Source organism: Adiantum capillus-veneris, chromosome 15 (assembly GCF_014529385.1).
Source record: "Adiantum capillus-veneris isolate H3 chromosome 15, ASM1452938v2, whole genome shotgun sequence".
Taxonomy (NCBI): Eukaryota; Viridiplantae; Streptophyta; class Polypodiopsida; order Polypodiales; family Pteridaceae; genus Adiantum; species Adiantum capillus-veneris.
This window is the reverse complement of record NC_140945.1, coordinates 38,535,859-38,606,746: the sequence shown is the minus strand read 5'-3', so window position 1 is coordinate 38,606,746 and position 70,888 is coordinate 38,535,859. Positions and strand designations below refer to the sequence as shown.

The following is a 70,888-nucleotide window of genomic DNA, read 5'->3' as shown; positions in this document are numbered from 1 at the left end:
ATGACATCCATTTGATCAAGCTCCATATCTTCAGTGGCAACCAAAGCAAGCAACATTCTTAGTGTCTTCATCTTGACCAATGGAGAAAAGATTTCTTGGAAATCTACACCATATTCTTGCTTGAAACCTTTGGCCACAAAACGAGCTTTGTAATTCTCAACATTGGATGCAATCTTCTTCTTGTAAACCCATTTACAAGGCAAAGCTTTCCTACCTTTTGGCAATGCAACAAGTTAACATGTTTTGTTCTTTGCAATACTGGATAGCTCCCTCTTCATAGCATGTTCCCAGTGAACCTTATCATTGGCTAGTATAGCCTCTTTGTAACAAGAAGGCTCACCACTATCTGTCAGCAACACAAAGTCCACGCCTGGAACAAACCGTTCTGGCGGATGTGAGACTCTTTGAGATCTCCTCGGCTGATCAGAGCTTGTACTAGCCTGTGTAGTAATTGGATCTGGAGCTATCTGTGCAGGAAGTGATACATCGAAAAACGTCACTTTCCGAAATTCAACCTCTTTCGTTGGCTGCTTATGCATCTTGGTCTCATTGAAGACAACATCACTGCTACATATTACTGATCGACTTTCCGAATCCCATAAACGATAGCCAAATTGACCATCTACACCATAGCAAATAAAGATGCATTTCCTGGACTTAGGGTCAAGCTTAGCACACAACTCCTTGGGTACATGTGCATAAGCTTTGCAGCCAAATGTACGGAGTTTTTCATAAGACAACTTATGTCCTAACCATAACTCCAAAGGTACACGAAACTGTAATGAAGCATGTGGTGATCTATTGATCAAATATACAGCAGTGTATAATGCTTCAGCCCAAAATGCTTGCGGTAAATTAGCCTATGATAGCATAGACATAATCCTCTCTTGGATGGTCCTATACATTCGTTCGGCAACACCATTTTGTGCAGGGGTATAAGGAGCTGTAAAATCGCGCTTAATTCCCCTACTTGAACAGAAGTCTGCAAACTCTTTGGAGACATATTCTCCACCATTGTCTGAGCGTAAAGCTTTCAACTTATGTTCAGGCTAAGTTTCCACACTAGATAAGAACTTTTTGAAACAAGAAAAAATCTCATCTTTAGACTTCATGGCATAAACCCAAACATGTCGTGTTGCATCGTCAATGAACGTAACATAATAAGATGCACCACCATGGGATTTAGAAGGCATAGGCCCACATAAATCACTATGCACAAGCTTTCTTTCTTTGTCAAAAGATTGTGTATGACGTGCTCGTGTTTGCTTACCATATTGACAGTGTTCACAAAAGGGAAAATCAGAAAATGATAAAGATGGTAAGTAGCTCAAACAAGAAAGAGTTTCCATTCCCTTTTATAACATATGACCTAACCGGGTATGCCACAAAGAAACAATTGGCAGCTCGGTTACAGAAAGAACACTGTTCTTGTCAGATACATAAAGAGGATAAAGTGTACCAACTTTAGAACCATGGGCTAAAATAAAATGACCTTTCACAATACACCAAGACTGCTAATGAAAAGTGACTTTGTAACCCAAGTCATCAAGGCGTCCAACCGAAATCAAATTTCGTGTCAAAGCTGGAACATGACGCACATTATGTATGGTAAACCTCACCCCATTTGCCATAACCATAGCAATATCACCTATTCCCACAATGTCACAAGAGTAGCTATCACCTAGCGTAACACTGCCAATGGTTTCCTCATATGTAGTAAATCAATGCCTATGAGGTGTGACATGCAACGAAGCACCCGAATCAAGAATCCATGTATGGGACACTTCACCACTAACAAGTAGCTCTACTGGCATAGAACTTTGCAAAGATAGAGTTTCTTGTGCATCATAAAATACATCATTATTTTCAGTCAACATATTGATGTCTTGTGCATCACAATCATCTTGCACTATGTTCAGTTCTTCAATCTTAACCGAACTCTTTGGTTTCTCCTCTTTATCATCATTGTCTTTCCCTTTGCCTTTACCTTTGTCATGCTTCCAAGCATAACAATCCTTCTTTATGTGACCAAACTTATCACAATAATAGCATTGAACATTGCGAAGACCAGGAGACTTTGATCTACCCTTTGAAGCATCTCTATTGCCCTCTTTCTTGGATTCACGATTCCAAGAACGACCTTTATGTTTTTTTCCATCCTTTTGCACATAATGAGATTCGCCATGATGCGAGCTATCCATAGCCTTGCGACGCATTTCCTCTGACAAAAGAGAACTAGTGACATCAATGTACACTAGAGTACCATTAGGGACAGAGTTAGTGACAGTTGTGCAAAACATATCCCATGAGGGTGGCAACGAACAAATTAAGAAGATTGCTTTCATCTCGTCATCAATATTGATCCATTGTGCACGAATCTGGGCAAATAGAGAATCAAAGTCATTAATATGACTGGCAACACTGGCTGACTCCTTCATGCGAAGGTTAAACAGTTTTCGCATCATGAAAACCTTATTACTTGCCGTATCCTTTTCATAAGTGTTGCATAACTTTTGCCATAAAGCATAGGCAGATTCACATTCTAGCACTGAAAAGTACATTGACTCAGCAAGGTGCAATCTAATAGTAGATCTGCATAGCTCATCAAGCTCCTCCCACTAAAACTGAGTCAAATTCATCTCTTCAGTTTGTGTCGCATAAATAATAGGCAATTTCTGTTTCTTTTGGACAAGCACATCTTGTATCTAATTCTTCCAAAGCTGAAAATTAGTGCCATCAAACTTCTTTATGTCATAAATGTCACGGTCTTTGCTAGTAGACATGGTGACAAAACTACCAAAAGATTCTGGGAAAATTTCGGCAGAGTCTCCTTTGTATTTGCGACTATGTCAACCAAAATACGAGACAAAATGACCAAGTATGTCACTCACAAAGCATAAAAGAGAGCAATGCCTCTCAAAAGCACACTGTATAGAGACCAACTAAGGCGCATAAATAGTCAAACTGATTATAGACCTCCAACTCGGAGTCAAAAGCACCTATACCACTCTATACATATCCTATGGCGAGGCCTTGTAAGGGATGCTCCAGCTACCAGTATCACCGAAGGTATCTTCACATTTGAGAATACCCCAGGTCAATGAAAACCTCACGCTATCGACCCTCAACAATGTAGGTTATACAACAAAAAACGTATAGCCAAGTCTCAGAAATGGCCGGGACTGCCGTACTAGCCAAAAGATGGCTCCACAAAAGCGTACAATGAAAGTATCCACAAAGACGTACAAGTCTGTCAAGACGCTCAAACAGGCGTCAAAAGCACGTGCCTGCAACTAAACATCCCTGCGGGGAGTCAATTTGCTCTCAAAAGAGCTCAAACACTGTCAAAAGTGTCAACATATGTACGCATAAACAACTTCTCCCACTGGCACCATAATATCGCAAGCACTGAAACCTGTACCTGTACCTGTACCTGTAGTCGAAGAAGACAATGATGTCAAGCTCCCACTCTATGTGTGTGTATGAGGCCACTCCGAAAGACGCTACACACTCCCGAATGAGCCGTGGGCTCTCGTAGATGGAAGAGACTGCAACAAAGGTGCCTGTACTGGCTATGCAAGCATTGCAACACAAATTACCACAAGAGGGCTGAAAATTTCAGCTCCTAAACCTTAGCTCGAATGGGGTTTCTGATGGCTCGAATGGCTCCGAAAGGGGGGTAAAACATCAGGACACCTATTGAAAACGCTCTCGGGAAGCTGAACTTGCCAATGGAGAAATCGGAATCCTATTTGCACTCTTAAAAGTGCACGCGCGCGCGGAAACGATTTCGAGAATGAAACCGCTCTGATACCAGATGATGGGGAGGAGCTGGGAGCACAACTGAAGAAGAATACGCACGCACACACTCACACACACCACCATAGCCACACACAGGTTGAAGGGGGAGAGCCAACGTACTGTATGCCCCCTTTCTTTCTTCTCTTATCTTATGCACTAAAGCACAATACACATTGTACTTAGTGTTAGTGGCTCACACAAGTGTATAGCTGTACACTTAGGGTTAGTGGCAGTTAGTGATGGGCGGTCGGCCACATGGCCATTAAACCTAACAACTATATTAATCTTTTCATACCCTGCTAGGCTGTTTGCATTTTTTCCCATGCCCACTAATGTTCTCTTAAAACTCTGCCAACGTTTTTTCATGAACCCGCTGGTTCGAGAATATTGTAACAGTCCAACAGAAAGCACATTGTATGTAAAGTGTGAGGGTGATGTACTTCTCATTGTGGTTCTTTATGTAGATGATTTGTTGATCATTGGACCAGATGAGAGATATATTGCTAAATTTAAGGCTGATTTGAATACTACTTTCAAGATGAAAGATTTGGGGTTTTTGCATCATTACTTGGGTATACAATTTAAACAGTGTGATGGTGGTATTGCCTTGTGTTAGAAAAGTTACATCGAGACATTACAATGTAAGTTTGGACTTCTGGATTGCAAACCTATTGCCACTCCCATGGAAATAGGTTTGAAATTGACTCTTCATGATGCTGATGATACTGTTGATGTCACTCTTTACCAAACTGCTGTTGGATGCCTCATTTGTGTATGCAACATGAGGCCGGATATTTAGTTTGCAGTCTCATAGGTCAGCAGATTTATGCATAGCCCAGGGTCTAAGCATTGGCAGACTGTCAAGAGGATTTTCCGCTACTTGATTGGCACTCTACACCTTGGCTTGTTTTATCCCAAGGGGGGATCATTGCCGCCAGACTTACATGCTTTTTCGGACTCAGATTGGGCTGGTTGTTTTGACACGCAAGTGTCTAGAAGTGGTTTTTGTTTCATGCTTGGCAGTTCATGTATATCATGGTTGAGCAAGAAGCAACCTACTATGGCCACTTCTAGTTGTGAGGCTCAGTACAAGGCAATCTTCACAGCTGCGATTGAGTGTGTATTGATCAGACGCCTTATGGTTGATTTGGGTGTTAGACAGGACATTGCCAACACTATCTTCACTGACAGTCATAGCACATTGGCAGTTGCGAGGAACCCACTTTTTCATGCTCGCACAAAGTACATTGAGGTGCATTACCACTATGTCAGGGAGAGGCACTCAACATGAGAGGTCAGCTTGGCTTATGTGCCAACACAGGACAACCTTGCAGATCTTTTCACAAAGGCATTGTCTCGTGAGATATTCAAAGCTTTTCACAAAGCTTTGGGCTTACTCCTCTTTGTGGACCGGTCATGTCCTCAGGGTATGGCACTTCCCTTTACTCATGTGCCAGCTCTCGTTCACCGCAACACTCCAGGGCAGTTTTGTTACCATATACATGCGGTAGTGATGTGTGTGAACACACTTTCTTAGATTCCTGAGTTTCACGTAACAGGTTGCACTACTTGGTGCATCAGAAAGGCTATGATGTCAGTGAATGAACCTGGGAACCAGCACACAATCTTCAGCATGCACCTCTCAAATTCCAAGAGTTCCATCAAAAGCATCCATGGAAGCCCCAATCAAGGAACACCACTGCTGCTCATGGAACTCGTCGCTAGAGGAGGCGGTAATGTCATGGATGCTTGAGAGCTAGTCGCTTATAACATCACGTGCATCATCGTTTATTTCATCACCTACATCATCGTCTGCATCATCACCTGTGTCATCACCTGCATCGTCACTAGAAGACTCTCGAAGAATCTAGACGGATCTAGAAGATTCTAAAAGTATCAAGGAGATTCTAGAAGTTTCTAGAAGCTTGGAAAAGATTTCGAAAGAATCTAGAAGTTTCTGGAAATCTCTAGAAAGTTGAAGAAGGATCTAGAAGATTCTAGAAGAACTAGAAGGATCAAGAAGGTTTTAGAAGATTCTAACCTCCTCAAGAAGAACCTAGAAAGTTCTAACCTCCTCAAGCATTAGTATAAATAGGGGTCTTGGGCCACAAGCCCCTCAGCCTTGCCAACACTAGTTGTGAGGCTCCTATGAGGAAAGCCATTCTAGAAGAACTAGAAGGACCAAGAAGGTTCTAGAAGATTCTAACCCTCCTCAAAAAAGAACCTAGAAAGTTCTAACCTCCTCAAGCACTAGTATAAATAGGGGTCTTGGGCCACAAGCCCCTCACTCTTGCCAACACCAGTTGTGAGGCTCATATGAAGAAAGCCCTCTTCTAGTTCTTGTCTTATGTTCAAGTCTTGTCCTTGAAATCAAGCCTTGTCTTGTACTCAAGTCATGTAATCCAAGTCTTATATCTAGCTCTCTTAATAAAGTATTAAGTCTTGTAATCAACATTAATCTTATCATCAAGTCTCAAGTTCTTGTACATTGTGAGTGCCTCCTCTCGCTCTCTTCTAGCTCTATATGCGCTCATAACACTAATATGTACAAAAATTGTTAGATTATACTACTTTCAACAAGTCTGAAAGGCTATGAACGTCTAATATGTACACAAATTGCTGGATTTTGCTGCTTTCAACAAGTCTAAAAGGCTAGGAGCCACTATGAGTATTTGAAATGACCTCTCAACAACTAGCTTCATGGAGATTATCCAAGAGAGCAGGGAAGAAAGGAAGAACTTGGACGAGAGGTATCGGGCAATTCTTGCAATCATAATCTCAACTCGCTAACGGTGTGTAAGGGATCGTATGTAATGGCTCACCTCTGTCTAGGGTTGTGTAGCTTCTTGATGTCTCACGCAATCCCTCAAGGCTCGACATGAGCTTGAGGGTACTTTGTACATTTCTTTATGGAGAAGTTGATACACCCACTCACAATTGTGACTTTGGCCAAAAAAAAAAGGTGATCATGGGTGTTGTGTAGGAGTTAGAGAACAGAGCAAGCACTAGAATGAGAGTCTCTTGGAATGGAAATGTAATAATTTCTTTCTTGGAAATACCCACAATAGTGAGTAGAAAATATATAATATCATGTGATGACGAAATTTGAAGATATCATACAAGGCACTAAGGAATTGATTTTATTCGTTGGGAAAAACAAGGATTTCGATGAGTGGAAGCAAACACTCCTCAACCTTAAACATTGAGCATGTGCTAGAAATGGGGCCCTAACTAGAAGTCAAAACACACCTCAAATCGTAGTTGTGTAAAGGTTTATGTAAAGGCTTAGTTTTGTGGTATCTTTTGGTTCCTCAAGGCACGGGTTGTGCTTCGTACATTCATTTATGAGATAGTATAACACTTCCAATCACAATTGTGAGTATGGGAAAAAAAAAAGATAGCTTGCAAGTGATGAACAAGCCTACACATTGGGGTTCTGCCCAAGAGGGGGTGGCAATGAGAGACTGGTGAATAGCACATACACATTTCCACCAAACCATGCGTCTGTGTTGCTAGGGTTGAGAGGAGAGGATGCAGGGAGGCCATCGGGGGTGTACCCAAGAGGGGGTGGCTATGAGAGACTAGGGCCTAGCACATGCACATCTCCACCAAGCCATGCCTAATATAGGCCCTTGGCCTACTAAATATAGGCCCCGTGTTCCACATGTGTGTCTTGGCCCTTGGCCCTAGGCCGCCTTACCCTAGGTGGTCTGACAATACTCCCCCTTGAAGAAGTGTTTTCGTCCTCAAAAACAAAAAGGTAATATCTTGGTAAGAACCCTAATGATTTTTACAGTGGCATCCCTCACGGATCCAACTGTCCATGTGGCCGATACACGGTTCAGTAGGAGGTTCACTGCAACCAAGAAAAACTTCTTGATTTTCCACATTGTTGTCCTGTGCAACCATTTTTATAGCCGACTTACATAAACATAGTTGTATACTCGATTTATAATTCAATAGAGTATTTTAAAAAGGCCACAAAAACTCAGAGATAATTTAGGTCATGACCTAGTCTTCATTTCTACTTTCTAAATGCTTTGGCACACAAAAAAATACATGTTTCCGTTCTAGGAAGGTAACTTGCTGACATTTCTCATCAGCATACTTGTTGTTGAGCAAGAGTCAGCATCTCCATGTGGTCTTAAAGGAATTCCTTGATCTTCTAAAGCTTTTCGGTTGCCAGCTCCACTGTAACTGGTGGTGTAGGTTGAAATCATAGATAAGCATGAATAGACTAAAACCTACTTGGCACTATTGTAAGTAAACTGCAAACTACAGAAAAAAACTTTCCCATTGGATTTCTTCCTACTAATGTATGTCCTCAGCATATCATTTAACAATAGATTAATACTTGCAATTTACCTATCCATCTCAGGATTAGTGGCAGTACTAATATTGAGGTGTTTCTCCCTGACCATTTACAAACATTCCTCCATAAATGATTAGTAAACATGGGTCACAATAGCACCCAATATATTCGAGTAATCCATACAATCAATACAGATTATAAACAACCAACTTGCTTAACTTTTTAGATTGAAACAGTGAATTGAATAAACTGTACAAAGTTTAATCAACTTATCTACAAGCACCCAAACTGAGCCATGACATTTGATGGTGATTTGTAGACCCACAATTAATCACATAGAGATACTGCACATATATTGTGAAATGATTCATAAGCTATCAATTTCATGAAGTTGCATGCCGCTCCAAATTTGCCTTTGTTAAACACTAGGGTCCATAACACCCTGTGTGCATGCAATACAAAAAAATCGATCTGAACCTGTATTTTCATGACTATAATTGCCAATGCTGATGGAAAATGATATTCTCACAGCTCATAGGAGGGAAAGAATTAAATACTTCCCACTACAATCATGTGAAAGTTGTGCTAACATAGTTGGACCATAATAGAATGTAAAAATTAATCACATCTAGGTGCTAGATGAAACATGTTCATTAATAGAACATAGCTTTGGTACATGTGTAAAAAACCATCTGTTAAAGTTGTTTAACAATATTTGTAACCTTAACAAGTCTTACTAGGTCTTCAATAATTTTTGGTGGTCCTTAGAATGGTCTAACAAATGAATCTGACCAACACCTAGGGACTTTGTCACAACACATAATTGGAATAGCATGTGCTAGTGTCACTCCCAAAGACTCCTATTTTCAGATGTGAAATATGTCTCATATAATGATGTCTAAAAATATGACACCCATCAAGTACAAGATGTACTTGTGTGTGGAGGTAGCTGTAAATACTCACAGTGATATGAGTGAGAGGGACCCTCATAACTCAGCTCCACACTGGCTAAACAGAACTCCATGAGTTCCTTGACCATGTTGCACCCCTTGTGACAACATTTGCCAAACAAAACCCTACCATGTAGGTCCATAACTACAAGGTGCAAAAATGTATCAAGTACACTAGTATCCCAAAATGCTTTGCTCCTACATGACCTTGTCATGTGTTTGAAGAGTGATGAAAGTATAAACATTCTACTTAGAAAACTCAACCAAAGCATATTCAAAAATGAAATGAAACTAATTCATATGCTTAACTGCAGGTTGAAAATAGCGTCTACTTACCCGGAGTCAAGTACACTATCCAAACTTGAAAGGTACAATCTAAAAGGTACATTACCAAAAAGCTAGCCTCAAAAGACCTAGTATGTCTTGACCTGTGAAACACCAAATGAAAGATAAATGAAAATAAATGAATATTTAATTGATAACCCTATAACTAGCAAATAATGGTGACCAACATACTTTACCATGTCGAATAATCCTTGGCAGATTGAGGACTTCTTTTCTTTAAAGTACAAGTGTGAAGAGGCCAATCAATGACCACCAACGATCATGGAGTGATTTGATATTAGCTAGGTCATACCCCTGGAAATACCACTCCTATAGACACAATCAGTGCTATACATTAAACAACATATCCTACCAAGTTGGAATCTTATTCACAATTGGATCTTGAAATATTCATATCTCCCCATGAAAAAGAAAAGAAATATTCCAAACACCCAAAAAAGGTAGTCATACTAGATTATCGTTGATGTTTGAAACAAGAGATTACCTGCTTTGAGGCTCTCTTAATCGATTCCCATGAATTAGTTTCTTGATAGCAAGGTTTTGCCTACTCGCTACCCACAAAAAGAATCATCTATATTGGGTGCACCTTGTAATAGTATAAAGTGCTCGTCATTCTAGTCATATACAACAATCACAAGCAAATATACGAGTCTTACTATTATCTTTTAAAAGGTTACAAGTATGGTTAACTCCTGCAACAATATCAATAGGAGAAGTTTTGAGAAAAATCATCGAAAACAAATAAAGTCTTACCTCATCTTACCTCACAACAAGTGTAATTTACCGTGGATGATGAGGTGGATACAGATGTAGCCAGTGTTATAGCAAAAGCATAAACAATGATTTATTGCAATTACTCCCACCATACAGCATGCCATGCATGTCAAAAGAAAAAGAGAAATAAGACATGCATGCATGGCATGCATGTCAAAAAAAAAAAGAGAAATAAGACCTTGACTTTAGTGAGGGTCTCAACAATTTGAGATGATGCCTTACGTGCCTTGCACAATTTGTATTGGCATGGATACATGACAATTTGACGTTACAAGACATAAACTGTGAGCTTATATCCTCTGCCCCAAACTTGTTTACCATTGCTCTTGATCTCAAAGCAATTAACAATACCTCGCCATGGAGAAAGAAACCTTGCTTCTTATGATGATCGTCAAAGCGACTTGCTTTGCAAAACAAAAGATCTTGAGCAAAGTAAACATTAAAGCACAAGCAAACAAGAAGAACTTGAAATTGTCTAACATGTTCGCCCCTCTAAATCCAATTGCCTTTGCTTGAAGCTAGTTCATAGCCATTTATGCTGATAAAGTTAAAGTTGTCGGATGTACCTTGCATGCCCTTGTGGCTTGATTCATACTGACCTCCAGTGAAAAAGCATTCAAACATGGTGCAAAGTTCCCCCAAGTTCGTATGTTGATAGCATATTCCAAACTTTGGAAGCGTCTATGCAATATGCCTAACATTGAAGCCTTGCTTTGCATAAATACATCAAAAAGATAAGATATGATGGAGTCTGAGCTCATAGATAAGGGATGGTCTTGCTGATAAACAATAGGCAAAAGAAAATCGACCTTGTTGAGCTTTCATAGAGAGAAGATCCGTTACCACCGAAAGCAACCTCTCCCAAGCAGGACCCAAAATTGAAAATAGAAAGCACCAAACCGACAAACAGGCTACAAATAGGAGGGAGTTCGATCACTCCATCACCAGTTGAGGAGCCTTTACCAAAAAATGATCCACCTTGACTTCATCTTCAAACCCAAAGTCCTCAGAACGGTTGACCACATAATGTGTAGACTATTATGGGGAGCCATGCCTTATCAACAAATCCGACACGCTGGCACAAAGCTAGTCGTGCTTGCCACACACTGCATCACACTAGATCTGATAGTTCTTGGCCTCCTTTGCGTCCTCGAGAGGAGATGGGCCACAGCTCCTACACAGACGTGCAAGGAGGAGGTAGTCAAGCGCCCCCTCCTAGGGCACTCCTCTACCCCACATGGCGATGCCATCGTAAACTTTTTTGCATCATGACCAGAGTCCACTCCCTGCCGGCTGGTGGCCTCTTCAAGCACCCCAGCTCCAAGTCCCTTGCAAGTAGAACAAGTTGAGTCAATGGTGGCCGTAGAGAGCATAGCGAACCAAAATAGATTTAAATGCAAATTTTCTAGTAGGCTTTTGCATAGGAACAAATGCTTAATTGTAGGCTACATATAAAGTTATGGTAACCACATGTCTTTGTAGCTCTTCATTTTGCCAAGGATCAAATGGTAAAAGGCTCAAAATTCAAAATGTTAGTGTGGCACATGCATCATGGTAGCAATTGTTGGAGTCGATTGTTGGCATTTAGGCCAATCCATGCCTCTATACTATAGCAAGGGTGTAGGGACCTCTCTCTCTCTCTCTCTCTCTCTCTCTCTCTCTCTCTCTCTCTCTGCTTGATCAGCCTCAACAATTGTTGCATAGTGAGATGTGATTCCCTTTGAATGGAATCATCCAATAAGGGCTAGTCCCCGAGCAATTAAAATCCTTATGCATACAACAAAAGAAAAAGCAGAGGCTTGCTTTTCATTCAACTTTGATGTAGTTATTGTGCACTTTGTCACTCTTTTTTGCCTTCTCAATGTTTTTGAGCTTTGGAAGTCATCACTAATGTCGCCGTCTCTCTCTCTCTCTCTCTCTCTCTCTCTCTCTCTCTCACACACACACACACACACACACACACACACACACACACACACACACACACAGAGCAAATGCCTACAAGATGGAAAGGATGTTAAGGATTTTTCATGGGGTCTAGAATCCCCTAGCGGAGAATACCCCAAAGATTCTCAAATTCTCATGAATTAAGGGTTTCAAAATTTGAAATTGAAATGTCTTAGTGTGAGTAGGCCATTGAATTCTGTAAAGTAAAGTTGGATGGTTTTGGATCTGTGTGTGTGTGTGTGTGTGTGTGTGTGTGTGTGTTTGTGTGTGTGTGTGTGCGCGCACACATGCAAACACACTATTGCTTCTCTTTTCAACTCACCATTTAGGATGCCATGGTTATGTCTTTCCACCTATGAGTTTGATGCCCACTTGAAAACTGTGTACATAATAGAGAACTAGTCTTTGGTCCTATATACGTATTGTCTTGTGACACTAATGGGTGAGGGATAGATAGATAGATTGAATTATCATCCACATAGGTCATATAGGACCCATGGGACTAAAAACAAAAACATTACAATGGTTCCATCTAAGTAGAAGGTGACGATCCATATCATATCAGTTAAGGACTAAGGGTCCATCAAGAGGGTAAAAAGAAAAATGGAAAACAAAACCTAGGGAGGGTCGTTTGTGGGAAGAGCCTATTTGGGATTTCAAAACTCTTGGATGATGGCTTTGCGGCCTCGGTATACCGCCCATTTACCTTGTTTGTGGGCTTCATGTACCTTCTTGAGCTCATTTTCTTTAACTTTGAGTTGATTTGTAGTTAATTCTTCGATGGTCCAAAAAGTTTTACCCTTGAGGAGGCAGAATTGGCATAGTAGATTTATCCGTTCTTCTTTGTCCTTGAAGGTGAGAATACAATGCTCGAGTGGCCCTTGAGGAGGCGGGATTGGCGTAGTAGCTTTATCCATTCTTCTTTGTCCTTGAAGGTGAGAATATAATGTGCGAGTGGCACATGTCTATGTGTGTCATTGATCCAAGAAACGGTTTCAGGCTTGATGTTGACAGGTTGAAGAATGTCATTAAGTTTGTCGATTGCCTCTTCAAGGGTATCCTCACTTGTGCACCAAGGTGGATGGAGTCTTCCAATCCTGACCTTAAGACTAAGGGAGTCTTGTAGTCGGAATTCTTGGAAGACTGCCTGTATTTTGGTGTCAACCTTTTTGTGTGCCTCTTCATGGACTTCCTTCACTACCTTAACAGTCTTGGTAAGGGAGGCTTCAACACCATGGGCTTTGGCGAGTAGAGCTTGGCTCTCTACCTCCTTCGGATCCTCTAGCTTAAGCAATGTTGCTTGAGTTTCTCATTCTCTTCAACGAGTTCTCGAATTTGAGTCTTGAGGGCGGTAATCCTTGCTTCTTGGCGCCTGGCAAGATCCTTTCTTGGTGCAACTGCTGCTACCGCAAGGAAGCTCTTGCGTGGGATCGGGGTGTCGAAGGAAGACATTGGGGCTAATTTACTGTGGGGTTTGTATGGCCTGCTTGGACTAAGCCCTTTGAGTTGAGGACTGTGTGACACTCCTCTCCATTGGAGACTTGGAGCTCAGAGCTTGAAAGTTGGAGAACTATCGGGACCAAGCTTACTGGTTTGACAAGGGTAGGGCTGAAGTCACTGGGGACGAGTGACGCTCAGAACGGGGGCCTAGTCGTCATCAAGGTTCTACAGGCTGGTTGTTGTTGTGCTTGGTCGTCTCCAGGTTGTACACTCAGGCAAGCAGGCAGGGCTTGAGCACAAGGGCGGGGCTGAAAGCTAATGCCCCCCATAGGATCTCCCTCCTCGCCGAGGGGGAGACAAGGAGAGGAAACCCAAGAAGTTACTTCTTGTTGTGCAGAAAAAGAGAGAGAGAGAGAGAGAGAGAGAGAGAGAGAGAGAGAGAGAGAGAGAGAGAGAGAGAGAGAGAGAGAGAGATAAGTTGTAGACATGAAAGAGATGGGGTGCTAACTGGAACGGAAGGTTGCAATGCACAACAAGCAAAGTAAAGGTTACTTGGAATGCAACACACAACACCAAACAATGGTCACAACACCCAATTGTCATTGTTAGCAATCAGTGGTCATGGAAACAAGTCATACCTCTCTCTCCCTCTCTCTCTCTCTCTCTCTCTCTCTCTCTCACACACACACACACACACACACACACACACACACAACACCAAATTGTCATTGTTAGCAATCAGTGGTCATGGAAACAAGTCATACCCCTCTCTCCCTCTCTCTCTCTCTCTCTCTCTCTCTCTCTCTCTCAGACACACACACACACACACACAAAGGAGATCAAGACTCAAGTACAGGAAGTCATCCCCCGCAAGGTACAAGATCGTGTGGCGTCCATTCTACGTGAACCACAATGACAAGAAGATATTGCCCTCAATGTTGACATTGAACGGCTTCCAAGCGATTGGAAAAAGGAGGGGGAGCTCAATTTCCATGAGTACTTTGCCCGCATTCAAACAACAATCCACATGGTACAATGGGACTTAGCAACGATACCTCTCTTTTGCATGAACATTACACCAACCATGCAATCCTCACTTTCAAGACTAAGGTGGATTGAATCAAACTCCTTGAGCAATCGAGGATTCTCAAAGACTAAACTTTGGCATGAACTAATCTCCCATTCAAAGCTTACATGCAAAATTACAAATTTCTTTTGGAGTGCTGGGTATTGAAAGCATAGGCCTCACTATTTTAAGAAACGTTCATCGTCTTTTAGGGGAGATTCTTCCACTATCTTGCCTTGCGGTGTATTGAAGACACAAAAGTCACAGGATAGTCTTAGTAGTGGTGACTTGTTTACAATACTCAAGTGAGTTATAAATAGAGTCTAGCCACATAAATAGAGTCTATTCAAACTCATGTCGGCGACTGCATCAATGAGTTTTTGCTACGGTAACCAACTTACACGACATGCGCTCATGCCTTATCAACACTCCTCACCAATTAAAAAAATCATATGGTCTTGCGTCATCATGTCCACCCCTAGCTAGTGGCCACTTTCCTTGGACACGTGCGCTCGTGTCTACGACTTGCACCCAATCTTTACCTCTTCTTTTTAGTTTTCTAGAAGGTATCTCCTTAGATACCCTCTAATAACATGCAAGTCAAAATCATCGCGACATAATCTTCTTGTAAAATTAATAAAGAGCACCATGTGAATAGCAACCCAACATGAGGATCATAGTTAGATGTCTCTAAAACATGAAGCATCCCTTTGAACACCTTTTGGAGAGAAATTACCAGAAAGATAAGCAATAAAGATTGTAAGACCCCTTGGGACTACCTTGAGAGATTCTCCGCCCTTCCACCCATTATATAGGCCCTTGGACGTCTTCCATAGTATCCCTTATCCACACTTAGCAGTCGTCCTTTGGCCTAGGTCCGTGACGCCCCTTGGGTTTTTCCTTGGCATTACATTACTCCCCCCTTAGAGAAGAATTTTCGTCCTTGAAAACAAAAGTGGTTTGAGATATTCTAAAAAAACACTAATGTTTTCCACATTGGCACCTCTAAGAGGTCCAATTGTTCATGTGGCTAGACTCTATTTATAACTCACTTGAGTATTGTAAACAAGTCACCACTACTAAGAGGTGTCTAGATGAATGACCAGAAGTCAGACTTTCTAGAGGAACTGCATATTCAAAAATACCTCTTTTCGACTTTCCATGAAAGTGACCTGCTGACATAACTCATCAGTGTGTACGAAGTCCTTGACTTGCTGTCATTTCTATCAGTAAGAAACCCCACCATAACGGTGATCAAGGTTGAAAACATGACATAAACATGCAAGGACTAAACTTAGTTGCAACATGCTTTGCATCATGATAAACAAACTCCAAGCAGAAAGATAATCTTTCCATATCGATTGCTTCTTGCTAACGTATGCTAATAGCATATCCTTTAGCGCTAGCCTATCCGTCTTAGGAAGAGTGGCAGTATTGTAGTGAGTTGTTATCTTCAAGCACACATACCAAGCCATTGACTCGTATGGTGATTGGTAGATCCACTATAAACATCAGAGAGATATTGCACCTGTGGTGCAAAATGCTTTGTAAGCTATCAACTTCATGAATTTGCATGCCACTCCAAGTAAGCCTTTGCTAAACACTAGGGCCCTTAACACCTAGTGTGTATGCCTTTCACAAAAACGTACTCAAACTTGCATTTTCATGATTTTAATTGCCAATGCGTATGGTGAATTTAATTCTTATAGCACTCCGATAACAAGAGGAAAAACAATGGATAAATAGCCCATTGTGATCCCTTGAAAGCCTTGCTAAACCCTTGGACCATAATAGACTATGAAAAATAATCACATCTAGGTACCAAGCATAGCCTTGCTATAAGTGTAAACAACCATTCGTCAATGTTCTTTACAATACTTGTAACCTCAACAAGTTTGTACTTAGTACCCGACAAGGGCACCACTAAAATTGTTCTTCATGCTATGTGCTCAAAATGGTCAAACAAATGGATGTGACCAGCACCTAGGGATACACATCATTAGGTGACAAGCACCAATGTCATTCCCAAAGACTCACATTCTCCACATATGGAACACGTCTCAAAAAATGATGTCAAGAAAAGTGACATCTAGCAAGTACGAGATGTACTTGTGTGTGGAGGTAATTGCAAATACTCAGCGACATGAGCGAGAGGACCCTCATATAATTTGCTCCACAGTGGCTAAATAGAAGTCCTTGACCATGTTGAACACTGTGTGACTAACAACATGTGCCAAACAAAACCCTATCATGTAGGTATGTAATTGTTTCGATAGGAAACGAACTCGTCATGATATCCCAATGAACATGTAAGAGAGAAAATGACACTAATTTCCCAAAATGCTACGCTCTTACGCTCTTACGTGACCTTGTCATGTGACTGAAGAGAATACTCACAAATACACCCCACGTGTAGAGGGTAACCAAACTTATTTAGAAATAAAATAGAACCAAATCAGATGCTTATGATGATGTTGAAAATACTTTACACTTACCCAGATGACTAGTGCATCTTTCCACCTGGAAAGATACATTACCAAAAGCTATGTACATATCCTATGATGAGACCACAAATAGGGGATCTCCAGCAACCTGTATCACTAGAGGTATCCCAACATACGAGTATACATCATCTCTGTAGTGCTTGTGAGGAGTGTGCAAGAGAGGGAAGGAGAAGAGGATTGGGGAAGGGGATGATTCACAGAGACAGGGAGTTGGGTTAGTGGAGAGGAAAGTGAGACAGAGACTTGGATTAGGAAAAGAAAAGGTAAGGGTGGTTTCCCACGGTCACCTGGCCTACATCCCAACAACCTCCCACTTGAAGATCATGGTGGCAAATAGTGGCTAGTATAGTTAGTCTATACAAAGTTGATGAAGCATTGCCTAGGCTTCATCCTACACCCGTAAGTTCTATGCAATGTGTAAATTTCTCCGAGGCTAGGCTCTTTATGAGAGCATTTGTGGGACTGTTGTCAGTGTGAACCTTGACAAACTCGATACGCTTGCCAGCCAATGCATCTCGTATGACATGGTATTTGACCTCTCTGTGTTTCGACTTTGAGTGAAACACTGATGATTCTTTGACAAAGCAATGGCACTCTGACTATCACAATGCAGTACTAGAACCTCATGAATTTCCAGATCTACCACTAGACGAGCTAGCCATATGGATTCCTTGCTTGCCTCAGATGCAACAACATATTCTGCCTTAGTGGTGATGAAGACTGTCATAAAATCTAATATCTAACCAGTCCAAATGATTTTCTCATATTAAAATGATCATTTAATGTGGAGAATAAACGGGAATAAGGGTTAAAATATAGATATGTGCTTATGGATCTGTCTCAACATGGGGCCAAGGTTAAAGGGGTCCAAATGAGAGATGGTCTGTTAAAGAGCAATGCTACCTAATGGAGCTTAAATACCTTAGGGTTATCTTCATTAAAGACCTCCAAAAGTTAGTGTTAAGAAGTCCTTTGACCTTAGGCAAGCTATGGCTGACCTTGAGGTGGGAACCATACCCAAGCATAAGGTGCTTGTCGGCTTGCTAAGTAAAGTGCTTAAAGTGTTTGTGGGAACCTTGCCCAAAGCTTGAGGTGATTTTTATGCTTAAAATTACTAAGGTTCTTGAAGTGTTCAATTCAAGGATAAACTCTCAAGAGGCATAAACGGTTTCATGTTTGATTGACTAAGTCCTTGAAGTGTTCAAATCAAACCAAATGACTTAAGAAGCATAAAAGACACATGTAGCCCTCATGATGTGCTTGAACCCTATTGGATAGGTTTTAAAGAGGTTCAATGAGAATTTAGATGCATAATATAAATAATTAAGTTCTTTCTCTCAAAGAAAAAGAGGACACATGTCCCAAATGATATAATTAAATATTACTAGAGAGAGAGAGAGAGAGAGAGAGAGAGAGAGGTGGACCAAGCATGAGAGGGGGGCATACTCTCTCTCACACACACACATTCTCTCATTGTGTGGAGTGCAAAGTGCAAGAGCTCAATCTCCTTCTCCAAGCTTGTTGAGAAGTGGAGAGCTTACACCAACACTCTTGGTTATGGAAGGCAAATCCAACCAAGAGCCATGCTTCAATGCTTAAGCTTGCCATCTTCTTCATCTTCATTACTATGCTATTATGCTATGCTATGCAAGAAGAGTGATGATAAGTGAGGAACTATTTCTTTCTCCTATGGATGATTCTTCTTCCTCTTCCCTACCCTCATTCCCCACTAGCTCTCTCCACCTTCGAAGGTGTTTGAGGCCTTAGGACTAAGGCTTGGGATAGTTAATGCTTTTTGCAAAGTTTATGTTATGCTTGTGATGCATGAAGCTTTCCATCTTCACTGCATCATCTAGGTCACAAGGAACACAAAGATTGTATTGTATCAAGTCTCTCTTGATGGGAGAATCTATAATACAAACGCCTTTTGGAGGGGGGACCGGCTCCAAATAAATCCGGTCCTCAACTATTGTCATGTTCTTTAATACTCTCTCTCTTGCAAAAGTATTATTCATGCCAAGTTAGTTAAGTACTATGTTTATGTTGCTACCATCAATTAAGTTCACCTTGTATGTTCTCAAAGTAATCTCACAAAGGTTTCTCTTTTCTTGCTTAAGAAGAGAGGTCCTTAGGTAGCCTATTAATGGTTGATTTTGTTAATTATATTAGGGTAAGTGGGACTGGGATCTATTGTCGGTTTTGTTGAGCCCTTATGTGGGATATGGTGCACACCTCGGGAGCTTTGGTCTTAATAATGGGGTCTTTTTAGACTTGTCTATGGCTTTACCATTATTGAGCCATAAGAAGTGCGAAAGGAGCTATCCCTCGGCAATTTTGCTATGTGACCCACCCCACTACTCTCTATAACCAATTCAAGCCGTGGGTGTAGATAGTTAAGTGCTTATTTTCAAAGGCTAAGAGGAGTAGCAACTAAGGTTTTGAATTGCCAAAGGATACACTAAGTAAACACACAAGTATAATTAGCATGGCTGACAATAACCAAGAGAGTAGAATGAACATTGATAACTTTGATTTTTCACATGAAGGTGTTAATGATGATGCCCCCATGTTTATCAATTATCTTGTTACTAGGTTGCATCAAGCTATGGGCAACCCTACTTTGGAAGCCGAAGTTACTCAACAACTTCATGCTTATGGGATTTCCCTTCCTCTCCCAGAGGAGAGAGAGCTTAGGAGTCCTCTTGATGAGACCCCCAAAAGAAGACTCTCTCCCATACGAGAGGAGGAATTCAAAGAACAAGAAAGTCATGAATCACTAAGTTCCTCTGAAGATGTGGCTCCACGAAGAAGACAACGGTCTAGACGATCGCCAACTCCTCCCATGGGGAAACGGTCAACACACAGTCCTTCTCCTCGTCACTCCAAAAGGGAAGAGAGGAAACAAAGGAAGAAAAGGTCAAGAAAGAGGTCACCCTCTTTTCCTTCTTCTTTACCTTCCTTCTCTCCCGACGAAAGCTATGGCTATTCTCTTAGAGAATACAAGAGGGGAGGACATCACAAATCATACCCTGCATGGTGAAGATCACAAAAGCTCAAGAAGTTCAAAGAGGGAGGAAAGAGTATCTCTTTTCTCACCTATGATGGCACCTTTGGTGCCACCGACAAAGTATTGGACTTCATCCAGCAATTTGATGTGGCCTTTGGAAATGAGGGCTTCACGGAGTCCTCCAAGCTACACCATGTAGCTATGCACTTCCAGAAATTAGCTTGTGAATGGTGGGCTAGCCTTCGTGGCAACGGTGAAGCCCCAAAGACATGGAAAACTCTACAAGTTTCCATCATGAAGCAACTCCTTGCAAGCGATGCAAAGAAAAAAGTACAGTTTGAAGCTTCTCTCACATGATTCTATTCACAAATATGTGGATAAGTTTTGGGATTTACATCTCAAGGCTATTGTCTTCCAAAAGATAGACTTCGTCGAGCAAAAGCAACAATTTTGTGCGGGATTACATGAACAAATGACCGAGTATGCCAACTCCCAATGGCCTGGTTCTATCACCGAAGTAATCCACCAAACCATGGTTGCTTCCCGCATCAATTTCCAACAAGGGGTAGACGGAATGTCAAACCCATGGAAAACAAAGACAAAAATGATGCAAAGGGGAAAACCAATGCCCAAAATTCTTCCCAAGGCACTTCCTACAACAACAACAACAACAACAACAACAACAACAACAACAACAACAATAACAACAATAGGTCCAAGGAGAAGGGAGTTTACAAAGGTAAAAAAAAACTCTCTGATGAAGAGCTTGAAGCTTTTTGCAAAGGACCATAAGTGTTTTAAGTACGGGGAGCAAGGGCATGGCTATCGTTCTTGCCCCGAAAAAAATGCTCGCAATGAGACTCCTAGGGCTTCCATGTCCATCGGAGCTCCAAAATAGGATGCTCATTGCAAAGGATTATCTCTCTCCTATGCTTGGGGAAAAGTTAAGGGAGCATGATGCCTTCATATTGTTTGACCCTGGCTCTACTCACAACTTCATATCACCGGAGTTGGCCACCAAGTTGGGCATTCAAGCTTTTGAGATGGGAGATATTGTAACGGCGGGGGCTGACACAACTTTCAAGGGACATCAAGCCTTCGTTAGTCCCTTGATTGGGAAGTTGTGGCTTCATGTCCAAAGCTATGTCGACAAAGAAGAATATTTCATCTCTCCTCTCCAACATGAGGATGGTATCCTAGGGGCACCATGGTTTGATCACATGGCTGCCAACATGAAGTTCCCTAAAAGGAGAATCTACTTCACCTACATGGGAAAGAACATGTATATAGATGCTAATGAGTCTGGTCGTACTATACTACATCTTGTATAATATCCCGTAGTGAAATTGCTATCATAGGCATTGCCAAAAGTGCATGTGAAAATGTTGTACCTATATCAATTGAACATGTTATTCTTGTGTCTATAGATGAGCTATAAATTGTAGAAATAGAGATAAACAAATGGCATAGATGAGCCACAATTGTACACATGAGTGCCAACAAACACATATGGCAATATAAAGCACTCTCAAGATGCATAGAGAGCACAAGACATGTGTGTGCATGCAAAGTAGTTGTCCCCGGCAAAAAAACTCTAGCTGTGAAGTCTTCAAAATCTATGCCTCAACTAGAATGGAATACTGGGTTAGAGCTCCAACACTAACACCACCTACGATTTTGATGGACAAACTCCGCCTCTGACCAATGTGCTCGGGAAAACAATGTCTTGGGAGACTCTATGGGAGCAAGATTACAACGTGGTAGCCCTCAAAAACACCCTGGCACTCTCTCTTTATGTCAAAGAGTGTGTCTATGTACCAAAACACAACGTAGGGGTGCTGATACGAAGAATACCTACATGTGTGATGTTGATGTCATAGGATGATCATTGAAGGTAGATAGTCAATGGCAAGGACATGAGGATTCTAAAGTAGATGAGGGATGTCGATGTTGATGGGAGGCAAGGAGGTCAATTGTCAAAACCGAATCAATACTGCAAGTCAAGAAGTGTCAAAAGTCAAATCCGATGACCAAAATGTTGGCTAAAAGATATCGTCTATTGTACTGCTCAATTGGATATTTTGAGTGCGAAAATGGCTTTGAAAGGGGAGTAAAATCTCCAAGATGCCTATTGGAAATACTCCCAGCACGATGAGGAAGTTATAGCAACAACCAAAAGCGAAAGGCTGAACCTATACATGCACAATAGGCGTGATGTAGAATTTCATCTTCATCTCTCTCTCTCTCTCTCTCTCACACACACACACACACACACACACACACACACACACACACACACACACACACACACACGCACACACACACACACACACATTGTGAGCTCTCCGTGAGCCCTCTTCTCTCTCAAATCTGATCACTGTGTGATGCATTTTGTGTTATGTGTGCTATCGAGCTCACTCAAATCTCTAATTCTATTTTCACACAACCTTAATCCACCAAGACTTAGTTTACCGGGTAGAGGGAGCTCATGCGGAATAGGGGAGGGGAAGAGCCACCATCACTATATCTTTGATACCATGTGCAAGTGCATGCAAATCATGCATGCGGTGAGTGCAAAAAGGAGAAGATACACAACATGTGGTGGAGCACCAGATGAGAAGAATACTCATCCACTCCTTATTGTTCTATTAAACCAATAAGTGAATTATGTTAGTGATGGGTTAAGTCCGACTTAGTCGACCTGAAACCACCCAACAATACGTATGTGCGCTATTATTCCTCCAATGTTATAGTACAATGTGTTCTATGTTTGAGACAATCTTATAGTGAATTACTTTACTCCAAAAGAGTATATATTATTACTTTGATTGATTTTATATTGAATTATCTTTTTAAAATAATAAACAATTTGATACTTCGCATCAACTAGTTTTACGGGATTGTGTCCACACACTCATATGTTGCAAGAGTTGAACCATAGCAGGCCCGCTTAAAGCCCCTCGCCTTAATGACTTGGCCAAATGCCCTTGACTTTATTGATCTTTTTTAAAGCCATGCTCACAAATGTGAGTGGTAAAATTTAATTAGAAAGACAACAAACTCCTCACAAACATTGTGCGGGAGTCACAAAAAAGAATTACAAGTGTCAAGCTAACAGGGGAGCCACTCCATTTCAATCAGCATATTATAAGCAACATAACAATCATATAAACCAAGAGGCTAATGAGGAAGCCACTCTGCCAAAAGAAATGAATACATACCAAAGTAAAGCCGCATAAGGGGAGAGCCTTCAAGCTCCATCACCTTGAGAGACTCCACCATCCACGGGTCATCCCACACCTAGTAGGAAGTCGACCAAAAGGACATACGAGCCACATGATTTTATGGGGATCCATACAAAATCATCCTTACTTATTGTTATCAGAAGAAGGGAAACCCCATCAAACTAGGCTTTGTGGGAGCCCACTCCATCAAAAAGAAGGTCTCAGTGCCACCATGGAGGATAGACTCTGCCACATCCCACCCTGCATGCCAGAAAATTTCCAAAAAAGACAAGCCATCCATCGCCTCTTAAGACAAAGAAGGGAGGGTTGGCCTCTTCCTGTGTGCAAAAATTGAGGGCCGCATGAAAAGGAATGATGGATATGAAAGAATGACTTGCCGAGAGTCCCCCACTAGGACGAATCATGTCAATCCAATCCATAGCACACCACCACCAAAGCACCATGGCTTGCATGTCCTTGCCCCCTACAACAAGTGGTTCCTTGGAGCCCCACTGCTCTTCCCTTGCAAGCTGGGTGGAGCCACATCCAGACGTAGACACTCCCCTCAACTTTATTGATCTTTTTTTTTTGCCATACTCACAATTTTTTTCTGCCATACAATTGTGAGTGGATGACGTATATTAATCAAGAAAAGAATGTACAATTATCTTCGAGCAAGTTAGGTGCCTTGAGGGGCCAAAAACACGACACGAGGCTACACATTCCCTGAAATACGAGAGCTACTTAGATAATTACATTTTGATGGTTGGTAGAAGCTAGACTCGAGAGGGCTTTGATTGCTTGAGTCCAATCTTCAGAGTTCTAAAGTTTCTGAAAGAGATGATTACTTCCCTACTTTCTCGAATAATCTCTTTGAAGCTAGCCGTGAGTGGTCTTAATGGTTTGGTTCTTCCACATCTTGCCTATTGGTTCTTCCACAGCTTGCCTCCCAAGAGTAGATCGTTTTTTAAGAGCATGATCTTTTGAGTCTTTTGTAACCATTTACATAATTGGTTCTTCCACATCTTGTCTCCCAAGAGTATGTCATTTTTGAAGAGTAGGATCTTTTGTAACCATTTACATAATTTTCCTACTACGCCTCTCCTAGTTGGGCAGTATTGGAACAAGTGGAGGGGATCATCACTAGTTGTTTTTCACCCTGAGCATCTATTCAAGCCAATCCCTTTGGTTAATATCTTGATCCGAGTTGGGAGAGCCCCCAAAGCACCTTCCATAGGAAGACCTTCATAATTGGGGGCCACTTAGGGACCCATATATTTCTTGCTATTGACGCCCATCTACATTATGGCCCGTGCTTCCACCACTGTACATTTACGTAAAATAGTGATCTATCTTTCTTTTTAACCATACTCACAATTGTGAGTGGAGATGTTATATTAACTCTGTAAAAAATGTACAATGAACCCTCAAGGCACATGTCTCAAGCACAACATGTGCCTTGAGGGGGCAACATTTCTAAAGAGCAACTGGTGGATTCAGAAACAAGAACGTTTTTAAGATAGAAGGGAACTGGACCCAAGATGCCTTTGATAGCTTGAATCCAATCTTCCTAGGCAAGATGTGGAAGAACCAAGCCATCCTTATTGATCTATCTTTTTCTTTTATAAAAAAGTGCTCACTTGAGCTTGAATTGCATTAAAGGCAAAAAGTTACAAAGAGCCCTGATATATCCTTTGCACATGCCATCTTTGTTGATCTATCTTATTGCACACAACAACTCAACCCCAAGTTTTTTCATGAGAATCATCATCCTTTTTAGTAAGAGGAGATTGGTTTCAGAGAAAGCCAACCACTTCAAATCTCCTCCTCTCATAGCAAAAAAAAAAAAAAAAGGTATATTGCCCTAGCTTCTTTGATAATGGGAGAGGGGGAATCTTTCTGAGCTTTAAGCAATACAAGCTCGACTGAGCTTAAAAAGAGGAAAAATGACAGCCATATTCCTAGTGGTTGGCCAATGGAATAAAAAGCCAACTACTTCAACCTTCGTCTCATAGAGAAAGAAAAATAACATACAAATTTTCAAACCCCTAGCAATGGACCTATGAGGTAAGTACCAACTACCTATTTCGTCGAGAGTGTTTATTCTAAATTATGCTTATCATTGTTTGGGAAAGTCTTTTTTCCTAGATGTCCATGTTTCCTCCTTTTGAGATAAAAATCGAAAGTATGATTAAAATTTTCAAAATTTGCAAGAATTTTAAACTATTTCCTTGCATTTGTTTGATGGTTTTGTTGGGGTCAGCCCGACTTGGGCGGCCAACTACAATATGAACATCTTGTAAATGATTATGTAAAGGCATAGAAAACCTAATGATAATCCTCTTTTCATGTGTCCTATCTTCTTCTTCACTCTCCCTCTCTTCTTCTCTCTTCACAACCTCCACAGCTTGCAATGAGCATCCGCAATAGTGTTCACTTCTGCATCGTAAGCCCTTAAAAGTGATATCATAGCTCTTGGTTTTATCTCGGGGAAGTCTTGAAGCTGAGTAGGGCAAAGAAGCTAAGAAGAAGGTATAGTGAAGAGCTTGTTGGAGTCGGCAATAGCTGGTGTAGCCTCAAGAGGACAACTGCAAAGAAGAGATGAAATTCACTGAGAGCTCTCAAGGAAAGCTTGACCAATTAGGTTGGCACACAAAAGGACCCAAGGGGGCAGGTAAAGCACCTAAAAGGGGAGGTGAGGGGAGGGCTAGAGCATCCCTGAGAAGTCGGGAGCACATAGGCAAACCGACATATAGCTCCCCAAACAGTACCCAATCATCGGCCAACCACCATCGATGGCCAGTAGCAGAGTAGCTGTAACGACATCAGAATGAGCATCCGCAATAGTGTACGCTTCCGCATCGCAAGCCCTAAGAGGTTTCTCTTCCTTTTCCCCTGGTTTCAAACCATCTAATCTAAATTTTGAATCAATTCTAGGCTAAGCCGAGGCAAACTTTTTTTGAGCATTGAATGAAAGGAATGGCGGGGCTTTAATAATATATAGATAAGCTAAGCTAAGAAGTATAGGAGGAAAGTATACAATTCTTTTTTTTGGCCATACCCGCAATTGTGAGTGGATATGTTATATTAACCCAAGAATGAATGAACAATTACCTCAAGCATGTCAAGTGCCTTGAGGGATCATAACACACGTTTCAAATCTACGCAGCCCCTCACAGACAAGAGCTACCAGATAGTTACATCTTGTGGAATAGTTGATACTAGAACCGCAATGGCTTTTATTGCTCTAACCCATTATTTAAAGTTCTTGTGCTTTCCAATAGATATGATCACTCCTTGCTTTCTTGAATAATGTCTTTGAAATTGGCCATCGAGCGATCGTTTTTTACGACACGCCAATTCCTAGATTTCCAAACTTGTTTGAAGTAGCAGAAGCAACAAGTTGTGTGCAAATAAGGATGGCTTGGTTTTTTCAACTCTTTCCTCCCAAAGGTAGGTCGTTCTTGAAGAATAGGATCTTCCGGGTCTTCTATACACATTTATGTATATTACCCACGAGGCCTCTTGTAGCTTGACAGTGTTGGAACATGTGAAGGGGATCCTTGCTAGCCAAGAAGTGTACAAGTATGTGGTCATTCTAACATATGGATAAAAAATTCAACCTCACCCCTTGGTTAGGTAGAGGGAGCAATAAAAATGAGAGCCCTATTTAGAAACAAACTCTAAAGATAACATCACCTTAGATGAGAGACAAACACATTTGGGGGGGCAACACATATGCATCAGTTTTATTGGTACTCATTTAATTTTTTATTGTTTATTGACAAATCGCACAACTTTCGTGCAAGGGGACAAAGTACGTTCGTAAGCACCAACTGGTCACTTGGCCACATTGGTCACTTGGCCACATTCAAACCAATGACCTTAATCAACAAGGATGAATGCTCAAACAACTAAGCTAGCTCCTTTGGACTCATTTGTTAAAAATCTTAGATGTGGCACATGTGCATATTTTTTTATTAGTGCTCATTTTTGTTTAATAGGCAATTACTAAACCACATCGCATGAGCCTTGAACACCGTCACTACAATTGGAGTTAGTAGCATGTAAAAGCTCTTGGGTTCAGTTATTATACGCATGCATTCTCTCGCAAAATTATACGCTAAAAATCAAGAAAAGAAATGGCCCTTGGCACGTTCGAGGATATCAAACAAATTAACGCTCACCTTGGTCAAGGGAGTGTCATGTTTGCATACACTTCATAATATAGAAGGCTAGACAAACATGATAACACAAAGCAATCACCAGAGAGGGGCTTTTGACGAGTGCTTCTTTAACGACACTTTTGTTCACACTATAAAAAGGTAAAAGTCACAATGGCCTACATAAGATGATGAGAGGGAGAGTGGCCCCCTCCCTCTTTTAAAGACTAAATCAAAAATAGGGACAATAGTTTATTAGCTTTGACCATTGTCCCATTGTCCACAACTGCTTCTAAGAGTTCTAGGAGTCCACTAAGGCCTTATTGAGGCTAAAGAGAGAATCCTCACCTGAGAATGGTTCTCCTTGTCTGGGGCCATGTAGCTTCTAGATCCATAGCATGATCCCTCTAGGCTTGACACAAGCTTGAGGTTGTTATGTACATTTCTTTTGTAGAATTTAATACATCCACTCACAATTGTAAGTTTGGCCCAAAAAAAAATATGGCTCACTTGCAACATTGAGTGGACATTATTATTTTAGTCGAATATCTACAAAAAACGGTGCAACTGGGATGATGATTCTATAACATCAAAGCAACGTGCAATTCAACTTTAGTATCATGTAGGGAAGCATATCTCAAGCTGAACTAGGTTAGGCAATGGATAGTTCAGTTAACCATAAACTTAGGCGCACTTCTTTGACCATTGGCAATTGCATATAATCTACACACCTTTGTTGTTGGTAATTTGAGTCCATGGCCTGCATAAATGAGAAAGAGTGCGTCTAATACAGTACTCAATGTGGTAGTTGTTTCCTTGTTTCTATCAAGAGGGAACTGTTTCTCTCACTAGCACACATATACCTTACATATATGTTGCCCTATTTATAATACCTAGGAAAAATACAAGGTAGTCATCATTTAGTTGCCATGTGATGCTAGTCAACACGCTTGACCCAACGACTCACAATTGCTACCAAGAATTCCTTGCTTTACGAAGGCCTACCAAAAAGAACATAGAAGCTATCACGTAGTTGGCATGTGACACTAATCTAATCGCAAGCTTTATCCAACGGTTCAGAATTGCTCCCAAGGATCTTATGCTTTGCTAGGGCCTTATATAGGCCAAAAACTAGCCCGGACCACACATCCAAACACATAAAATCATCTATAGAAAGTTTGACACATGCACTTTGGACCTTAGTGCTAAAGTTTGACACATGCATATATTACACGTTTCAAACACATTTTGAAGGACCTTAAATTTTTTCCAAAAGGTTAACAACATAGGAAAAATTGCTAATATTTATTTGTCGTTGGACAACTTATTGTAGACAACTTAGCTTTCAAGTGCAAATAATTATTTGAGGGTTGCTTTACACCACTGTTCCAAAAAGTCTTGATCTTTAGAATCAAGCTAATGAAAAGGTATTTATCACAGACATAATCGATTTTTTTAAAATTTAGCCTTGTAAATTAAGGGCCAATGAAATTACAATTGAGATTTTTCATTTTCAAGCAAGAAATTTATATTATAAACTGGATTATGTGGGCACTACTGTGCAAAAGCAATGCGAAAATAGAACGGATTCTACCGCACAAAAGTTAGGGCTTAGCCGAGGGAGTTAGATATACATCAATCCAAATCATTGTCAATGGTTGAGTAAACTTTAACCTGTGTTTGGTGATCAAACACCAAAAAGGGATCATTGGAAGTGCCAACTTCACTTTTCTTTGTTAATAATGACATGAATCTAAGAGTCCTTGTTGACAATACAAAAAGGAACCAACTAGCCTTGTTATTACATTTGTATGTAGAATAACCATTTGCTTAAGATCTAATCCTCCTTAATCTAACTCACCATTGAGATTGTATTCTTAATACCCCCCTAACCACCCCCCCCCCCCCCCCCCCCCCCCCCCCCCCCCCCCCCCCCCCCCCCCCCCCCCAAAAAAAAGAAAGAAAAAAAGAGAGATCTAATCCTTGCATGGACTATGGGCCCTAGAATCTAGTACTCTCTCTAGTTAGGGAGTCCACAGGGTAGGCAAAAGATTACTTTCATTTGTTGGAACTATAGAGTAATTGCAAAAGTAGAAATAAGTACTCTCCATGCTTTTGAGTCCACTTATAAAAGCCTTGGATCTTTGTTTCCTAGATTTCTCTATTCTTTCAAATCATAATACAACTAATATTTTAAAGCTTTTGACTAACGCAAGTACAAGATTGCACATGAAAAGTGTCTCAAGTTTAAAGAAGGTTCCCACTATGCAATCGACAAGGTTCGCATGAAGAGTGGAAATGTTGGGCAAGTACGAGCGGTTCAACAACTTTGATAGTTATACCACAGAAAGGGAAAGAGAAACTTGTTAAGCTATTGGTGTTTTCAAGTAGAATTCAACGAGGGGTTTTTTTTTATATAGATTTTCCATTTTGCCAAATTTTGTCGAGTTTGAAGAGGAGGTATCTAACCACCTTGTGCTATACCTCCTTTACTTTGGGAAAATCTATTGGGTAACATGTTCCCAATCCATAAGAAGTACAAGCAAAGGAGCTAGCTTGGTTGTTTGAGCATTCATCTTTGGTGGTCAAGGTCATCGATTTGAATGCGGCCAAGTGATTTGTTGGCGTTCACGAAAGTACTTTGTCATTTCACACGAGAGTTGTGCGATTTGCAAAAAAAAAAGAGTACAAGCAAACAATAAACAGGAAGGCTTAAGATAAAGGAGTTGTTTTAGAAACAATTTTGTAGCAAGCTAATCATTTTTTATCTTTTTGGGGGGATTTTGCAAAGCTAATCGTTTTGAATATATTTAGGCATTGCAATAGAATCCTCATGAAAAGGAGAATTAGATGATGATACCAAGATTGACATTTTTAAGAATTTTTTTCAATGCTCCATTTGAGAAAATTTAATATGGAGGTTTTTTGAAGCATTAGAGACACTCTAGGCCCATTAATAATACACTTTTCAACAAACCACAACAAGACACATAAGCAAGATTTTAAGAATATGCTAAATCTTTTATTTTTAAATTGCAGGTGGATCTGTTTCTAGCTTCGAGGTTTTTTGAAGCATTAGAGACACTTGAGGCCTTTTCAACAAATCACAACAAGACACATAAAGCAAGATTTTAAGAATATGCTAAATTTTTTATTTCTAAATTGGAGGTGGATCCATTTCTAGCTTGCGAGTCAGTATTTTATGTCCCTAAATTGGCTCATTTACCCTAATATATTGTTGGATAGTTGAGCAAACCTTAGCTCTCGTCTTGCATTGGTAACCCTGAGAGGGTTTTGCCAGATGTTCAAGTGGGAGAGTGGCATGGGTAGAAAGCGTGCTTTGAAGCTTTGCCAAAATCAACAGAGATATCGTGATAAACTCTATTGTGTGCGAAACCCCTCTAACCTTTAAGAGGGTGAAGTTGAATGGAACTCTAGAAAGTCAATCATAAATCACACACCTCGTCAATAATTCAAACCATCCTTACCCTCACATTTTCTAGAGTTTCTTTGTTTGTTTGTTTGTTGAAACCCACAATCGATGACACCTCACAAGTTATGGAAACAACTGCCCCCTTATCACAAGTCCACGTGATAAAGTAGAGAAATAAGAGCAACCATGAGCTTGTAATATCCAGCCAATATAACTTCTTTCAAAGCAAGAACTTATAACCCTAAAACATGTAGTTGGTTTCTACATGTAAAAAAACTTGTGCTATTTCTTGGCCATAAAAGGCCATGCCTAAGAGATGATGCAGAAATGGGTGATGAGCAATAATAAAAGGACATGTGTCAGAGAGGATGCACAAATGGGCGATGAGCAGTAATAAAAGCCGTGACTAGGTCATAAATTTGAATAATCATAAAATTAGTGCCTCGCAATGAGGTTTATGTAGTGAGATAACATAGGAGAAACGAGTGTAACAAGATTAATGAGAAGCGGCAAATTAATGGGGCATGTATAGCTTGCTCACATGAAGTTGAATCCTGTGTGATTTCTTATCATTGACATGAGCCTTTTTGACATGCAACTATCAATATGTGCAGAAATTATTTATTGGTTTTAGTAGGAAGGGCATTAGACCTGATAGCACCTTGCAATATACACACACGTGCGCGTGCACACAGACACACACATGCACACACCATGTTATCGACTCAAGAATAAATAGGGATGAGTACTATTTATTTGATAGGCTAAGCGCCACATCAAGGACGAATATCAACAGAAGTGTTGGATTGGTGGTCTTCCTCGATTGCGGTGTAAATTTCTCATTGGCAATATCAAAGTTTCAAAGTCATGAAGTGCAAGTTGCTGTTCTCTTTTGGTTTCCCAATCACTTGAAAAAGTGTTGTCAAAAAGGCACTAATCACCACCTCATCATCAATCCTTTTTATGGTTGAGACCCTTTCCATTAGCTAATCAATGCATTGAGTCTTGCTCAAACTCATTAATGGAAGCTCAATATGCTCAAAATTGAGTTGTATCAATTTAAGCATCCTTAATATGGGGTCTCCCTCTGCTCTCTCTTGTTCACCTTTCTTTCTCATAGATACAAAAGCATGATGGTGGAAACGAGCTCAGAAGCAAGGCAATTCCATAGTATGCTTCAACTAATGATTGAACTTGCAAACTTGTGCATCAGATCTCTCTCTCTCTCTCTCTCTCTCTCTCTCTCTCTCTCTCTCTCTCTCTCTCTCTCTCTCTGAAGCGACTCTCCTGTTACATCGCTTCACTCGTCATTTGCTCTCTCACTCACTCTTTTTTCCCTAGGATAGCTGAAATTACATGCTTACAAAGATCTTGGTGTGTGTGTGTGTGCACGCATGCACACACGCGCACACACACACACACACATGCACACTTGTGTGTGATGCAACTGATGTTTTCATCTTCAAAAAACTACTATGGACATAAACCTTTTCATCTCTGTCTCTGTCTCTATCTCATTAGGCTTTTGGGGTGGAGGTCTAGCCAATCAAGTTTGATGAAATGATTAGCCCATTCCTCTATTAAAGTCAAGGGGTAAGTTCTTAATGTGTAATCTCGATCTATGGAGAAGTATTCCCACAACATTAAGTTCTCTTCCATAACTTTCTCTTGAACTTCATTCTACGACAATGATCTTGGTTTAAGGTGCCTTACCCCTTGAAGGAGATAGCCCCTCATCTTTGATTTGGAGCTCCAATAATAGCAACATATAACTAGCAAAACATAACCTTAGATTAAAGAAGAGACACAAGGATTGTAACTAGCTATACGGAGTTTGTAGCTTATGAACTCTATACATAGCATAAACTTTGAAAAGGACAAAAAAACTATTTTCTTGTGGAACTACAAGTCTTAAGTCATTTATAAAACCAATACTTAGTCTGTAATATGTTTGCCTACTATGTATGGTTGCCTAGTTTACGTGTCTGAAAAAACGCATAATACTCACATAGACAAAAATACTCAAGGTGTGCGCCTATCAAAGTTTGTTATATGACTACAGAACCAGGCTATGATAGTACAAGTCGATTAATCCACCTCATCAACGTCAAATAACCAAGTGTATGGTTCTCTCCATCTCAGAGGGTCTTGTATTGACTAAAGCATGCCTTCCTAAGATGCTTGTTCTTTCTCAAGACCTTACTCATTGATCTTCGCAATCCCAACTTTAAAATTGCCATCATATTGCTGGTAAATGTCTCTCCAAGAGAATGAGCAGTGTTTTGGACCAGCTGGCTCAAAAACAATATGACGCCAACAAGCATATGAGCTTCTCTTGTCTCCCAGTGCCATTCAAAGTCTCACAAATAAGATATGACACTCTACAAAGTATGGATTTTGGTTCCTTCGAGGCCCTCGTCTACACCTTGTGCCTATCAAATGTGATTTAATTGACAACATGTACATCAAGTGAAGCTCGTGGTATGCTTTTATGTGACCCTTAGCTCTCTCCCTCCCTCTATTCACTCGGAGCAAAGAAGCTGTTCAAATGACCGTGAGGTTTGCAACTTGTTGGAACAAGTTGCAAACCTAACCTCTTGTGTTTACTGAATGGATTTTAACAAGAAACTTGTGGCAACAAACTGTCGCTTAGCTTCATGTGGGTGGGGAGGAGCAGGACCACAACGTGATATAAGACTTCTCTTAGGGTTGTAGGTTGCACACAACCCACTTCAAACATGAACATTAGAACACTCTCTCTCTAATCGTGCCCACACTCACTCCTTTTAGCACATATCATACCTGCAAAAGTCCTCTTCATCTGCTTCTCTCTCTAGTCCCCACACCAATCTTGGAGAAAAACCTGGGTTTGTGTAATCCCACATGAGATTTACCTCTAATTTTGAATTTGAAGGTGAGGAAGCCTACAAAATTTAGAGAAATTTTGTGTAAAAATCTTCAAGTTTAGTCAATTTACTTCTACAAATTCTCATAAGTAGTTTACCAAGATTTTTTTTTTTTTTTTTGGAGCTCTGCCCCACACACTTGCACTTGCACAAACACTAGCAAGCTGTTCAAATGACCGTGAGGATTGCAACTTGTTGGAACAAGTTGCAAACCCAACCTCTTGTGTTTACTGAATGGTTTTCAACAAGAAACATGAACTTGTTGGCAACAAACTGTCACTTAGCTTCATGTGGGTGGGGGAGGAGCAGAACCACAACGTGATATAAGACTTCTCTTAGGGTCGTAGGTTGCACACAAGTTCACAACCCTCTTTAAACATGAACATTATTAGAACAGTCTCTCTCTAGTCGTGCCCACACTCACCCCTTTAGCACATAGCATATCTCCAGAAGTTCTCTTTATCTTCTTCTTTCTCCCGTCCCCACACCAGTCCTGGAGAGAAAAACCTAGGCTTGTGTAATCCCAACTACAAAATCTGAGATTTACCTCTAATTTTGAATTTGAAGGTGAGGAAAACTACAAAATTTAGAGAAATTTTGTGTAAAAATCTTCAAGTATAGTCAATTTACCTCTACAAATTTTCATGTGTAGTTTACCAAGATTTTGGTTTTTTTTTTTTTTTTGGCGAGCACTGCCCCACACACTTGCACAAACACTAGCAAGCTGTAGCCATGGTTAAGTCGAATTCTTAAGTGGAGGATTTACGTACTTGGATGTAACCTGTCAAGTACATGTGTTCAAGGTGTGTGTGTGTTTTCCGATCATTTCCCCTCGTCTCCTTCTAAGCAGTTTTAATGCCCGCTGATTCTGACCTTTTTTCTACCGCTCCCCGCTTTCCCTTCTTCTACTTATCGGATCCTTACTAATAAGCTTACCATAGCCAACGCGTCGTCCGTCGTCACTAAGCGCTGCATGTGGTTCATCCTCTCGCCCATCGCATCAGTAGCTAGGGCTTCCTCTGCGACAAGGTCAACCTCTGCATCGTCCAATTCTGATGCAGGTTCTTCGTTTTCGTCTGCTTCCAGAGCTCCCATTGATTCGTCATCCCTCCTGCTTCGGTTTGTTTGAGCACAATTTCTTCATCTCCAACGCTTCCCATCTCAGATTAATGCGTGACAGCTGTGTATGCGATCCACACGTCTCCTTTTGAAGGTTAACGACCCTCAAGGCCTTGCCGGTCCTTCAGATTCTGTTGAACTTGACTAAGATTGCAGCACATTTGAGCACTGAAAGCATGTAAGAAGTTTTGTGACAGCTTTTTTTTTTCTGGTTCGACCAACTGGCTGCAAACTCAGGGTTTGAAGCATGGATACAGAGGCTGGACCCCAGGTAGCTATACTAGATAGGTTTGGCTATGGAAGCCATCGATTTTACCAACACCATTTAGCAGCAGGGAATGGCTATGGTACTGTATTTGGATCAAAAGGTGGCCTAACCGGGAGGCTCAATTCAAATGTTGAAGAATCCAGTCCAGAAGATTATCATGAAAGCGCACAGTGGAAGGGTTTCTCTTCCTATAGTTTTCAGAGTGCACATGTTGCAAAAACCACACATATTTTTGATGTGGAAAGATCCCACTATACAATGGCCTCAGATCTTAGACTTGATATGGCAGATGGTAGTGCTGCTGCAGATCTTTGCGCGAAAGAGCAACGAAGAAAACAAAGTGTTTTCAACAATTCTAGGTCCATGCACCAGGTCAGTGCAACAAGGAGAGAAAGCAGTGTAGAGGAGGATCCTGGAAGCTTGTCACTGAAACTATCATTTCCAAGTGCAGATGACGCAACAAATGGAGCTCGAAATGCTAAGCGGTTTCGCCCTTCATCTCCTGGAAATCAGTCTCCAGTATGCCAAGTAGATGATTGTCACACAGATTTGAAGCATGCAAAGGATTATCACAGGCGGCACAAAGTTTGTGAATGTCATTCAAAAGCACCCCAATCTCTTGTGCAAAATGTTCTGCAAAGATTTTGTCAACAATGCAGCAGGTAAGAGCTGTCTGCGTAGTTGCAAACATGCAGTTGGAATATTCATTTCGTAGTTTATGCTGTTTGGCTTTTGTCATTTGTTTGCAGGTTTCATCCTTTACCAGAATTTGACGAGGGCAAGAGGAGTTGTCGTAGAAGACTGGCTGGTCATAACAAGAGAAGGCGAAAGACTGACGTTACAACAAATGGTACCCCTTTGTCTGAAGTTGTCAAAGGCACCGATCATCTTCTTAGTTTAGTTGCCCTTCTCTCACAGCTGCAAGGTATATATTATGGTGCCATTTCTGGTATCTGCTTGTAAGTTAATTTATTGCCCAAAGCCATGGTTCATGTTTTTATAGCACTATGATCCTTGACATAGGCTCATTTTTTCTCCGTAATGCTAAAGCATGAGCCTTGTTACAAATTGCAGCGGCCAAAGTGAAGGAGAAGCCTGATGGTCACAGCACAGAGTATGAGTCCATTTTGCAGTGTCTCAGAAAGGCAGCTCCATTCTCATCCTTGCCTCCAGCCTCAACTGTCGGGTTACCTCAGAGCCTCCAATCAAACAGGGGTCCCCCACAGTCGAATCAAGAAACTCAAAGAGGGGCTTCTAGTCCTTTGGAAGGTCTTTCCAAGGATGCATTGGTTTTATTTCTTCGCAATGTTCTTCAGGCTCAAGGAATGGCTCCACAAGGGAGAGCACAATTGCCAAAAACTCCTCTCAATGAGCAGAACATTCAAGCTTTGTACTTGCATGCTGGGAGTAGCCCTGAAGATCATTCAAGAAATGTATGTGCGGATAGTTTGCCACACGTTTTGGCTGGTAAATTGAAGTCGAGTAGCGAGTCAGACCCAGCAGAGTTATCATCCAGGCCAGGCACTACAAAACAGTATCTGGGACGCACAGATTCCTTTTCTTATGAAGAAGGAGATCCAGATTCACCACCCAATAGCACAGCAACAAGGCCTCTTGAGGAGCAAAATTTCTTTCCAATAGAGCATGGAGCTGGCAGAGGTGCTCTAGCTGATGTGGGGGATAGAACTGCTCGTAGTTCAGGATTAGATTTTCAAGAAGAGGACTTAAACTTATCACCATGCTCCCTCCAACCGGAGTCTGCTGTTGGTTGTGATAAACAACCTAGTGACAGTTCAGAGTATGGGTCTGATCATTCACCGTCTAGCTCCAGCTCCAATGTGCAGGTATACCCTGAACCTTTCTTATTATGATCAATGAGTGTGTTATACATCTCACATTTTATGGACTCTGCTGTCTCACATTGCTGAAGTTTTTACTGTTAACATTATATGTTGTGGGTGCTCTAATGTAGGAGCCGAAGAAGAATGGACGCATTATTTTCAAGTTGTGTGACCCTACACATGTTGAAACAATGACTCGAACACACGAATCTGAGGTATGCATTTCAAGACGTTCCGTAAGTATTGGGATGACACGAAGCTGCACTGTCGCTTAAGGAAAATGCATAATTTGCAAATAAATGCTGGCTTCAAAGGTTTATGGGAAAGAGGTCCAGTTTCAGAGGATTTATTTTTTGAGAATGTTATGTGCATTTTTTTAAATTTTGAAACTTAACAAATGGGATACACATGGCATGTAATGGGATTTGATATTAGTATTATGCCTATCCACACCTCAATTTTAAAGCAGGATTGTGCGTGTGAGAGCTTATGCCCTGCTCGTCTTTTTTATATGGCAGATACAACAATGGTTGTCTTTGTCTCCTTGTTGTTTAGAGGGATATTTGCGTCCAGGCTGCATTCTGCTTACAGTTTTTCTCTCGATGCCACAGAGAACATGGGAAGAGGTGCAGAAATGACCTGGCTTGATCATTATGGCTGTATACTTAATCTTTGGTCATAACCTCTGTTTGATCGTGTACAGTTGGTTACAAATTTGCGAGGGAATCTGAAAAGGTTGGTGCGTTTGGCTCAAAATGATCTGTGGACAAAGGGAAGGATAATAGTTCAAGTGGGGCATCAAAGAGCATTAATTGTGAATGGTGAGTTGGAGAATATTCAATAATCAATCTCAATGTTTCGATTATCTTTGCAAATGCATGTACGACTTATGTCAATGCTCTATTGCTGCAGGTAAAGTGAAAAAGGTCAGATTCACGAGAATCTTGAAAGGCCCCCAGCTAAGGTCTGTTCGTCCTTTGGCTGTTGTAGCTGGTCAGGAGGCCACACTCTCTGTATGTGGAGACAACCTTGTTCCAGAAACAAGGTGAGCAGCTAATTGGTTGAATTTTTGTAGTAGCAGAAAACACCATATTCAAGATGTTTTGATTCTCAATTGTTGCTGTGCTTTGACTGGTTGTGGTGTGACAATGCAGGATTGTGTGTGTGTACCGTGGAAGGTATGTTCTTCAAGAAGTGTCCTTGTCAGGCTCCAAAGCGGCTGGTTTTGATTCCCGTTCAGGCTGTTCTACACCTTGTAGAGAGGTCCAGGAAGTTCATTTTCCTGGTGGTCCACCGAATGTTTTGGGTCGTTGTTTCATTGAGGTCAGGCTTTTTGACCTTTCTGGTTTTCTCCTTAATCTAGTGAGCCTTGTTATTGCTGTGAACTTCTTTACCTTTGGTTATCTGCATGTGTGCACTGGAAGAACCAGCTTTATATTGACTCACTCATTTTTTTAATTTGAGACAAGTTGGACACTTTTTAACATGGCCATCGTTACCAGGTGGAACATGGTTTTATGGGTAACGCCCTTCCTGTGATCGTGGCCAATAAAGAGATTTGTTCAGAGCTTCAGTCATTGGAGGTGGATCTGAATTCAGATCTACGTTGGGAATCTGAACAAAGTGGGGAAGATTCGTCGGATGAATCTCGTGGTTGCAAAGAGGTTGAAGCAATGAATTTTTTACATGAGCTGGGTTGGATATTTCAGAGTACCTCCGAGCGATCAACCGAGTATACCAGTGTGAATGGAGATCCTATGTCCCAAATAGGCTTATCTCGTTTCAAAGGGGTGTTAAAATATGCTATTTTGCGAGACTGGTGTGCTGTTGTCAAACAGCTTTTGGATTTGTTATTTCTTTTCGGCATCAAAGATAATGCAGAGGTACTTCAGGTATTGTCTGAGGTGAATCTCGTTCATCAGGCTGTCAAGCGGAAGTGCAAACCCATGGTCGATTTGCTACTGCGTTATATTCCTATTGGGAATGGACCAAGAAGGTGCAATATTTTCACACCTGTGGTTGAGGGTCCAGGGGGGTTTACTCCCCTTCACGTTGCTGCAAGTATGTTTGATGCTGAAGAAATCATTGATGCTCTCACTGAGGATCCAAATGAGGTATTTAAATATTTGAGGCCTTTTTTGTTTTCTAAGCATGGTTGAGAGGAAATTTTCATGATTACTTACCATAATTATTATGATCACGGAGTTTCAATGTGCATATCGGGTAACTTCTGTCAGAATGAGACTCCAGATTTTTAAGGGAAAATGTTCTCCAGCTGATTTTGTATTATTGTGATGCTGTTTAGAGAAGAGGCTTTTTGTTTTATTCGAGATAGGTGGAGATTTTTTGCAGTAGCTTGAGTCCGTATGAGTTTGATGAATGACTGTGGGATTTTTCTTTACTTTGTCTTAAAGAACCATGCAAAGATGTGTATGTCTTAGCGCGATGATGTTTGGCTGCAGGCTGGTTTGCATGGCTGGACGTCTTCTTGCGATCATTCAGGACGAACGCCTGAATGGCATGCGCGGAATCGTGGGAATCTTTCATACATTGAATTGGTGGAAAGGAAGCTGACAAGGAAGCATTCACCATCTGTGAGAATTACAATCTTAGATGTAGGAGAGAGCTCTGCTGGAGGTAACACGGATCCGAGTTCGAGGATTGAGTCTGCGGGCACAGCAGCCTTAGAGATTTCAGCTTTTACAAGAAGAGCAGCATCAGGCTCTGCCCAAGTCTGCAGGGATTGCAGAGCGGCCGCAAGGCTTCGCCCTGTGAGGTCGTCCAGATCGCAGAGCAGAATGTACAGGCCATTGATGATGATGATGGTGACTGTTGCGGCCGTCTGTGCGACTGTTGCCCTTCTTTCCAAGACTGCCCCGATGCTGGATTGCGTTTTGTACTCCTTGAAATGGGAGGGAATAATGTATGGGCCAGTGTAATTTCATAATTTCTTCCATTATGTTAGTTCCTAACAGATGCTGTCAAGGCTTCATATTTAACCATCAATCGAATTTACCTGTAAGAGCCGCAATGCAAATGGTGGACATATAGCAAACAGGACCCGGAGGCAGACGATATTGGAGGAAGGATGGACAGCTTGGCTGTTTCTTAGATGGAAAGCCAAGCCATTGACATGCGCTGGCAAATTGTAAATGGATGGAGTTGGCTATTTCATGGCAGGGAATTTGCCCATGTGGTGAAGTAGGATTTAATGGAGAGCTTGCTTATTGTATTACAGTGTCCAAAGCTTCTCCATCCCGCATACAGATTCTTCAAGGTGGTGAAAAGATATCACAGGCCCAACAAGTCTTGTTGACAATTCTATTATAATAAAGCGGTACGACAAATTTTATCACTGCATCTATATCTATACTTCCCCCTTTTGATTACATGCATTTCCACATGCATTTGGAACTGGTTAGTGAAAAGTTTATAAAGTATAGTTAGTTTATGTAAGGTGTCATTGTCGTTGATAAATTGGTCTCTCTCTCTCTCTCTCTCTCTCTCTCTCTCTCTCTCTGTGTTCCCCCCCCCCCCCTCTTTCTCATGGGTGGGTGGTTGTGTGGAGAGAGAGAGAGAGAGAGAGAGAGAGAGAGAGAGAGAGTAAGAAGAAGAAATTGGTTATCCCAATTCCCTCTGGAGTATCAGGTTTTGAGTTCAAGACTCGTTGGATAGATCTTAGAGGGGAGTATCAGGTTTCGAGTCTTGAGAGAGAGAGAGAGAGAGAGAGAGAGAGAGAGTAAGAAGAAGAAATTGATTATCCCAATTCCCTCTGGAGTATCAGGTTTTGAGTTCAAGACTCGTTGGATAGATCTTAGAGGTCTCTTGGGACTGTTCCTACGAAGTTAAAAGTCTCTCTTCTTCTTCTCTCTTTCCGCTATAAGTGCACAGTGGTTTATGTCATTCTTGTTGGTGTGTTAAGGTTATTATGTGCATTCCTAATATTAGCCCCCTTAACCAATATGTTTGTTGGAAGGTTTTGATTGCTTTGACCAGTTGCAAAGTGCAATAATGTAGTTTCAGTTCGAACTAACACCTTTTAGCAAATAGACCAGTAGCAAAGATCTTTTCAAACATGGTCTATCTATAAAACTATTTCCCCACTAACTGAAAGAGGTGTTTCACTAGTGTGTACATTGAGGCTATTGACATGTCTTGTCACAACTGCGTATATAGCTATTTGTAAATTTCTGAATTAGTTACTTATAAAGCTATTAGTACAGCCTTCACATGGTGATTACTAATGAACATTTTTTAAAGAAGCAAAGCACTCGACAAATCAAGTCCATGAAGAGAAGAAAATAGGTTGTCACTAGATGTATTCTTCTACCTTATCTTGTTACCCTCAATTTGTATGCATACATTGTAGTAGAAAATCTTTTTTCCACCACCAACTACTTCAAATTTGAGGGCCTACACAATGGCGGTGGCATCACCTTGCTGCAAACACGCTTTCGGTAGACGGCATACTGTGGCCTCTACTCCAATTGGAAGGGACCTGGGTTTGGGTGTAAGCCCTGAGTTCTTATCCAAACATGGCCCTCAATTAGCATTAGTTATACCATGGTGTGATGTGGCAAGCAGATGTGCAATATAGGAAATCTGAGGGACCAGAGGCTCTACACTATCTTGTATGGGCATGTTTCAAATGGGATTCAAGGTGGGGAGTATGTGGGCCATTCGATGCACATTTGTCAATTTGGGGCTAAATGTAAATTCGAGTATGCGCATAAAGTTGGGTCATTTTGCATCCCAACATCTTGAACCCATGACCTAGCAATGTGCTCCAACCAGTATGCCTACATGCAAAATGTTGGGGATTTTGGTGCGTCGTATTGTAAATGCGGACGGATTTGAAAATTTAGGGCAACTTTGCAAATCTTGGTTGCTGATCAAACGGCCCACGATCTACACGCACCCTCATTTTTGCCTCTACCCTTGATCCCATTTGAACATGCCCGTCTGATATAGGTTTTTGGGTGGTTTTTTTTTTTTTTTTTTTGGGGGGGGGGGGGGGGGGGGGGCGGGCTGAACACCAGTTAGGGGCATTTACACATTGAGCAATTAGGCGGCATCCAAAAACATCGAACTGTCACTAAGTGATGACGTGGCTCCGCGAGAGCATTCGAGAAACCCTAACCCTAGCTCTTGTTGAAAACCCTAATTTTGGAAACCCTAACCCTAAAATCTATCAAAAACCCTAAAACAACGAAAACCCTAACCCTAGGACAGTAGGGTTGAACCTGGAATTTGCAGAGATCTGATGACGTGGCACCGTACGGCAGAATCCGCTTTTTGCGACGCAATCTACGGCAGTTGCGTTTCTCCACGCAATTTGAGAGAGAGAGAGAGAGAGAGAGAGAGAGAGAGAGAGAGAGAGAGAGAGAGAGAGAGAGAATGAATTCTTTTGCTTTAAAAGTTTGAAAGCTCTAGAGAGAGCTTGTGAGAGAAAAGAACCCATGCTTTATTTTAAGCTTTTGGGGCTCTGCTTTTGGCATCCCTTGTAAACAATAAATAAGTGGATTGGGCTCCCACTCTGCAGAGCATCTGGACGCAGAATCTGAGAGTGAGACCCGGACCACTCTTGTACTTTGAACTGATTAATACAAAAAGAAATACCGAAAGGGGCGCCAGTCTTTGGGGCCAATATCTCTAGGCACGGAACTCCGCCGGGCCAGTGCAAATCTATTGTGAACTGTGAATTGTTTTGAAGTGGTTATTTGGTGCTGTCGTGATTGATTCTTGACTTGGAGTGTCCAAGTGTGTTACAGTGGTATCAGAGCACGGCCGATTTCTCTTCTACGAGAAATCCGATCCCAATTTTTTTTTCCGCGGCGCCTATGGCTTCATGCAAGGATCAGTCGACTCCCTCTGCATCCGGAGATGCGGGCAAGGATCACAACGAAGATTCCGGCAGAGAGTATGGCCCGCCTCGGCCTACTCAGGCGGAGCAACGAGAGATGAAGCGTCGTCAATTGATCGGCGATGCAACAAAGATGATGCTCAATTTTGCGAAGGACCAAAATTGGCAAAATGTATGAGCGAGAGCAGTGGCAAAAAACCACACCACCACCTCCGAAACCTGCTCTCAAGAAACCTTCTGCTCACAAGACATATTCAGAGAAGGAATTAGAAGAGGTGGTTGATGCACGGATTGCTCATCTTTTTGACGCGCAGAACAAAGCTAAAAAGCACGGCAAAAGGCAGAAGAAAGGCACTGACTTCCCGGGTTATTTGGGTCATCAGTCGACATTTGATAAGGCAAAGAAACAGAAGAAGCGTGTTCGATTTGAAGGAATACCCGATTCTTCTTCTTCTTCTTCTTCTGACAGTTCTTCTTGCTCTTTGGATTCGAGCGAAGAAGACAAAAAAGGCAAAAAGCGAAGCAAAAAACAACGCTTCGAAAAGGGCAAGAAGAAGGCAAAGAAGTCTAAATCTCGCCTAGTGAGTGACGGTTCTACAGGGGACTCGTCTACAGACAGTTCAGACTCTGATGACGACAACTTTTATGCGAACAAGAAGAATTTTTATAAAGCTAACCAGTATGACTTTTTGGAAGATAAAAGCAAGAAAGCTCGAGAGTTTAAGGAAGGTGGATAGTCAGTCAAATTTGACACTTTTTCAGGATATAAAGATGCTTCGAAGGCTGGGTCTTTTACAGCAGTTTAACGGCACTTTCGCGGGAGGACGCTACTCAGAGTACTCCAAGATTCGGAGAGCTGCCTCTTATTTTAAGGGGAATGCTCGGACGACGACAGGCCTGAGAGTTCGAGAGCAGTTGAGGAACGTGGAAGCAAAGGCAAGATGAAAACAGGACTGGTTCTAGATTGTGTGGGTACCGATCCCAACACCATGTACGAGAGTACACAACTTTGCCGAGCTTGGGGAAAAGTGAAAGACCAACGGGCCCTGATCTTCTTTGATGGAGGAGCCAAGGCCAACTTCATTTCACCAGAATTGGCGGCGCGGCTCGAGATCACTCCCGATCAACTGGGACCACTTGCAGAGGCTGTTCTAGCGGCACACGGCAGGGACGTAGCCATTACACCTGTCATTGGCAAACTTCGGTTGCATTGTCAGGGGTATTTGGGGCATAAGGAAATTTTTATAATGCCTTTGGAAGGTTGTGATGTTCTCTTAGGGATTCCCTGGTACCACAAGAACAACGCCGTGGTCGATTATCGGGTGAGGAAAGTGACATTGACTACAGAGAAGGGCATAACCATTGTACTCGACATTAAACTGAAGTGCGAGTCTACCCCTATTGTATTGGCTTCGGCCATTTCTAAATTAATGAAATCCAGTCTGTTTGTTTACTCGATCTTTATGAAAGAATTGAGCGATAAGGATAGGACAAATATGTCTAAACTTGATAAAGAACGCCAAGATTTTCTCCACTCTCACGCCGATTGCTTCTCACAGGGTCTATCAGGAGAGTTACCACTTGCTTGTTGTGAAGATCATACCATTGATCTGATACCTGTAAGCGCACCACCGAACCGGCCACCTTACCGTGTGAGCCGAGCACAGAATGAAGAGATTATGAACCAAGTGAAAGACCTCTTGGAAAAGGGTCTTGTCCAGCCTAGTACTTCACTGTATTGCTCTCCAATGTTGTTGGTTTTGAAGAAAGACGGATCTTGGCGAATGTGCATCGATTATAGAGCTCTCAACAAAATCACCATCAAGAACAGATTTTCGAGTCCTAGGATCAATGATATACTCGACAGATTACAAGGATCCTCGTGCTTTAGCATGATTAATTTGAAGAGTGGATATCATCAGATCAGAATCGCGCCGGGAGACGTCTACAAGAGAGTTTTTCGGACGACTTTTGGGTTATTTGAGTTTTTGGTGATGGCTTTTGGCTTAACCAATGCTCCTGCGACATTTAACCGGATGATGGACATGATTTTTAGAGAGTACAGGCTATTTGTTGGCACTTTCTTTGACAATATCATTGTTTTCTCCAAGAATGAGGCAGAACACAGAGATCATCTGCTTTAGGTCTTTGATGCATTACGAGATCACAAGTTAGTGATTAATGCAAAGAAAAGTGAATTTTTCCTACCAAATGTTAGGAAATAAGACGTAGCTAAATAGATAATTGAGTAGATTACTTAATGGAGAGAGACAGATTTACATACACGAGATTATAGAGTAGAGAGAGAGAGAGACAGAGAGAGAGAGAGAGAGAGAGAGAGAGAGAGAGAGAGAGAGTACACACGATATACGTGGTTCACCCAATGTGGGCTATGTCCACGGGAAAGCAGCCACTCAATGGCTTTAGTACTTCAAAACAAGAAGTAATTTACAAAGGGATTATACCCTTAATGAAGCTCCCGCCTTGCTTCACTCTCACCACCTCACACTCACCTTGTTGCATCAACTTCACACTATGAAATGTGTGTAGAAATGGCCTCCTTTTATAGGCCAAAAGGGCTGCCCTCTCTTATGAGAGATAGCCATGTGTAGCCGCCCTTGTGCGAATAAGTCCAAATCGGACCCTCCAATCCGCCCATGTGTGGCCGCCCTTGAGAAGACAAGTCCGCTTTTGAATTCGGCCACCGGCCACCGGCCATTGACTTCCGACCACCGGCCACCGGCCATTGACATCCGACCACCGGCCATCGACCATTGACTACCGGCCACCGGCCAACCGACCGGTTGTTTTCCGACCACTTTCCGGCCGCCGTCCGGCCATAATATTCCGGCGAAAAAAAAGGTTGCCCCTGATTCTTGTCCGTGAAAAAGGCCTTTAAAGTTGCCCCTGATTCTTGTCCGTAAAAATTTTGGTTTCCGGTGAGTGATTTTCCTTCACGCACGATGGCTTCTCCTCATAATGGGGGCCTTACAAATGTGCGCTTTTACCACAGAAAATTACAAGGGTAAATCAAGCTCCATACTTAACAATCTCCCACTTGGAGACTGATCTCCAAACCAAACCTGTGACTGCTTTCCATTCTGGCTTCTTATCCTTGAATGCCTATTGAAGATGAGCAAAAGCTCAACTTCTCCTTGTTGACCACCTTTGTAAACATGTCTGCAGGATTTTCACTTGTATGCACCTTTCCTAGCTTTAGCTGTCCCTCTTCCAAAAGAGTCACTACAAGAGGCTATTCATATTAGCGACGCTCACACAGCGGCGCTCAATTTTTTTTTTCCCGGCGTCGCTATAAGCGTCGCTATGAGCGTCGCAAATTTCTTTGTAAATTTGCGACGCTCATAGTGACGCTCATAGCGATGCCGGCTGAGCTAAAAAAATAACCGAGCGCGCCCAAAAACTCAGATCTCAGATCTGAGTTTTTCGGCGCCCTCAAGCAAGGAGTAGGTAACGCTCTCCCTCACTCTCTCTCTCTCTCTCTCTCTCTCTCTCTCTCTCTTTTTCTTCTCCACACACACACACACACACACACACACACACACACGAGGAGAGGAAGGAGAGCCAGGTATGCTCCTTCCCTCTCCTCATTCTCATGTTCCCTTCCCCTCTTTCTCTCTCCCTCTCTCTCTCTCTCACACACACACACACATACACACACACACATAGTGTTTTTGAGAGAGAGAGAGAGAGAGAGAGAGAGAGTACAAACAAAAACAAAAACGCACACACACATACATAAACAAAGAATGCACACATACATGGAGAGAGAAAAAGAGAGAGAGAGCACGCATAAACAAAAAACGCACGCATTGAGAGAGGAAAAGAGAGAGAGAACATGCATAAACAAAAAACGCACACATTGAGAGAGGAAAAGAGAGAGAAAACATGCATACGATCCAAAAAAACGCACACACATTGAGAGAGAAAGAGAGAGAAACTAATTTAACGTCGTAGGAAACTAATTAAAATTAAAAGACCTGAAGATCTAGCCGACGAGGAGTTGAACTCAAGACCTATTATTCAAGAGGGAAATGGCATAATCAATCTATCATACTTGGCATGGGTGATAGAAAGGTTATACCATTTATCTCTTTAAGAAGAGAGTTATAACGTCGTAGGAAACTATCTTAAAAGACGTTAAAGATTAGGTTATATGTAGACTTACATTAAATTAGATTTATGTTTATTTTTAACTAGATTTACGTTTATTTACGCTAGATTTAGATTTACGTTATATTAGATTAGATTTAGGTCTCCATAGACTGCGATGTCTGCATGAAGCGGGTGAAGAAAGCCCTCAATGGAATATAGGGTATTGCTGCCTTCACTCATGGTGGGCTCCGTCGATCCAAAAGTACTGGTGAAATGTCTTTAGAAGATAGGGAAGAAGGTGGATCTTCAGGGCGGCAAGAGTCACTACATCCCCGACACAATGACCATCTAGACAACCTCTAGTCATTCAACAGCAACTTCAAAGTTAGTAACAAGAGCAAGAACGGTCTAAAGGGCCAATTGCTGTCGTCAGATGTGGATGGAGATGAGGCAGCGTCACCGCTGGAAGTTAACTCTCACATCTTTAGTGATGAGAATGCCAACTCTTGTCGAGTTATGTGAAAAATTATGTGTTAAATCAGTTTTAAGGTTCTTATAATCCCTGTTAGTTTAGTTCTTTGTTTTTAATATAACATAATTTACGTTAGATTTAGATTTATGTTATATTAGATTAGACTTAGGTTTATTTAGGTTTACACACACACACACACACACACACACACACACACACACACACACACACAAGAAGAAGAGAGTTTTAACGTCGTAGGAAACTATCCCAAAAGACGTTAAAGATTAGGTTAGATGTAGACTTACGTTAAATTAGATTTAGGTTTATTTTTAGTAGATTTATGTTTATTTAGATTTACGCTTATTTACGTTAGATCGAGTCCACACAAGAATTACTTACGGTTTAGGGTTTAGAGTTAGACGAACAGTGAAAAGATCTACTGTGAAAAGATGTTAAGATGCTGTGAAGTGCTACAGCTAGAGAAGAGGCAAAGGGGTTTTGTCCACTACATGCAGTATCATGTAGACGTGGGTGTGTAGATTTCTTGTACCCACAAATATAGGTATTGACCAATAAAGACGAGATTATAACCCGGTGGTTCCGATCTCCGTGCACCTCTAGACCGAGGTGTGCGGGGATTGGACATGACTAGAGAATGTGAGGTAAAGAGAGAGAGAGAGAGAGAGAGAGAGAGAGAGAGAGAGAGAGAGAGAGAGATAAGACGAAGAATGCCAATAGAATATTAAATTTGTTGTCTAGGTTATAAGTTTTTTATCCTCATTATGAGTAGCGACGAGGATGTGGGACCGTCCAACCGAAACACCTATCAACGAGGGTCTTATGTCCTTGTAATCAATGCAAGCATGCTGTGTGACGGACAAGACATGTTTCTTTGCAGCACGTTCGCGAATTTGGCGAGTTCGATCCAACTATTATAGATCGAGTTGTTGCCAATTATAACTCGTCGGACTCTGACGCAGGCCAACAAGCAGCAATCTTGCAACCCAATAGACGTGTTCGCAGGCGCTTTGGTCAAGCAGCATATGTGAGGCCACAAGATGTAGCCTCTGATAGCGCGGGGGATGATAATGCAGAGCACATTCCCAACGAGGCAATGTTTGAGCCCGAGATTGATGAAATGATCGAGACGATCATGGATTCAGAAAGGCTTATCTATGATGATATGAAAAGTGAAGCCGATACGCCATTGTATAATGGAGCACGTATGTCTAGATTGAAAGCACTCCTGGTTCTTCTCAACATGCAGGCAAAGTTTGGATGGAGTGACACTAGCGTCACAGCGCTTTTCAGGTGATCTATTACAATTAGTTTACTTTAATAAAACTCTAAATGTATAATGATTTGATAGATTTTTACACGACTGTATCATATTTTTATGTTGTGTAGATTGCTTAAAGAGCACATACGACCAGCTGACAATGTGATGCCAGATTCCCGAGATGAAGCAAGAAAGATTTTGCGAAACTTGGGGATGGATTACAATTCTATCCACGCTTGTCCTAATGACTGCATTCTTTTCAGAGGGGAATACATAGACATGGAGAAGTTTCCGAAATGTGATTCCGAAAGATATCGAGTAGATCTCCACGGGACAAAAATTCCACAAAAGGTTTTGCGACATTTCCCTCTGCTTCCTCGCATCAAGCATTTCTTCGAATGTAAGTCCATGGCCGCCCTAGCATCATGGCATGAGGAGAATAAATCTTCGGATGGTGTGCTACGAATTCCTGCAGATTGCGTAGCGTGGAAACATATAGATGGAACATGGTCGGATTTTGCCAGGGAAGCTCGAAATTTGCGCTTGATTGTGCCAGGGCGATATAAAGTGGGGAATATGGATGTGTATCTTCGTCCACTATTGGAAGAGCTACAACAATTGTGGATTGGCATAGAGGTGGTGGATATGAGCCGACACACAGGACGACGGAATGCTTTGATCAGAGGCATTCTAATGTGGACCATGCATGACTATCCTGGGCTAACAGAATGCTCAGGTGATCTATTGACACTCCTCACTCAGACACTGTAAATCTTGTTTTTTTCCATAGTTGATCTATTATCATGTGTATACATGCAGGGCTTCAAACAAGCGGATACAGAGCATGTGTCACATGTGGACCTAGACTGAATGCATGTAGGGCACCCTCACTGAAGAAGCAAATCTACGAAGGTCATCAAGCGTATCTTCCAGAGAATCATGTGTTACGCGACGGCTTTTTGGGAAGAGAGCCACCAAGGATGTCTGCACAAGCATGGTTAGAGCAGAAGGAGATGTGCGATGACGGATTGCCTCCAGGGATGAAGAGACTATCTCTATGGTACGAGTTACCATACTGGCCCCGACTCATGATCAATCACTTGCTCGATCCAATGCACATATTCAAGAATGTGGGTAATCTACTATGGGACCATCTGACCGGCAAGAAAGATACTTTGGGAGCCAGAGTTGACCTTAGAAATGTGGATCGTATGGAGCAATATTGGCCGCAAACAGCGTCTAATGGATCGATAAAACTCCCTAAAGCACCATGGATTTTCACAGGAGCCCAAGAACGCAAAGTAAAAGAGACCATTCGATCTTTGCGGACCCCCACTGGTGTAATGCACTCGCTCCGAACGTGTTTTACTAAAGAAGGAAAGCTTACCGGTTTGAAGTCACACGATTGGCATAAAATGTGTCAGGCACGTTCATAGTGGACTTTAATATCATTGCATAAAATGTGGACTTTAATATCATTGCTGCACATACTTTACAGTTTATTTTACCGGTTGCCATTGAGGGATGTTTGTCTCTCGACATCCGTAACACAATCTACAAACTTGCAAAGCTGGTGCAATGGATCTCACAAAAGGAGATCAACGTAGACTCCATACCATTCGCCAAACTAAATAAACTGTAAATGTATATGCAGCAATGATATTTGAGAAACATTTTCCTACTACAATGCTAACCATTCAGGTGCATCTTCTTGTTCACATAGTTGATGAGGTGGAAATAGCTGGCACAGTTCATTCCAGATGGATGTTCTTCTTAGAGCGTTTCATGAAAACGCTTAAGGGATATGTGCGTCAAAAGGCACGTCCGGAGGGTAGCATGGCAGAAGGTTGGTTGGTATCAGAGTCCCTAGTGTACATTGGAGAGTGGCTAGACGGATTTGATAAATCCCGGGACACGCTATGGCGAACCATAGATGATGAGCGCATATCTGGGATTGTCATGTGCAATCTCGGTGTTGAGAAGAAGATGACGGAAGATCTAGAGGCTAAAATCAACCGATTTTGCATGCTTCACAATCCAGTGATGCAAAAGTGGATTTCACAATATGAGGATGCAAAGCAAGAGCGACAAAGGGCACGAATCGAGTGGAGATGGGGAAGACGACCACCGATGCACTATCCAGCGGTTCTGGAGAGCCTACCAACCTTCATGAGCTTAAGATGGTTGCACAACCAATTGAAAAGCGCACAACAATGCGGTGACGAAGTGACTGAAGAAGAGTGGGAGTACTCTCGGGGTTGCACGACCAAGGTAAGTTTGCAATGTACGACTAGCAAGTGACTTTATTTATAAACGTTTGAACGGCCACTCATAATCTTTGTTCGTTGTATTATAAGTCATACACAACAACATGGTGTAAAGGTCGACATTTTAGGGTGGAACGAATCGACAAAAAGCGTTTTACTCAAGATTGTGGAATCATGGCAAAATTTGAACAGTCTAGTCGACGACGTTCCTCTGATGCAGATCCTGTGGTGGCGGAACTCACTTACTTCGGCACGCTGCAAGAGATTTTGAGGATCGATTACAGAGGATTTTTTGTCGACTTGTTCGACGTGCAATGGTTCAAGATAATCATGGAGGGTCGCAACGCTACTGTGCGTAGAGGAGAGTCTGGTTTTCTTGAGGTGGATTCTACTAAGAAATGGAGTGACCTAAGAGACACTTTCGTACTACCTGAGCATTGTGAACAAGTAAGTATGTAAATAGTTAACATCCCCCTTTTACAAGTTATGTGCTTGAAAGCTCTCATGTAAGTTATGTGGCTCTGGCAGGTAATATTTCATCCTACAAAGTCTACATCAAACTGGTGGTACGTCATAGAGGTAGCCCCTCGTAGTGCAAGGACGTATGAAGGCTACCATGTGCCAATCACAACGACATCAATGGAGGAGATCAGAGAAGATTCTCAATCAGAAGCCGCTGCGGTGGTGCCAGACGAGCATCAAGATGCTACTACTCTATATGGGGTGCATGCAGAGGAGCTACAAAATGAAACAGAGGATATGTGTTTAAACGGAGAGCTCTATATAGATATAGGAAGTTATGCTGAGTTATGCGAGGATGAGAGAGAGATCTCTTAAAGCCACAAATATTGTATTTGAACAATTTTGCTCCGTGTTGTAAAAGCTCTGGCTCTCTAAGTACCTTCCATGGTGTATAACGCTCTTTTCTACTCGCGCTCACATCTTTTGATTGAAAATTCTGAGTTTTCGACTTGCCTCTTCTATCACTCAATTCATTGCGTCATTGTATTTATATGCGTCATTACGTCATTGTATTTAATGGTCTTTGCGTCATTGTCTACTCTATTCATTCAATATTAAGTTTAAATATTCGTGTGTTTAATGCAGGTATGGATGATGAGGAGTTTCTTTCTTCTTTGTCACCGCAGCAGAGACAGTGGTACGTGGAGCGTCATCGCTCTGGCGCATCATCGCGCGTTCCTACTCCATCCACATCTCCCTCTCTTTCGGAGCATTCGGTGCGCTCCGAAGCTTCGGCGTCGACGAGACGAGCTTCACACTCGTCTAGACACCGGCGCTCTAGTGGTGGCGGTGGCGGTTGTTGTGGGGATTCCGCCACCGATGCCTCCACACCGTCTCGTGTTCGACGAGGCTCTTTACCCTCCCCTTCTTTGCCCGCCCCCACACTAGCCACAGCATCGCCATCTACGCCAGGTTTTGCACGGCTGACTGTTCCTAGAAGCTACACACCTCTACCTACTCCGCCAGGAGCCACCCCACTCGACACTCCTCGCTTCGGGGCCCAGACGCCGGTGGAGACACCTGACGTCCGTACCCCCATCGACACGCCGCTAGAGACCCCTACCGGGACACCCAGGTTCACGCGTCACCGGCCAGAGGGCTTGTCTTACTCCATCGACTTCAGCGGCGGCATCATCATGGATGATGAAGGCAAGAAGGTGATCTCGCGCATGCGTGGTCTTTGCTCTCAGCTGTTTAGACACTACATACTAAACAAATGGAGTGAAGTACCAAGTGATTTAAAAAACAGAGTCATCAGCATACTTCATGATGAGTTTCCCGTTCCAACACGGGATCAACGCTTCAATGAAGACCTGATGAAGATTCGAATGCGCGAATACTGCAAACACAAGCGTTCCGAAGTGCAAAAAGCAATCAAGAATGGGTGGAACAGGCCAGATTGGCTGGCCAAAGAAGATTGGAAGAATGCGAAGAAAGCAGCGCGCGAGAATCCCGACAAGTGGAAGCAACGAAAGGATGCAACCAGAGCGCGAGTAGAGGCAGGGAGCTCGCACCACTTGGGGAGCGGTGGATGGGCATCATTTGAGGCCGATTTTGTATGTGTTTTCACATTGCTCTTTATGTTCGATAGTTTAGGGTTTCTGAGATTTTTAATTCTAACATAATGAAATCTTTGTATGTTTTGACAGTGGTCGATGACAGGACGTGATCCCACACCGTACGAGCGCGAGTACGCAGGCAGGAAGGGCTTAAACGCCTTGATGGACATTCTCAGTTCTCGCGGCGGCATGGTTAGTATTAGGGTTTACTCTTTTTTATTTTTTGTATTGTTTTATAAATGTCGTTATATGTTTATACTTACTGAAAGCTGTCTTATTGTCTTTTTTTGCAGAATCCGACAGATACGCCGCTTGGACGCGATGAGACGTCTGACTAGACGACGTCAGTTTAGCCGTAGCTAGATAGCATTAGTTTAGGGTTTCTCATAGCTTATGTATCATGAGACGGATTTTATACGTCTTTTTGAACCATGTATATTATTACATTTGTCACCGCAGTTCCTTTTGCCAATCAATTCTTTATGCCTATGATGTTGTACAATTGTCATTATTACATTTTCCAATCAATTCATTTTGCCTATGATGTGTACAATTGTCAATTTTGCAAACACTACATCTTGTGGGTGACTATTTTGGGTCTATTATCTACCCTTGCACTTTTTTTAAAAAGTGAATCAAGTACAATATGGTGATGGGTGGCAGGGCATTCAATGCCCTGCCACCAAAAAAAAATTCTCTCGGGCGTCGCTATAAGCGTCGCTATTTATGGCTCTGTAGCGTTGCTATAGTCTTCTGTGTAAACGTCGCTATAACCGTCGCTATGAGCGTCACTATTAACGTCGCTATATAGCGACGCTTATAGCGACGCACATAGCGACGTATATAGCGACGCTCTCGTAGCGACGGTTTTAGCGACGCCGGGGGTTATAAAAACCCAGTGTATTTCCGTCGCTAACAGCGTCACAAGAGCACACAACCTCTTGTAGTGAGTGCGTATGAAGTGATATCTCACCTCAATATGCTTTGTCCTTGAATGAAAGGCTGAGTTCTTCGCAAGATGGATAGTGCTTTGGCTATCACTGTACAAGACACAATTGTCTTGTTTGAATCCAAGCTCTTCTAAGAATCTGTGAAGCCACAGAATTTCTTTGCTTGCCTCCGTCATTGCTACATACTCTGCTTCCGTGGTAGAAAGTGAAACCACTTTCTGCAGCTTTGAAGCCCAGCTTACTGCTGTGCCTCCAACCGTGAACACATAGCTAGTAGTGCTCCTTTGAGTATCTTTGTCACCTGCCATATCTGCATCAGCATACCCTTCTAGAAAAATATCAGTTCCTCCAAAATACAAAGCATTTGTTGTTGTCCCTTTTAGATACCTAAGTATCCATTTCACAGCTTGCCAATGCTCTTTACCTGGGTTGTCCATGAACCTACTCACAACTCCCACTGCATGTGCAATGTCTGGCCTTGTTCAGACCATAGCATACATTAGAGAACCTACCGCTGCAGCATATGGAACTTTAGACATATAGGCTATCTCCTCTTGTGTCTTTGGACACATATCCTTCGTTAGTTTAAAATGACCAGCCAAAGGTGTAGAAACTGGTTTTGCATTTTGCATTGCAAACCTTTCTAGTACCTTCTTGATGTAATCTTCTTGAGATAGCTTTATTGTCTTCTTCGTCCTGTCCCTTGATATTTTCATACCAAGTATCCTCTTTGTAGCACCTAAATCTTTCATTGAAAAAGATTTGGACAGCTCCTCTTTTAGGTCTTTGATGTCCTGCATGTTAGCACTTGCAATCAACATGTCATCAACATACAACATTAAGATGATGAATTTCCCATCTCCCAAATTCTCCGTGTAGACGCAGTGATCCGAGTTGCATCTTGTGAATCCATGATCCAACATCCATCGATCAAACTTCAAGTACCATTGTCTTGATGCTTTCTTTAAACCATACAAGCTCTTTTTTAATCTGCAAACCATTTTCTCCTTACCTTTTACTTCATACCCCTTTGGTTGAAGCATGTAGATTTCCTCCTCTAAGTCACCGTGAGGGAATGCCGTATTTACATCCATTTGCTCGAGATTTAGATCATGAGCAGCCACAAGGCTTAAGACAAGCCTAATTGAGTTCATTTTTATAACAGAAGAAAATATTTCATTGAAGTCAATACCTTTCTTTTGAGAAAAACCTTTTACCACAAGCGTAGACTTGTACCTTTTCTTCCTACCTTCTTCTTCCTTTAGCTTGTACACCCATTTGTTTTGAAGTGCTCGCTTACCTTTAGGCAACTCAACCAACTCCCATGTTTGGTTGCGATGTAGTGAGTCCATCTCCACTTGCATGCTCTTCGTCCATTCTTCTTTGGATTCATGTTGCATAGCTTCTTCATATGATTCGGGCTCTCCAGAATCTGAGATCAAGAGATGGTTGAAGGAAGGAACAAACCTTTCTGGAGGTCTACTTGCTCTTGTAGATCTTCGGGGAATAGGTTGAGGCTCCTCATTTGGTTGACGTTGTTGCACATTGTCACCGTTTGCAGTCCTTTAGTCTTCACCGTCCTCAAGCTCCATGTACTCATCACCTGTTTCTTTTGTTTGTTTTCTTTCCAAGTAATCTTTGTACATATTTTGTTCGTTAAAAATTACATCCCTACTCCTTAAGATTTTACCATCTTCAGGATTCCATAGGCGATACCCAAAGTCTCCTTCTCCATAGCCAATGAAGAAACACTTTTTGGACTTTGCATCTAGCTTTGATCTTAGGCTTCTATCTATGTGCATGAAAGCCTCACACCCAAACACTTTGAGAAATGCATAATTCACCTGTTTACCTGTCCATGCCTCTTCTGGAACTCCCCCATCCAATGCCGTTGAGGGTGACCGATTGATTAAGTACACAGACGTACTTACAGCTTCCGCCCAAAGCTCAAGCGGTAGGCCTGCATGTAGCCGCATGCTTCGTGCTCGTTCCATGATTGTCCTGTTCATCCTTTCCGAAATCCCATTTTGTTGAGGTGTCCTTGGGGTTGTCCTTTGCCTCCGAATGCCATTGCTAGCACAAAAGTTTTCAACAGCTTGGCTGCAATATTCGCCTCCATTGTCGGATCTGAGGCATTTAACCTTGGTACATGTTTCATTCTCCACAAAGGCTTTCCACCTTTGAAATATGGAAAATACATCGGATTTATTCTTCATGACATAAACCCATGTTTTTCTAGTCGCATCGTCTATGAATGTTACATAGTACAATGAGCCACCAAGTGATGGTGTACTTGCAGGACCCCAAACATCAGAATGAACCAACTCAAGTTTTTTATTTTTTCTTTCATTTCCTGATTTTTGAAATTTTACCCTCTTTTGTTTACCATAAACACAATCTTCACAGAACTCTAAGTCCACTTCTTTCAAACCTGGTAGAAGCTTCTTTGTTTGAAGGATTTGCATTGCTTTGGCACTCATATGCCCAAGTCGGTAGTGCCACACCGCACTGTCAACTTCTGTAGTTGCTGCACAAGCTGAAGGTTGCGTGCTAACAGTACACAAGTAAAGTGTACCGACTTTTTCACCCTTGGCAACCACCAAAGATCCCTTTGAGATCTTCCACCGTTTGTTTCCGAATGCAATGTTGTGACCTTCATCGTCCAATTGTCCTGTAGAGATCAAATTTTTGCGAAGAGAAGGAACATGCCTAACATCTTTAAGCTTCCATTCATTTCCGTTAGCAGTTTTGACAGAAACTGTACCTTTGCCGACAATCTCACAAGCTTCATCATCTCCCAAGTATACATACCCAAAATTACCTTTGGTGTAGTCTTGGAAATGTTGCTTGTGTGGTGTCGCATGGAATGAAGCCCCGGAATCTACTATCCAGGAATTAGACACATTGTTTAATGAGAGAATTAGAGCATCTTGCTCTACTTTACCTGCCACATTGGCCTTCGATGTTGGCTTGTTGTCTTGAGACTCTGTCTCCTTCTTCTTCTTGGACCAGCAATCCTTCTTGACGTGGCCTTTCTTGCCGTAGTTCCAACATTCAAGAACTGACTTTGTGCGTGACTTGCTCCGCCTTGAGCGATCACGACCCTTTTAGTTTTTGAACCTCTCCTTAAGCCTTCCTCTTGTTTCCACTGATAGTGTAGCACTTGATGATTCTCCTGTGCTTCTCCTTCGCATTTCCTCGCTTAGGAGAACACCCACAACATCATCAAACTTAAGAGTATTTGTGCCAGAGATAGAATTACTTACAGCCATCACAAGGCTGTCCCAACTATCCGGTAGAGATGATAGTATAAGGAGAGCTCGCACTTCGTCATCGAAATTGATTTTCACTGATCGAAGTTGACGTATGTTTGTGTTAAAGTCATTTAGGTGTTCTGCAACTGAACCATTCTCTGCCATCTTTAGATTGAACAAACGCTTCATAAGAAATACCTTATTGGATGCCGATGGTTTCTCATAGAAGTCATCAAGTGACTTCATCAAGTCCTCCGTGGTCTTCATCTCCGAAACATTGAAGGCCACCGTTGACGCCAAGCTTAACCGGATTGTTCCCAGTGCCTTTCGATCAAGGACAATCCATGCTTCATCTGCCATTGTTGCGGGATTCTTCGCAAGACCGCCTAGTGGCAAATAGAGGTTCTTCTGGTAGAGATAGTCTTCAATCTGCATCTTCCAATGTTGGTAGTTTTTGCCGTTGAACTTCTCAATCTTGAGCTTCCCTTCCTCCGCCATAACTCCCACTCAATTCAAGGAATTCTTTCCTTGAGATAATTTAGCTACGAGCAAACCTTGCTCTGATACCAGTTGTTAGGAAATAAGACGTAGCTAAATAGATAATTGAGTAGATTACTTAATGGAGAGAGACAAATTTACATACACGAGATTATAGAGTAGAGAGAGAGAGAGAGAGAGAGAGAGAGAGAGAGAGAGAGAGAGAGAGAGAGAGTACACACGATATACGTGGTTCACCCAATGTGGGCTACGTCCACGGGAAAGCAGCCACACAATGGCTTTAGTACTTCAAAACAAGAAGTAATTTACAAAGGGATTATACCCTTAATGGAGCTCACGCCTTGCTTCACTCTCACCACCTCACACTCACCTTGTTGCATCAACTTCACACTATGAAATGTGTGTAGAAATGGCCTCCTTTTATAGGCCAAAAGGACTGCCCTCTCTTATGAGAGATAGCCATGTGTAGCCGCCCTTGTGCGAATAAGTGCAAATCGGACCCTCCAATCCGCCCATGTGTGGCCGCCCTTGAGAAGACAAGTCCGCTTTTGAATTCGGCCACCGGCCACCGGCCATTGACTTCCGACCACCGACCACCGGCCATTGACATCCGACCACCGGCCATCGACCATTGACTACCGGCCACCGGCCAACCGACCGGTTGTTTTCCGACCACTTTCCGGCCGCCGTCCGGCCATAATATTCCGGTGAAAAAAAAAGTCTCGGGGGCCTCCGCCCCCGAGGCCTTTAAAGTTGCCCCTGATTCTTGTCCGTGAAAATTTTGGTTTCCAGTGAGTGATTTTCCTTCACGCACGATGGCTTCTCCTCATAATGGGGGCCTTACAAATGTGCGCTTTTACCACAGAAAATTACAAGGGTAAATCAGGCTCCATACTTAACACCAAAGATACACTTTTTGGGACACATTGTCTTAGCAGCAAGCAGGAGTGCAAATGGATCCGGCCAAGATAGAGACTATCGCGATTGGCCCGATTTGAAGAATGTCCATGAAGTTAGAAGCTTCTTGGGACTGTGTTCGTACTACAGGCGGTGATTGCCTTTCAGACATCGAAAGAGAAATTGACTACGGAACCAGTTTTGACTTTGCCGAACTTGCAGAAGTCATTTGAAGTATATTGTGATGCTTGTGGTCGTTGTCTGGGTGCGGTCTTAATGCAAGAAGGCCATGCCATTGCTTACGAGAGCCGATTGTTCTCAAGGCCAGAAATGACAACATAGATTATGAGAAAGAGCTTTTGGCGGTTATCCATGCTCTTACTTAGTGGCGGCATTACCTACTCGGAGCGTATTTTATTGTCTTTACAAACCATCAGAGTTTACGCTACTTCTTGTCACAGAAGCAGCTTTCAAAAAAGCAAATGCGGTGGGCGAACATTTTGTCACAGTTTCACTTCCAGATTGTCCATGTGCAGGGACAAAAGAATGTGGTAGCAGATGCTTTGTCTCGGAAGCCGTTGGTTCTGGCTATTTCCGCGATCCATCATAGGAGCTTCGAGGATATGGTCGACCAGTATGCCACAGATATAGATTTTGCAGACGTTTTCACACGGATACGGGATGGGGAGACAGTAGCGGGATATACCATTCGGGATGGCTAAGAAAAACCATGTTGTGCGTTACACAGCCATTGAGGGAAAAGGTTATGATTGAATGCCACTGTCCACCTTTTACGGGTCATCGCGACATTGCTACCACCATGAAAGGGGTAGAGAGATACTTCTTTTGGTCAAGACTCAAGAAGGATGTGGAAGAGTTTGTGTGCTGTTGCCAGAAGGTCAAGTTTGACAGACATAAAGCGCAGGGATTGTTACAGCCTTTACCCATACCCACCCGCACCTGGGAAAGTATTGCAATGGATTTCATTTTTGATCTCCCGAGAACACAGAGTGGTCACGATGGTATCTGGACTGTTATTAACAGATTTAGCAAACAGACTCATTTTTCATTCCAGTGAAGAAAAAAGTCAAGCCGAATCACTTAGCGAGACTGTTTGTGGCCCAGATTTTCAGATTACATGGCATGCCTGAGACGATTGTCTTCGATAGAGACCCCATATTTACGAGTTTATTTTGGAAGGCAATTTGGGAGAACATTGGCACGCGGTTGCAGTTCTCTTCATCGTTCCACCCGCAGACTGATGGGCAATCTGAGATTGCCAATTCAATGGTTTTAGATTTATTGAAGTCTTATATCTCGGATCAGAAGACTCAATGGGAAAAGTACTTGCCTTTGGTGGAATTTGCCTACAATAACACGATACACTCTTCGACAGGGAAGGCACCATTTGAGATTATTGAAGGTGTTGCGAAGGTTCCACCCTTCCTAAGCACGAAAGATAAGATTTTTGAAGCGGATGAATATACGCGAGACTTAGATACGGCTTTTGCCAAGGTTCACGAGGCTTTGCAGAAATCTCAAGAACGATAGAAAAAGGCAGCGGATCGCCATGGTCGCGACTTGAAATTGAAGGAGGATGATTGGGTGCTCTTACGTTTTGAGAAGGCATGCCTGAGAAAGAAAAAGAGAAAGGAGAGGCTTTTTTCAAAGCTTAGTATGTGATACTAGGGACCTTTCTAGATCTCTGAAAAGATAAATGATGTCTCCTTTTGACTGAAACTGCCTGATACTTGGAGGATTCACAATTTCATGTGAGTCTCTTGAAACCTTTCAAAGGTGATGTGCTTGATGATGGGGAGCCTGATGAGCAACCCGAAGTGGAAGAAAACGAGGAGATCCTTCTTCCTGAATAGATTTTGGCACATAAGGATACGAAGAATAAAGGTAAAGTCCGAAGGCGGTTCTTGGTTAAGTTCATGAACTATCCTGCATTGGATGCAAATTGGATGGAGGAGGAGGACCTAGCAGATACTCCTCAGATTGTGAAACTTTACCTCGAGGCTTTGGGTTTAGCATAGTCTACTCCAAATGGAACCCAGAATTCAGTTTGGCCGGAGATCTGGTGTAGTGGGATACACAAGAGGGGAGTTACTCTGCTCCTTTGTCAACAGATGCCTTGATTTTGATACTAGAGTCATTGATGTCTCTTTGAGCTTCAGGGATACTGAAAGCTGACAGTATTTTGCTGTATGACTTTATGAAATGGAATTCCTGAATATGATACTCATTTGTTCTCGACTTCTTTTTAAGTGCAGGAATTGATAGACGAAATGACTGCAGCATTTTGGTCTGATTGATGTCGAATAGACATGGTTGCAATAGGGGTTAGTCAACCGGACATCGATGAGGTCCCGACTGGATCTAGATGCGATTGCTAACTACATCGCTGATAAATCATGGTCTAAGATCCGAATGAATGTTGAATGTCATGTGATGTCTTGTGATGTCTAGTGATGTCCTGTGATGTCATGCGATGTGACTGTCAATTGGTACATGTACTAGATGTGTGTTCCTAGTACGTAGGTACTAACAGCCAGTGTCTGCTAAGACGGTTTATGGCCTCTTTTTTTTTTGGCAGGCATAATCGAGGGCGATCACAATGATTTCAAGAGGGGGGTATGTCACAAAATGATGACGTGGCTGTCCGAGAGCATTCGAAAAACCCTAATTCCGGAAACCATAACCCTAAAACCTGCAAACCTTAAAATCTGTCAAAAACCCTAAATAGCAAAAACCATAACCCTAGGGTAGCAGGGTTGAACTCGAAATTTGCGGAGATCTAATGACGTGGCATCATACTGCAGAATCCGCTTTTTGTGGCACAATCTACGACAATTGCTTTTCTCCACGCAATTTGAGAGAGAGAGAGAGAGAGAGAGAGAGAGAGAGAGAGAGAGAGAGAGAGAGAGAGAGAGAGAGAGAGAGAGAGAGAGAGAGAGAGAGAGAGAGAGAGAGAGAGAATTCTTTTGCTTTAAAAATTTGAAAGCTCTAGAGAGAGCTTGTGAGAGAAAAGAACCCATGCTTTATTTAAGCTTTTGGGGCTCTTCTTTTGGCATCCCTTGTAAACATTAAATAAGTGGATTGGGCTCCCACTCTGCAGAGCATCTGGACGCAGAGTCTGAGTGTGAGACCCGAACCACTCTTGTACTTTGAACAGATTAATACAAAAAGAAATACCGAAAGGTGCGCCAGTCTTTGGGGCCAATATCTCTAGGCACGGAACTCCGTCGGGGCCAATGCAAATCTATTGTGAAATGTGAACTGTTTTGAAGTGGTTATTTGGTGCTGTCGTGATTGATTCTTGACTTGGAGTTTCCAAGTCTCTTACAGGAAGCCTAACCTATGGAATTTAGTGCTAAAACCTTCAATATAGTCCATTTACCTCGAAAATTTGTAAGTTCTCCCATTTTGTAGAAAAAAGTTTATTTCGAGCAATGGTTGACAAGATGAACTCAGAGTAAAGCCATTTGCACACCCATTTGCACAACTATTGTTGGAATTAGGGTTCGAGAGAAACGCACATAGCTTGGAGAAGACGAAGGAAGCTCAAGGCACACAATAGAGAGTGTGTTACTTAGTGTGCAATGGAAAGATAGAGAGCCCTAGAGTGATGGGCGTATATACAATGCACTGGGGAAAAAACCTCCTAAAGAGCGAAAAAATGCCTTGGCGGTCCTAGTGTGTTCACACACATCACTACCATATGTATATGGTAACAAATCCCCCCTGGAGTGATGCGGTGAACAAGAGCTAGCACATGAGTAAAGGGAAGTGCCATGCCCTAAGGACATGATCAATCCACAAAGGGGAGTAAGCCCAAAGCTTTGCGGAAAGCTTCAAGCTTCTCACAAGACAATGCCTTTGTGAAAAGATCTGCAAGGTTGTCCTGTGTTGGCACATAAGCCAAGCTGATCTCTCCTGCTAAGAGCCTCTCCCTGACATAGTGGTTATGCACCTCAATGTGCTTTGTGCGAGCATGAAAAACTGGGTTCCTCGCAACTGCCAATGCGTTCTGACTGTCAGATAGTGTTGGCAGTGTCCTGTCCAACACCCAAATCAGCCATAAGGCGTCTGAGCCATACACATTCAACCGTAGCTGTGAAGACTGCCATGTACTCAGCCTCACAACTCGAAGTGGCGACAATAGGTTGCTTCTTGCTCAACCATGATATACATGAACTGCCAAGCATGAAACAAAAACCACTTGTGGACACTCGCGTGTCAAAACAACCAGCCCAATCTGAGTCCGAAAAAGCATGTAAGTCTGGCAGCAATGATCCCTCCTTGGGATAAAATAAGCCAAGATGTAAAGTTCCACTGAGGTAACAGAAAATGCTCTTGACAGCCTGCCAATGCTTAGACCCTAGGCTATGCATAAATCTACTGACCTGTGAGACTACAAACTGAATATCCGGCCTCGTGTTGCATACATAAATGAGGCAGCCAACGGCATTTTGATAAAGAGTGACATCAGCAGGATCACCAGCATCATGTAGACTCAACTTCAAACCTGTTTCCATGGGAGTGGCAATAGGTTTGCAATCCTCAAGTCCAAACTTACATAGCAATGTCTCTATGTAACTTTTCTGACACAAGGAAATACAACCATCACACTGCTTAATCTGTATACCCAAGTAATGATGCAACAACCCCAAATCTTTCATCTTGAAAGTGGCATTCAAATCAGCCTTAAATTCAGCAATATGTCTCTCATTTGGTCGAATGATCAGCAAATCATCAACATAAAGAACCACAATGAGAAGTACATCACCCTCACGCTTTACATACAACGTGCTTTCTGTTGGACTGTTTTGAAAGCATCGGTTGACCAAATGAGTGTCAGCTTTCTCATACCAAGCACGAGGAGATTGGTTCAACCCATACAAAGCCTTGTTACATTTGCACACTTTGTCCTCTTGTCCTTTTATGACAAAACCGCGAGGCTGCGTTACATAAACTTCCTCAAATATGTCACCATTCAAGAAAGCAGTAACAATGTCTGATTGATGTACATCCCAACCAAAATGAGCTGCCAATGCACATAGAAAACGCACAGTAGTCATACGACAAGTGGGAGCAAAAGTTTCTTCATAATCTATGCCTTTTTGCTGTGCATAACCCTTTGCAACAAGTCTAGCCTTATGGCGATCGATCTCACCATCCGGCTTGTGTTTCAACTTGTAAACCCACTTCGTACCAATGGCCTTTTTGCCAGGAGGAGGCAAATCACATAAAGTCCATGTGTCATTTTCTATAAGTGCATCATATTCAGATTGCATGGCAGCCATCCAATTTTCTGAAATCTGTGCTTCATCAAAAGACAGAGGCTCCTCAACATCATGTAAGCTAGACACAGCCAAAGCATAACAATCTGATGCATAAGATGCATGGCGAGAGCCTGAACGAGTACGACTAGACAAAGGTGCATCCAATTTACTATCACGCAAAGTGTGCACCAGCCATTTTGGCATACCTCTAGCCTGCTCATTTTGAGCCCTTTCCTCATCAAGTACATCATGTACATCTGCATCAGTAATAGGCTGATCTAAAACATTTTCAAAAACCCCCATAGGCTGTACATTTGCCTCATTGGAACTTACATTCATATTTCCACCACTGAAAAGAGGCAACAAAGTGTCATAAATGTCCTGTGAGCTTACATTAATGTCTCTAGTACATGACAGCAAGGGCTGAACAGAATCTTCCACAAACACTACATCCCGAGAAACCAGAATACGTTTTGTTTGCCGATGATACAACCTGTAACCTTTGCTTTCAGCACTATAACCAACAAAAATACATTTGACATCCTTATCATCCAATTTTCTGCGTTGCACTTGTGGCACCAAAGCATATGCCAAACAGCCAAAAACACGCATGTGCTCAATAGAAGGCTTTCTATCATGGCATGCTTCATATGGAGTAATAGACTGCAAAGCTTTCGTAGGACACCTGTTAAGTACATAAGTGGCACACATAATGGCCTCAAGCCAAAAAGAATGCGGTAAAGCTTGACTTTTGACCATACATCGTGCCATTTCCGTAAGTGACCTGTTTTTGCTTTTAGCAACACCATTTTGCTTAGGTGTATAAGGCACTGTATATCGGTGTTTTATCCCACAACAAGCATGAAATGCATTAAATTCATGAGACATATACTCCCCCCCTCGATCGGAACGGAGGGTGCCCATAGTACATTTCGAGACATTTTCAGCCATAGCCAGAAATTGTTTGAAGCACATAAAAACTTCGGACTTCGCTTTAAGCGGAAATACCCATGCATGCCTGGAGTAATCATCAATGAAAGTCACAAAGCACAGGTAATTGCCCAAGGACGGAGTTTGCATGGGCCCACAAACATCACTATGCACAAGCTGCAACCTGCATGTGGCCCGAACTGAACCATCCTTTGGAAACTTAGAACGCTGCATCTTACCCAAAATACAGCCTTCACAAACATGTTTGACAGGTGCTTCAAGAGGTGGCAAAGAAGCAACCATGTCAGATTTCTACAAACGCAGCAAACTGGCAAAATTCAGATGACCAAAACGTGCATGCCAAAGTTTTGCATCTGAAATAGCCCTTGAATCTACAACAGCATTTGCAAAGTTTTGTCCACACTTGTCATACAAAGTGAGCTTATACAGCCCACGGCACAAAAGCCCAGATGCAACAATTTCATCACCAAAAGTGAGATCATGAACTGTACATCTGTCATCCACAAATTTGACTACAAGTCCAATTCTAGCAAGTGCGGATACAGATAAGAGATTCTTCTTGATCCCAAGTACATAAAGTGCATCAACAAGTGTGAAAGAACTGCCATTAGCAGCAGTAAGCACAATCTTTCCAACTCCCTGAACTGGATAAGAGGCATTGTTGGCACAAGTGACTGAATTCCCATGAGGGACAGACTCGAGAGAGGTAAACAATTCACGATGTGAGGTAATGTGCTTTGTAGCACCACTGTCGAAATACCACACATGTGAATCTGCAGCAACTGACAAGCATGCATCATGGACAACAGGATTGTAAGTGCACTCTGCGCTAAAAGCCCATTCTGCATCAACATCAGCAACACAGTCTCATTTCATAGAAGACTCAACAATGGCTGCATTTGTAGTGGAACCAGCATTTGCAATGGAACCACCCTCTTTCTTCTTAGCCTCTTTGGCCTTCAACTTAGGACACGACTTGATCAAGTGATCATTGGATTTACAATAATGGCAACGCATCTTCTTTTTGCCCTTATCACCAGAATTTCCAGACGAAGTGCTGCCAGCAGAAGCATTAGGAACAGAATTTTTGCCACTCGCAGCAGAACCATAAGAAGTGGCTGCATTGCTGTTACCACCCTTTCTTTGAGAAGCAATAAAAGCGTGTTCAACTGTACGCTGTCTAGTCCTGTTTTTTCTGAAAAGTGACTCTTGCAACAGCAATGTGCATAATGCATCAAACTTGAAAACTTCAGGATTTCCTTGGGTCATCAGTCTCCAAGTACTAGCAAAAGTCTGGTAGGAATCTGGTAAGGCATCAAGAACAGTCTGCACAAGGGAACTGTCTGAAATGACTTCACCTGCAGAAATAAGCTGCTCATTGATATCCTTGACACTAGCAAGGAAAGTGTCCATATCATCTTCCTCATGCATAATCTTTGACTCCAGCTCTTTACGCAGTAAAGCAATTTTAGCCTCATTGCGGCTTGCATAAAGACCTGCTAAAATATCCCAAGCCTGTTTTGCAGATTTTGCTGAACGGATGTGAGGAACAATGGTGCGCTTCATAGACAACGCAATCAGTGCATGAGCGTGCGCATCCTTAACATCCCAACGAGCTTGTTCTGCCATAGGCAAAACAACTCTAACAGCTGCAATCCTTGCAGCAAGACCTGCAACATCCTCAACATCGCCTACATCCTCAGAACCAGGACGTACATCAATGCCCTGAACAATGTTCCAGACACCCTTTGACACAAGAACATGTTGCATCATATAAGCCCACATATGGTAGTTGTCCCCATCCAACCTGTCCTCAATAGCAATCATCTTGAACACATCTGTGTTGTTGTTGTCAGCCATGGTAAATGCTGCACCTGATGTGAAAACTGCCCGAAAATAGGAGAAACGGAGCGGGAACAACCTGTGCTACATAGCACAAACCATAGAAGACTATAAGACACCTGTTATGCAGAAAACGGCACTGACAAAAATTCTACACAAAATGACGAAATAGCCTGTGCAGTACTGCCTGTAGTGGAAACGGAGGCCGAAATGAGCCCAAATCAAAATTCTGAGCAGACCTACGAACGCTCTCCAAAGCTCATTGAAATCGGAGAAAGTGAGCAGGCGTGTGCTGGAGCAGCTGGCGACTAAGCCCGGGAGGACGTGACCTGTTCTGATACCAATTGTTGGAATTAGGGTTGCAGAGAAACGCACACAGCTTGGAGAAGACGAAGGAAGCTCAAGGGACACAATAGAGAGTGTGTTACTTAGTGTGCAATGGAAAGATAGATAGCCCTAGAGTGATGGGCGTATATACAATGCACGGGGGAAAAAACCTCCTAAAGAGGGAAAAAATGCCCCGGCGGTCCTAGTGTGTTCACACACATCACTACCACATGTATATGGTAACAACTATTTGGTCCAAATTTCAACACGGATTGCACATATTTGTAATTTTATCACAACCATTGACTCTGAATAGAACTTTTAGATAGCTATTTTTATAACTAGTTACCAATTGTGGTGATAGCAATTTTCGGGTATTTTTGAAAAAAGTAGCAATTAACAAGGTATTGAAACAAGTGTACACATATAAGAGACAAGCCCACATTACCTCTCCATTGTAGGACCGTAAGTTGTTGGAATTAGGGTTGCAGAGAAATGCACACAGCTTGGAGAAGACGAAGGAAGCTCAAGGCACACAATAGAGAGTGTGTTACTTAGTATGCAATGGAAGAGATAGATAGCCCTAGAGTGATGGGCGTATATACAATGCACAAGGGAAAAAATCTCCTAAAGAGGGAAAAAATGCCTTGGCGGTCCTAGTGTGTTCACACACATCACTACCATATGTATATGGTAACAAATCCCCCCTGGAGTGATGCGGTGAACAAGAGCTAGCACATGAGTAAAGGGAAGTGCCATGCCCTAAGGACATGATCAATCCACAAAGGGGAGTAAGCCCAAAGCTTTGCGGAAAGCTTCAAGCTTCTCACAAGACAATGCCTTTGTGAAAAGATCTGCAAGGTTGTCCTGTGTTGGCACATAAGCCAAGCTGATCTCTCCTGCTAAGAGCCTCTCCCTGACATAGTGGTTATGCACCTCAATGTGCTTTGTGCGAGCATGAAAAACTGGGTTCCTCACAACTGCCAATGCGTTCTGACTGTCAGATAGTGTTGGCAGTGTCCTGTCCAACACCCAAATCAGCCATAAGGCGTCTGAGCCATATACATTCAACCGTAGCTGTGAAGACTGCCATGTACTCAGCCTCACAACTCGAAGTGGCGACAGTAGGTTGCTTCTTGCTCAACCATGATATACATGAACTGCCAAGCATGAAACAAAAACCACTTGTGGACACTCGCGTGTCAAAACAACCAGCCCAATCTGAGTCCGAAAAAGCATGTAAGTCTGGCAGCAATGATCCCTCCTTGGGATAAAATAAGCCAAGATGTAAAGTTCCACTGAGGTAACAGAAAATGCTCTTGACAGCCTGCCAATGCTTAGACCCTAGGCTATGCATAAATCTACTGACCTGTGAGACTACAAACTGAATATCCGGCCTCGTGTTGCATACATAAATGAGGCAGCCAACGGCATTTTGATAAAGAGTGACATCAGCAGGATCACCAGCATCATGTAGACTCAACTTCAAACCTGTTTCCATGGGAGTGGCAATAGGTTTGCAATCCTCAAGTCCAAACTTACATAGCAATGTCTCTATGTAACTTTTCTGACACAAGGAAATACAACCATCACACTGCTTAATCTGTATACCCAAGTAATGATGCAACAACCCCAAATCTTTCATCTTGAAAGTGGCATTCAAATCAGCCTTAAATTCAGCAATATGTCTCTCATTTGGTCCAATGATCAGCAAATCATCGACATAAAGAACCACAGTGAGAAGTACATCACCCTCACGCTTTACATACAACGTGCTTTCTGTTGGACTGTTTTGAAAGCATCGGTTGACCAAATGAGTGTCAGCTTTCTCATACCAAGCACGAGGAGATTGGTTCAACCCATACAAAGCCTTCTTACACTTGCACACTTTGTCGTCTTGTCCTTTTATGACAAAACCGCGAGGCTGTGTTACATAAACTTCCTCAAATATGTCACCATTCAAGAAAGCAGTAACAATATCTGATTGATGTACATCCCAACCAAAATGAGCTGTCAATGCACATAGAAAATGCACAGTAGTCATACGACAAGTGGGAGAAAAAGTTTCTTCATAATCTATGCCTTTTTGCTGTGCATAACACTTTGCAACAAGTTGAGCCTTATGGAGATCGATCTCACCATCCGGCTTGCGGTTCAACTTGTAAACCCACTTCGTACCAATGGACTTTTTGCCAGGAGGCAAATCACATAAAGTCCATGTGTCATTTTCTATAAGTGCATCGTATTCTAATTGCATGGCAGCTATCCAATTTTTTGTATTCTGTGCTTCATCAAAAGACAGAGGCTCCTCAATATCATGTAAGCTAGACACAGCCAAAGCATAACAATCTGATGCATAAGATGCATGGCGACAGCGTGAACGAGTACGACTAGACAAAGGTGCATCCAATTTACTGTCATGCAACGTGTGCACCAGCCATTTTGGCATACGTCTAGCCTGCTCATTTTCAGCCCTTTCCTCATCAAGTACATCATGTACCTCTGCATCAGTAATAGGCTGATCTATAACATTTTCAGATACCCCCATAGGCTGTACATTTTCCTCATTGGAACTTACATTTGTATTTCCACCAGTGAAAAGAGGCAACAAAGTGTCATAAATGTCGTGTGAGCTTACATTAATGTCTCTAGTACATGACAGCAAGGACTGAACAAAATCTTCCACAAACACTACATCCCGTGAAACCAGAATACGTTTTGTTTGCGAATGATACAACCTGTAACCTTTGATTTTAGCACTATAAAAAACAAAAATACATTTGACAGCCTTATCATCCAATTTTCTGCGCTGTGTTTGTGGGACCAAAGCATATGCGAAACAACCAAAAACACGCATGTGCTCAATAGAAGGCTTTCTATCATGCCATGCTTCATACGGAGTAATAGACTGCAAAGCTTTCGTAGGACACCTATTTAGTACATAAGTGGCACACATGATGGCCTGAAGCCAAAAAGAATGCGGCAAAGCTTAACTTTTGACCATACATCGTGCCATTTCCCACGACTAGCCAGAAATGCATTGAATTCATGAGACATATACTCCCCCCCTCGATCGGAATGGAGGGTGTCCATAGTACATTTTGAGACATTTTCAGTCATAGACAGAAATTGTTTGAAGCACATAAAAACTTCGGACTTCGCTTTAAGCGGAAATACCCATGCATGCCTGGAGTAATCATCAATGAAAGTCACGAAGTAAAGGTAATTGCCCAAGGACGGAGTTTGCATGGGCCCACAAACATCACTATGCACAAGCTGCAACCTGCATGTGGCCCGAACTGAACCATCCTTTGGAAACTTAGAACGCTGCATCTTACCCAAAATACAGCCTTCACAAACATGTTTGACAGGTGCTTCAAGAGGCGGAAAAGAAGCAACCATATGAAATTTCTGCAAACGCATCAAACTAGCAAAATTCAGATGACCAAAACGTGCATGCCAAAGTTTTGCATCTGAAATAGCCCTTGAATCTGCAACAGCATTTGCAAAGTTTTGTCCACACTTGTCATACAAAGTGAGCTTATACAACCCACGGCACAAAAGGCTAGATGCAACAATTTCATCACCAAAAGTGAGATCATGAACTGTACATCAGTCATCCACAAATTTGACTACAAGTCCAAGTCGAGCAAGTGCGGATACAGATAAGAGATTCTTCTTGATCTCAGGTACATAAAGTGCATCA

The 70,888-nt window shown here is 42.1% G+C and overlaps 2 protein-coding genes across 2 annotated transcripts; both read left to right on the top strand.

Annotated features, from left to right (window-relative positions):
* The first annotated feature begins 34,997 nt into the window (after window positions 1–34,997).
* On the top strand, window positions 34,998–40,458 carry LOC147440546 (squamosa promoter-binding-like protein 12). The gene is made up of 10 exons (XM_086530262.1): window positions 34,998–35,921; window positions 36,009–36,184; window positions 36,334–37,103; window positions 37,232–37,315; window positions 37,619–37,726; window positions 37,804–37,921; window positions 38,013–38,145; window positions 38,255–38,423; window positions 38,603–39,214; window positions 39,563–40,458. The coding sequence occupies exons 1-10, from the start codon at window positions 35,239–35,241 to the stop codon at window positions 40,037–40,039; spliced, it is 3,330 nt and encodes a 1,109-aa protein (XP_086386388.1). The 5' UTR covers window positions 34,998–35,238; the 3' UTR covers window positions 40,040–40,458.
* An 11,745-nt stretch (window positions 40,459–52,203) lies between these two features.
* On the top strand, window positions 52,204–63,155 carry LOC147440545 (uncharacterized). Its single transcript, XM_086483311.1, has 3 exons — window positions 52,204–53,172; window positions 53,266–53,367; window positions 63,141–63,155. Exons 1-3 carry the CDS (start codon window positions 52,204–52,206, stop codon window positions 63,153–63,155), a joined length of 1,086 nt encoding a protein of 361 aa, XP_086339437.1.
* Window positions 63,156–70,888: the final 7,733 nt, after the last annotated feature.

Coding starts and splice junctions, on each gene's coding strand:
- LOC147440545 (XM_086483311.1), top strand. CDS start 52,204: ATGGATGATGAGGAGTTTCTTTCTTCTTTGTCACCGCAGCAGAGACAG. Junction 53,173..53,265: donor CATCATTTGAGGCCGATTTT/GTATGTGTTTTC, acceptor ATGTTTTGACAG/TGGTCGATGACAGGACGTGA.
- LOC147440546 (XM_086530262.1), top strand. CDS start 35,239: ATGGATACAGAGGCTGGACCCCAGGTAGCTATACTAGATAGGTTTGGC. Junction 37,316..37,618: donor CTCGAACACACGAATCTGAG/GTATGCATTTCA, acceptor TTTATATGGCAG/ATACAACAATGGTTGTCTTT. Junction 38,146..38,254: donor AACCTTGTTCCAGAAACAAG/GTGAGCAGCTAA, acceptor GTGACAATGCAG/GATTGTGTGTGTGTACCGTG.